This window comes from Portunus trituberculatus, chromosome 22, assembly GCF_017591435.1.
Source record: "Portunus trituberculatus isolate SZX2019 chromosome 22, ASM1759143v1, whole genome shotgun sequence".
Classification (NCBI taxonomy): Eukaryota; Metazoa; Arthropoda; class Malacostraca; order Decapoda; family Portunidae; genus Portunus; species Portunus trituberculatus.
Window position 1 is genome coordinate 2,992,159 of NC_059276.1, and position 57,807 is coordinate 3,049,965.

A 57,807-nucleotide genomic window follows, 5' to 3' on the forward strand; every position below is an offset into this window, starting at 1 on the left:
AAAGAGTTTAGTTGTCGCATCCATCCAATCACTGCTCAAGAACACACACCAGCGATTAATAAAACATGTTCATTTCTTTGTTTTCTTATTTTACATGTTCGACCGATCAATGGAAAAGTTCTCATGAGTATTTTTTTTTTTTTTAATAATGGTGCACAGCCTTACTTAAAATTTAATAATTATATTCCTGTAATTAATCTTACAATAAGAATACAAAAACACTATTTACATGTCACCATGATACCCATCTGCAGGTTCCAGGTGGTTACACCAAAGATGCGCTTGGGTGGCGATATGGGCACCAGTATGGGTACTACTATAAATAAAATTGCCTGCGCCACTAATGGACGGAAGCTTAATACCGCCTCCCACATATACTCTTCAAGTATGCCTACAGACGCTATAGGCCATAACATAAAAGAAAAAAAAAATTAAGTCCATTTTCCTTCTAACTGTGCAGTTTATCTTATTACTAGAGAGAGAGAGAGAGAGAGAGAGAGATGACACTTCCCAAGACAATGATTTTTAAAGTAGTAGTACGTACAGTATCATGTTTGCCAGGAGCGCGCAAGCCGGAACGCTCCCGGAGAGAAAAACGCCTACATGACTGTATATTAACGATCACAGCAGGAAAAAAAAAAAAGTCACACCATGCAATAATGAAGTTTTGAAAACCCTGCAACAATGCAATGAGATCTGTTGTAAGCACTTCAAATGAATATACACACATAACAATAGCAAGAAGAAGAAGAAGAAAAAAAAAAAAGGCTAGCTTCCTTATTTTTACGCTACACGGAAAGTCACCGTCTTTCTGGTGCAGTCACGCAAAGGCTGAGGTGAAAGTGACGCCTGTGTGACGGAATGCTCATGATGACACACTCACGGTCACGCCTCTGCTTCAAGGAAAGGAAACTTGTCCATCTGTGTGGGGGAGGCCCAGATTACACTGGAAATACTATATACATCAGAAACTAATGTTGGAACGATACATAATAGAGCTTACTCAGTCACTTTGCCTCACACACACACACACACACACCGCGTAGTGTAGTGGTTAGCACGCTCGACTCACAATCGAGAGGGCCGGGTTCGAATCCCGGTAAGCGGCGAGGCAAATGGGCAAGCCTCTTAATGTGTGGGGTGTGTTCACCTAGCAGTAAATAGGTACGGGATGTAACTCGAGGGGTTGTGGCCTCGCTTTCCCGGAGTGTGGAGTGTGTTGTGGTCTCAGTCCTATCCGAAGATCGGTCTATGAACTCTGAGCTCGCTCCGTAATGGGGAAGACTGGCTGGGTGACCAGCAGACGGCCGAGGAGGTGAATTACACTGATAAGCTGAATTCAGTTATGTTGGAAACTTACGAATCACGAAAGAAACCCGTCACGCTTTTTTTTTTTTTTTTTTTTTTTTGACAGCAAAGGAGGCTGTATTGGCTAAGTAATGGAGACGACGGTGTAGAAGTTGGTATAATAGTGTGGTGTCCTCACAGTGGTAGAGAGTTATAGAGGTGTTCATGCGCCATGGTCTCCCCGGGTGAACTAACTTCAGCTAGGCTTTTACCAATTAGATCCAGTTTTTATTCATGGCCATAGCCAAACTTGGCACCCAACATACCATTTATATACACGTGAAACTCGCATTTTTCACCAGTATAAGTGGATTTTCACATAGTTGTGTGATTATAACGTGTTCTGTCCCGTGACACTTTCACCACCTCTATCGTGGCTCCAGCGCCTCACAGCTTCGTCACTTGCCACGCTGCTCTCACTTGCCGCCACGCTATTTCTTGAGTGCAGACGTTAGCAATGTCACTCCAGTCTTCAGCCCATCACGTAAGGTGAAGCTTCACAGTTTCGACCCGCCTCTCTCTCTCTCTCTCTCTCTCTCTCTCTCTCCTTAAACACCGAATAGAATTATAATGAAAACAAAGTGAGTTTTCATTTCTCAAGCTTTAAGCGGAAAATATTCGAATAAACTCGGTGCCAGTCCTTTCCCCGACATGATCTCGATCACTACCAAACTTATGGACGGGCACTGATACAGTGTTTGTGTATTGTGTTGTGGCAAATGTAATCATATGGTAATGGAGAAAGGGATGATCAACTTCACCTCACTCGTTTGTCGCTACTAGAGTGCATCCTTCATGTAACAAAAAACTACGAGTGTTGGTCTTAGGTTCGTATTCTCAAACACTTCTGTGCTTCACTTTCACTAATTCAAAAGGCTTTATTTAAATGTACACGAATTCTTAAATGTGTTTTTTACGGTTCTAAAGGCAGATTGACAAGATTTTTACATTATCAATTGAAGAAACTATTGAAAACGGGGCTAATCATCTCTGTGGGCTTAGGAAATAGTCGTGGCGAGAGTGTAAATCGTTTCTGAAAACAGTTGTATTTCTTTATCTTTTATACTGAGCTGATCTACGAAAACGGGTGTGCCCAACTATTGTTAATGCTGTTGCTATTCCCCTATCGTTTATTTCTTTTATCTATCTCTCTTTCCATTCAAGCAGATGATGAAGTACCAGTACTGCTATCGCTATTTGGTGATCGGCGTCCTCTTAAAATAGACACCACAGCTGTTACATGACCGCTATTTCTACTTTTATGTTGTCTGATCTTTACTGCGGGTGACTCACGCTTGTTTCACTCTCCCAAAATTTCAACTTTTTTTTTTTTCCATTTCTTCGCTTTTATATCACAACTATTTCATCTACATTGTTCTTTTCTCTCTCTCTCTCTCTCTCTCTCTCTCTCTCTATAAATATGTTCTTCATGTTTACCAACATTTCTGTATCATGAAAACCTCTTCTTACAATCTTCTCTCTCTCTCTCTCTCTCTCTCTGGCATCTGTGTTCTTTACTCAAATTCAGTCTAATTTATCACTACCGTCTACATTCTTCTCCTATTACCAGTTATGATGATAACATCTAAAAGTTGCTGCTACACCTGTGTTTGATATGTGTATTTCCCTGTGTGTTTTCACTACCCCTTGCTTGTATGCCACTGGTGAAACTAAAAGAAACCATAATTCCCTCATCACAATAGCAAAATAATCATCAAACACATTTCAAGACGCTTTTTATTCAGAGCAAGGTGGTTCTGCAATCAAGTAATGTAACTATGGATTTTATGGCAGTACTATCCCTTCTGACAACTTGCGAGCAATACAGACGCAGAACGAGTAACTTAAATGAACTGAAAATATTCTGCTGTGACCAAGATTTCGCACCACTATTTCAGTATGCCATCGAAATTTGTAGATGATCAAAAATACATAATTACAGAATTCATTGCAACAATTTAGTACACTTATATAACCCATGCCACACGGTAAATTTCACGATATTAATCTTTGCGAATCAATCCAGAAAGATCTATCTTATCAAGTTATGCAATATTTATCTTTGCAACATTATCAATTGCAAAGATATCCCACCACTGCCACCAGTTGTCGTGTCTGGAAGTTTCACGATCTTGTTGCGTCCCTAATCTTCAAACTGCTTTTGTCGGTTCAAGGGAACGTCTCTGAATTTTTTTTTATAAACTTTATTTAATTATATTATTTGCAAACATTTACACTTTACCACCCTTACAACAACAAAGAAAACCACGAAAACCACGAAAATTTAATCACTCTCTTCACTCAAAGTGCACCTTCAAATACCTCAGATTCTGTCACATTATACATTGAACTCAATTCATTAAACACACTCAATAACTTCATTGATAATAATAACTCTTTCTTTACTCAAACGTCTTCAAAATGGTCCAGATTACTTCACAATATTCACATTATTTCACTCGAATCACGCAATTTAAACTCAACGATAAGGTACATCCTACTCACACCCTACAATTTAACCTTCCAATAAAACACCACTCTACACATCCTACACAGAACCAGTTTCCCTTTATCACAATATGACACCAAAATTTTCTCTGATTGCATTACAACTGTCTGGCTACACTTACTGGTCTTGAGATGTGGTGCGCCCATTTTGAGCCTCTGGTCTGACAGCTCTCTCGCTGTCGTCCCTCGCCTTCTCGGCGTTCTCGGCTTCTCTCTCTCTCTCTCTCTCTCTCTCTCTCTCTCTCTCTCTCTCTTACACCTCCTAATATACATGCGTTACTTGACTTCTCGTCCCCACAACTTCCGGTTTTACAATGTTTATTTCAAATATCTTTAGTAATATCAACTAATATCAGGAACAAGGCCTTCCCCATAGCTTGTCGGTAACCGCCTCGTCCATATCATTTGCTTCTGGTGACCTCTGATTATCACCATATCACCAGATATAGCGAGAAGGGTCTCCATGCGCACGGGTTCAAATCCTGTCCACGGTCCGAGTGTAGGTTGGGCTTCCTTACTCGAGGCAACGGTTTCCCAGCGGGTAGGTTTTCAGATAGGAGGTACCCCCAAAAAAGTATCCCCTTAAACCCATAAATTCCCGTGAAAAGCCCATATGGTACAAATAAAAAAGTACTTTACGTAAAAAAAAAAAAAAAAAAAAAGAACAGTTTGAGACTGCGTACCCTAAGATTTTTTCGACTTCATCAACAATGATCTCTTACACAAACATCATACCATGGACACCAACATAAAAGAAGTCGAGATGAAGAGGTGGACATTTCCAACAATGAAGGATTTCATTCCAACCATGATTCGGTTACGGCTACTGTTAAATGTTTCAAAGACGGTACAAAGCAGATGTGAGCTAGACTGTGCCAAGTGAAACATTATCATTACTGGAAGTCATGGGAAACTTTACAAAAGTATGTATGTAGTCAAGCCTCTGTCAAATGCACGAATAGTGTTTGGCTATATTCACTATCGCACAGCCATATCATCACGTAGGCTATATAACAGTACAACCTATATTAGCATCAAACCGACATTTAATTACTTTGTCATTGTCACGTAAACAGTATTTGAAAGTTTTGCCGTTCCGTCCAACAATCAATCAATCATGGGGGCATACACCGGGGGACGCGTTGTCTCGCCTGACCCTATGGTGCCACTCCAGGCGGTCACGCCTCGCAACCACAACCCAGCATCAAATCTGCTGGTAACCCCTGACAACTATGACTTAGTGGACGACTTCCAAACACAGATAAACTTTAATACCCTTACTGAATTTTAAAGTCTTCACAGAAAAAAAAGAAAAACTGAAAGGATTTGTCAAGACAAGGTAAGAGCACAGTTCTAAACAAGCAAACCATTATGATCGCCATGAGATTATTGAGTTGGCAGCTTCGCATCCGTCCAATAACTACTCAAGAATAGACAGGCATTTTTTTTTCACATGTTCGATTGGTCAATGGAAAAGTTTCCATGTTTTTCTTTCTTGATAATGATGCAGAGTGCTACTTAAAACATGGAAATAGCCAATTGGAATTAAACTCCTGTAATTAATCTTACATTGAGCACACAAAAGCACTAATAGAAAAAAAAAAAAAAACTCCCAAGTACATTTTCACACTAATTTTGCAGGCCTCGTTAATTCTATCAACAGTCAGAGAGAGAGAGAGAGAGAGAGAGAATGTTGTGTTGGGAAATGACACTTCCTGTACTTCAGTGATTTTCATAGTGCTATGTGTACGTACAAAGTGTACCAGGGCTGCACAGGCCCGAACGCTTCCAGAGAGAACGTACAACGCCTATTAAACGCTTAAGAAAATGGTCAGATCACACATTAATGAAGCTTTGAAGACACCTTCGACAATCCAACGAGAGCTGTTGAAAGCACTTCAGATAAATGCGCACATAACAATAGCATCGGGGGGGGGGAGGCCCGGATTACACTGGATATACTTAGTATATATATATATATATATATATATATATATATATATATATATATATATATATATATATATATATATATATATATATATATATATATATATATATATATATATATATATATATATATATATATATATATATATATATATATATATATATATATATATATATATATATATATATATATATATATATAAGAAACTAATTTTGGAACGACACATAATGGAAAACTAGGAAAAATTCTTCACTTCTCCACCTTTCCTCACACAGAGAATGGCAACAAAAATGGTTCCGGAATTGGCAGAAATGACCTATGAGGAGAGATTAAAAGAAATGAATTTGCCTAACTTGGAACAAAGAAGAGAAAGAGGAGATTTAATACAGGTTTATAAACTGTTGAATGGACTGGATGAAGTGGATAATGAGCAAATGATGTTGAGAGAGGAAAACTTAAGTAGAACTACAAGATCGCATAGTAAAAAGATAGCCAAGGGAATATGCTTGAAGGATGTGAAAAAAATATAGTTTCCCACAAAGATGTGTGGAGGTGTGGAATGGTTTGAGTGAGGAGGTGGTGTCAGCAAGGAGTGTGCATAGTTTTAAAGGAAAGTTGGATATGTGTAGATATGGAGACGGGGCCACACGAGTATGATACCCAGGCCCTGTAAAATTACAACTAGGTGAATACAACTAGGTGAATACACACAAAAGCAGTCCCCACCCTCTTCCCTGTACCTCACACCTCTGTCAAACATTCCCACCCCTCCACTCCTCTCCTCTCCCTTCATACCTCCCCTCTCCCTCCCCTCCTCCCACCGTCCATGGATGTTTACAAGAGGATTATAAAATTTAAACCTCGCTCCACCACTCCTGGTGACCTTCCCATCAATATTTACAGGGAATTTTCTCCAGAACTAGCCACTCCTCTCTGTTCAATAATAAATGTATATCTCTCTCAGTACTCATACCCAGTGGACTGGAAAACATGACTTAACACTTAACTTTTGTGGACTTCAGGAAAGTCATCAACAAAGCCATCAGACTGAACCCTCCCTTATCTGACAGCATGACTAGCTGACTTTTTCACGGGAACATGACAAGCTGTGCGCTATCAGAACTACACATCCTCCTTCCAACAGCTGACAAGTGGAGTTCCCCAGGGCACCAAGATGGGTCCACTGTGCTTCCTAATACTGATTAATGATGCTCTAACCAACACTCCTCATGGCCTCATCGCTGGAAGTCATTCCCAAGCAGCGTGGGATCACAGTGGACGATCAGCTGACATGGAGGCAGCGTATCACCGCCACAGTTAGGGCGGCGGCCTACAGACTTTACGTGCTACACAGACTCAAATCACTGGGCACACCAACAGAATAGTTAAGAGGTATACCAAACCTTTATTTTGCCAAGACTCGTGTATGCCTCACCAGCGTGGTCTTCGTCTCAAAGTCTCACTGCCACTCAACGGCAGCAGCTAGAAAATGTACAAAAGAGGGCATGCAGGATCATCCTCAGCACAGCCTACACTAACTACGACCACGCCCTGACCACTCTGAACCTTATTAGACTGTCTAATAAACATCGAGAAGCCCTTTTGATACTGGGCAGAAGCTTACTACGTCACCTGAGGCTTCGCCACCTTCCCCCTGCCACCCCTCGCCCTGTCCACACCACACGTCATAAAAATCTCCTCGTGCCCATAAGGTCTACTAGAACTGACCGCTACAAAAACAATGCCATATCCACAATGATACGAACCATAAACTACTAGGCTAAGATACTTGTCATAAGCGCCCCACACACCCCAATATGTATATTTTCAGTATGTATGTATTGCAATTCCTAATGAACCGTTTATTATTATTATTATTATTATTATTATCATCATCATCATCATTATTATTATTATTACTACACACTGGTACGCTGAATTCAGTTTATATTGGAAACTTACGAATCACGAAAGAAGCACTTCGTGTTTTCTTTAGGCAACAAAGGAGGCTGGCTGTATGGGCTAGGTAATGGAGACGAAAATGTGGAAGTTGATCTGGTAGTCCTGCCTGTGGTATTCTCACAGTGGTGGAGGGCTAGAGGCGTTCATGGACCATGGTCTCCCCGGAACTTTCTAAGGAACAAGGGTGAATTAACTTTAGCAAGGCTTTTACCAGTTAGATGCAGTTTTTTATTCATAGCCATAGCCAAACTGGTTAGCTGTTTACATACACATGAAACTTGAATTTTTCACCAGTGTAAGTGGATTTTCACATAGTTGTGTGATTATGACGTTTTCTGCCCCGTGACACTTTCACAACCTCAGTAGGGGCTCCAGCATATCAGTGGAGGAGCCTCAGTCTTTCTTCACTTGCCAAACTGCTCTCACTTTGCAGCCGTGCTACTTCTTTAATACAGACGTTAGCAATGTCTCTCCACTCTTCAGTTTTCAGACCATCGCGGTTTCTCTCTCTCTCTCTCTCTCTCTCTCTCTCTCTCTCTCTCTCTCCTTAAAGCCCGAATAGAATTATAATGAAGACAAAATGAGTTTCCATTCCCAAGTTTTAATCGGAAAACACTCAAATAAACTTCTCGTCGGCAGTCCTTTCCCCGACTCGATCTCGACTACTAGCAAACTTATGGACTGGTATCAGTACAGTGTTTGTGTATTGTGATGTGGCAAATGCAAACATAATAATGGAGAAATGGACGATCAAATCTAGCTCACTCGTGTGTCGCTACTGAAGTACATCCTTCATAAAGAAAAGTATGAGTGTTGGTCTTTGAACACTATAGTTGTTGCCAACAGCATTGTTCCCAGGGGTTTACTATGCTATTTTTTTTTCTTTTCTTTAGTAGTGAGCTGATTTATATTGCTGTTGCTATTCCTTTATCGATTATTTCTTTATTATATTTATCTTTCCATTCAAACAGATGAAGATGTACCGGCACTGCTATCTCTGCCTAATAATCGGCGTCCTCTTGCCTCTCTATTACATCGGCCAGCGCATCAGCCCGGCCATGCTCAGAGTTGTATTCAGGGAGAGTGCCTGCTCCTGTGACCTCAAGCCACTTCAATGCAAAGTCTGGAACGACTCAGAACAGTCAGGAGAGGCAGGCCAAGACCAGGGACACTCCACACTAGTAGTAATGCCAGTCATGGGCACCGAGAACACTGATGCCTCACGCGCCACGTTACTCAAATGTACCAAAGGGAAACCTCAGGACATGAGCCAGCCAGCTGCCAGAGAGACACCGTACCCTCTACATGAGTGTTCGTGTGTGTGTGTGTGTGTGTGTGTGTGTGTGTGTGTGTGTGTGTGTGTGTGTGTAATTCACCTCGGTCGTCTGCTGGTCACCCAGCCATTCTTCCCCATTACGGAATAAGCTCAGAGCTCATAAACCGATCTTCGGGTGTGTGTGTGTGTGTGTGTAATTCACTGTCTGATCTGCTGCAGTCTCTGACGAGACAGCCAGACGTTACCCTACGGAAGGAGCTCAGAGCTCATTATTTATGATCTTGGGATAGGTCTGAGACCAGGCACACACCACACACCGGGACAACAAGGTCACAACTACTCGATTTACATCCCGTACCTACTCACTGCTAGGTGAACAGGGCTACGTGAAAGGAGACACACCCAAATATCTCCACCCGGCTGGGGAATCGAACCCCAGTCCTCTGGCTTGTGAAGCCAGCGCTCTAACCACTGAGCTACCGGGCCATGTGTGTGTGTGTGTGTGTGTGTGTGTGTGTGTGTGTGTGTGTGTGTGTGTGTGTGTACACGCGCGCACGATTTCATCTCCCTTTCAAAGATATGCATCATACAATTCATGAACCAGAAATTCAACAAGCTTCCACCTGTGACCAGACTGTAGCCTACTGATCCGTGCCTCTTGCTCCTCCTCATGATGCAGGTGGAGGTGGAGCTGAGTCCGTGCTCATGCAAGCGGAACATCACAGTTCGGCTGCCTGAACCGTGTCCCAGCACCTCCCCTCCTCATCTCCTACAACACATCAAAGACAGTCTCGGTCAGTCAGCGTGCAGTGACATAGCTACTCTCAGAGGCACGGGACAAAAGGTAGGACTCCACGCACTCCAGCCTGCCACTTATCTATTTATTTACTCATTGATATCATTTGCTAGTTTTTTTGTTTACTTTGGTCACCTTCATGGACAGGAGTGATGCAAAAATGCCCTTGCTGGGAGTGACCGTCTTTGTCACTCACCATTCGAGGCACGTCTGTGGACAAGCGTCACGTCTCGTGACACGCCTGTGTCTCAGACACGCCGTCTTTCCCCAGATCGTCAGCTACTCCGTGGGTGGCCTCAAGTCTGCCCATTACGTTTTGGAGCACAGCAGCTAGTGCCACGTGTTGCAAAGGTGAGTGGCAGTGCAGGGTGATACGACACAACCCCGAGAACAGATCTCCTCATACACCCTGGGATCAATGGGTCACATTTTTCATTGCTAGCTAACAATGTTTTCAATAAGTAATGCTCTACAGTTTACACCTCACGACTTGAAAAGGCATTGCATTACAGTGTACATAGTACACTTGGGTAACACTTCCACCCTACCACACTGCTGTCCCCATCATTATCATTGTTACAGCCAAGGAAGGTACACTATATATAAGAGGCCTGGGGTGCAGCTGTGACCGATACCTGTAAGAAATGATGGAACACACCTCTAACGTAGCCTCTTAACACAAGGCCCTTCACACCTGTAAGGCTCATGAGATGTTTGGTGAGGCATGGATGTCTGCACTCACCCACTGGACAGTAATGCATTTGTCGTGCACAGATGTACCCAGGCTGGATCATGAGGTTATACACTGACGCCTCCACTGATCCTTATACTTGGATGTGTCCCTTCGTCTGCACCAATCCTCACCTGGACATGTGTGATGTGGCTCATCTGCCAGGTCAGTGCACTGTGGTCGTCCTTCTGATAACGCTTTTGTTACATTAGCACTAGTGGTGAGGTGCGACAAAGTGATGACTAAAGAGGTGGTGGTGGCGGTGCACAGGTCTTGGTAACGTGAGCCGCTCCCATCCAAGGATGTGGAGGTTTGCCACAATGGGGGACCCACTGGTGCGTCTGTACATGATGCGTGACGCAGACATGCCATTGCTGCAGCGGGAGGTGGACGCCGTGAACCACTGGCTCCAGGCAGGCACGGTAAGGCTTCCCAATCCCCAACACACATTCATGGATGTCAGATCACACATGAAATATGCAGTTTATGCACTCAGGGTTGTCGCCTGTGACTTCTTGGCTCACCCTAGACTCACGTCTTACTATGAGGCAAAATATCATTATGTCGCCATCTTTTCCTATCACCTTTACTCGAGCAGTGTTACCACGTGATGCGAGACAATCCTTACCACGGGGTCCCCATGCTGGCAGGGATGTGGGGAGGCTGCCAGGACAAATGGAATTCAAACAAGAATGTCTTGATTGCCCGTGCCACAGCACTCTGTAGCGCTCCTAAAGCTAATGACCAAGTCATTTTATGGGTAAGTTACTCATTTACCAGTGCTATTGTGTGAGTTCCTTGTAGTCAACTGTAATACGGGAGTGAGGATAATTTTCCTAACATATAAGCGTGGGGAGTGTGTTCTGTTAAGATGTCACTGACTAGACACAATTTATAATAACATTTATCAATATATTTGAAAATAACCATACTTTGTGTCTTACCATCATCCCCCTCAACTTTTCTCCATCAATACATGGAACATTCGCGATCTTAGATCTAATTTTCAATTTGTAGAACACCACTTCAAGTCTACTGAAACTCATTTCCTGTTCCACATTAAAACACAAGTGTTAGAGGCAACTGACAGTAGCCCCTTTTCTGTTCTCTCCTACTTTCTCTATCCTTATTTTTGTTCAAAAGCTGAATGTTGTGTCTATGTGTGTAAAGAATGAATTTAATTGACTTGCTATCTTACCCACGCTTTTGAATATTCGGAGTTTTTCATCATCTGGCAACACCTTAAGAGTCACTTTCTAATTCAATCTATATGTGCTGAATACCATTTACTAACTCCTCTGACTATAAGGAATTCTTTGACTATCTAACTTCAAAAGTGGAGCACATTCTGTCTCTTACTTTTGCAGAGATCTCCATTCTCAAAGACTTCAATATTCACCTCCAGCTTTGGCTTTCCTCTTCCTTCACTGACCATCCTAGTGAACTAGGCTTCAACTTTGTTAACCTCCATGACCTAGAGCAACTGATGCAACACCCTACTTATATTCCTGACCGTCTTGGAGGTGCACTCAACATTCCTGACTATTCCCTTTCCTTTAATCCTTCCATAAATGCTCATGCTGTTACCCTGTAATAGCCTATATTTTTTGTTGGGCTCTTCCGATCACAATCTCATATCTCTACTTCTCCAATCACTCCTCTAAAGTGGAGGTGTCTCTGGTGTTTTGCTCTGCTAGTTGGGGAGATCTGAGAAGGTATTATGCTGATTTTGCTTGGAATGATAACTGCTTCATTGTCAGACCCCATCTTTGCGTGCTGAGCTTATGACACAGGGGTTTAATACAGCCTGTTCTTGTGCTATACATGGTAAACATGAATACTTGATACTTGTGGCTTCCATCATCTCCTGTCAAGGCCGCTTTACTGGCGATCTTCTGGATTTCCTAACTGAGTCTTAGTCATACTCTTTTAGAGATTTTGATGAAACTTTTGCTGTTATCTTAGCGATATCGAAAATTTTTGAAAGAATCAGGCACAAAGCTATATTCTCCAAACTATACTACAGCTTTTATCTATTTCTTTCCAACTTCATCTCAAGTTTCTTCACCGACCGTTCTATTGCTGCTGTGGTAGATGATCACCGTTCTTCTCATAAATCTCACGGTTTTGTCTTGTCATCCCCTCTCTTCCTATTATGTGTCCATCAATGCTCTAAACCAAACTTCTGGTCCTATCCAATCTTACGCTGATGAAACCACACTATACTTTTTTACGTCTTTTCAAAGATGGCCAACCCTCCACACAAGAAATCGACAGAACGCCTGATTTCTGATCTCCTTAATAATTTTTATTGGGGCAGAGAAAACTTAATAGTTTTAAATGCTTCAAAAAATTAATTCCCCCCCATCTATCAACTCGACACTACTATACAGACAACTATCCCCTCTACTTCACTGACTCTCGACTATCCCTCTCCTCTCCACTGAACATCCTATGTCTATCCTTTACGTAAAACCTACTGAAAACTTCACATCTTTAGCTAAAACAGTTCCTACAAGGTAAAAACACGTTCTGAATTGTCTCCCCCATTTTTATACAGCCATAACTGGTAACTCTGTACGGGACCTTATTTGCCTATGTGTGGAGTATTCTTCACATGTATGGGAGGGTTTTACTCTTAGACAGGGTGAAATCAAACTTTTCCTAACCGAAACACACCTGTCTGAGGTTAGTGACAGTAGTCCCTTCTCTGTCCCCTCCTACTTTCTCTATTTTCATTTTCGTTCCAAAGCTGAATGTTGTGTCTATGTACGCAACAACTTAACTTGCTCTCGTGCCCACGTTCTTGAATCTTCTAAATTTTCCATCTGGCTTCGACTCAATAGATCTAATAGCACTAGTTCAGGAGGTACTGTGAACCTTCCATTAAAGCTAGTTGTGATCTCGTTGAATGTTTCCCTTTGTGTCTCACAACTCAAGGAGGTAGTCACAGCCTACCCTCTAAAGACAGCTCTCCTTCTTCACACAAAACTACATGCACTTACCACACATACACCCTTCACTCCAAATCAAAATTTAAAAGAAAAATGGGATCCAAAATAAACAACGCCTCGGAGTACCCCTCTGGGAGGGACCAAAATGTCCCCAGGTCGGACACCTCTCCTGTTGAAGACCACAAATGCCTTGACACCTCCCTCAACTTTTTCTACATTAACTTCTGCAACATTCGCGGTCTTAGATCTAATTTTCAATCTGTGGAACACCACCTCTCCTCTACTAAACCTCATCTTCTTTTCCTCACCGAAACACAGCTATCTGAGGCAACTGACAGTAGCCCCTTCTCTGTTCCCTCCTACTTTCTCTATTCTCATTTTCATTCCAAAGCTGGATGTTGCGTCTATGTACGCAACGACTTAACTTGCTCTCGTGCCCACGCTCTTGAGTCTTCCGAATTTTCCACCATCTGGCTACGACTTAACAGTCACTCTCAAACTAAATTCATCTGTGCTGTTTATCTCTCCCCTAACTCTTCTGACTATAGTAATTTCTTCGACTACTTAACTTCTAAAGTGGAGCACATTCTGTCCCTCTACCCTTTCGCTGAGATTTCCATTCTTGGAGATTTCAATGTTCACCACCAGCTTTGGCTTTCCTCTCCCTTCACTGACCACCCTGGTGAACTAGCCTTCAACTTTGCTATCCTCCATGACCTTGAGCAACTGGTGCAACACCCTACTCGTATTCCTGATCGCCCAACATTCTTGATCTCTTCCTCACCTCTAACCCTTCTGCTTATGCTGTCACCCTTTCATCTCCGTTGGGCTCCTCCGATCACAATCTCATTTCTGTATCTTGTCCTATTTTTCCAATCCTCCGCAGGATCCCCAAAGCGAAGGTGCCTCTGGCGTTTGCCTCTGCCAGTTGGGGGACCTGAGGAGGTATTATGCTGATTTTCCTGGAATGATTATTGCTTCCGTGTCAGAGACCCATCTCTTTGTGCTGAACACATAACAGAGGTGTTAGTATCTGGCATGGAGGCGTACATTCCTCATTCTTTTTCTCTAAACCTTGGTTTAACTCAGCCTGTTCTCGTGCTATACATGATAGAGAGGTTGCCCACAAAAGGTACTTGAGCCTTCCATCTCCTGAATCTCATGCACTTTATATCTCTGCCGGAATCATGCCAAGTCTGTTCTTCAACTTGCCAAACACTCTTTCATAAATAGGAAATGTCAAAATCTTTCAAACTCAAACTCTCCTCGTGACTTCTGGCATCTAGCCAAAACATCTCAAATAACTTCACTTCTTCATCTTTCCTCCTTTATTTCATCCTGATGGCACCACTGCCATCTCTTCTGTCTCTAAAGCTGAACTCTTTTCTCAAACCTTTGCTCACAACTCCACCTTGGACGATTCTGGGCTTGTCCCTCCTCTCCTCCTCCCTCTGACTATTTCATGTCTACAATCAAAATTCTTCGTAATGATGTTTTCCATGCCCTTGCTGGCCTAAACCCTCGGAAGGCTTATGGACCTGATGGGGTCCCTCCTATTGTTCTCAAAAACTGTGCTTCTGTGCTTGCACCTTGCCTGGCCAAACTCTTCCAACTTTGTCTATCGACTTCTACCTTTCCTTCCTGCTGGAAGTTCGCCTACATTCAGCCTGTTCCTAAAAGGGTGACCGTTCTAACCCCTCAAACTACCGTCCTATAGCTTTAATCTCTTGCTTGTCTAAAGTTTTTGAATCTATCCTGAATAGGAAGATTCTCAAACATCTGTCACTTCACAATCTTCTGTCTGATCGCCAGTATGGCTTCCGTCAAGGTCGCTCTACTGGTGATCTTCTGGCTTTCCTTACTGAGTCTTGGTCATCCTCTTTTAGAGATTTCGGTGAAACTTTTGCTGTTGCGTTAGACATATCAAAAGCTTTTGATAGAGTCTGGCATAAAGCTTTGATTTCAAAACTGCCCTCCTACGGCTTCTATCCTTCTCTCTGCAACTTTATCTCAAGTTTCCTTTCCGACCGCTCTATTGCTGCTGTGGTAGACGGCTACTGTTCTTCTCCTAAACCTATTAATAGTGGTGTTCCTCAGGGTTCTGTCCTGTCACCCACTCTCTTTCTATTATTCATTAATGACCTTCTTAACCAAACTTCTTGCCCTATCCACTCCTACGCTGATGATACCACCCTACATCTTTCCACGTTCTTTCAGAGACGTCCAACCCTTCAGGAAATCAACAGATCACTCGGGGACGCCACGGAACGCCTGACTTCCGATCTTTCTAAGATTTCCGATTAGGGCAGAGAAAATCTAGTAGTTTTCAATGCCTCAAAAAACTCAGTTTCTTCACCCATCAACTCGACACAACCTTCCAGACAACTATCCCTCTTCTTCAATGATACTAAACTGTCTCCCTCTTCCACAATGAATTTCCTCGCTCTGTCCTTTACTCATAATCTTAACTGGAAACTTCACATCTCATCTCTTGCTAAAACAGCTTCTATGAAGTTAGGTGTTCTGAGGCGTCTCCGACAGTTTTTCTCGCCCCTCCAACTGCTTACTCTGTATAAGGGCCTTATCCGTCCCTGTATGGAGTACTCTTCGCATGTTTGGGGGGGTTCCAGTCACACAGCTTTGCTTGATAGGGTGGAATCGAAAGCTCTTCGTCTCATCAACTCCCTCCTCTGACTAACTGTCTTCAGTCTCTTTCTCACCGCCGAAATGTTGCATCCCTTTCTATATTTTATCGCTATTTTCATGGTAACTGTTCTACTGATCTTGCTAACTGCATGCCTCCCTTCCTCCTGCGGCCATGCTGCACAAGCCTTTCTTCTTCCTCTCATCCCTATTCTGTCTAACTCTCTAATGCAAGAGTTAACCAGTACGTTCAATCATTCATCCCTTTCACTGGTAAACTCTGGAACTCCCTCCCTGCATCTGTATTTCCGAATTCCTACAACATGTCTTCTTTTAAGAGGGAGGTATCAAGGCATTTGCTCCCCTAATTCTGGCTGATGGTTTTGGCACTTTTTGAAGTCTTTGGAGAGCCAGCGCTCAAGTGGGCCTTTTTCTAACTTTCTTTGTTTTGCCCTTGGCTGGCCCTCTTCCCTACGTAGAAAAAAAAAAAAAACACTAACTAAACTTATCTGTGCTGTCTATCTCTCCCATAACTCCTCTGACTATAGTAAATTCTTTGACTATTTAACTTCTATCTGGCTTCGACTTAATAGTCCCTCTCTAACTAAATTTATCTGTGCTGTCTATATCTTATAACTCCTCTGACTATAGTAAATTCTTTGACTATTTAAATTCCAAAGTGAGCACATTCTGTCCCTCTATCCTTTCGCGAAGATCTCCATTCTTAGAAATTTCAACATTCACCACCAGCTTTAGCTTCCTTCTCCCTTCACTGACCATCCTGGTGAACTACCCTTTAACTTTGCTGTCCTGCATGACCTAGAGCAACTGGTGCAACACCCTACTCGTATTCCTGACCGTCTTGGAGACACGCCCAACATTCTTGATCTCTTCCTTACCTTTGATTTTTCTGCTTATGCTGTTACCATATCATCTCCATTGGGTTCCTCCAATCACAATCTCATTTCAGTATCTTGTCCTATTTCTCCAATCCCTCCTTAGGCCAGTTGGAGAGACCTGAGGAGGTATTCTACTGATTTTCCCTGGAATGATTACTGTTACCGTGTCAGAGACCCATCTCTGTGTGCTGAATGTATAACAGAGGTGATCGTGTCTGGCATGGAGTCGTACATTTCTCATTCTTTCTCTCAACCTTAATCTTCTAAACCTAGGTTTAACACAGCCCGTTGTCATGCTACACCATATAGAGAGGTTGCCCACAGAAGGTACTTGAGCCTCCTGCATCTCACGCACTTTATATTTCTACCCAGGATCATGCCAAGTCTGTTCTTCAACTTGCCAAATACTCCTTCTTAAATAGAAAATATCAAAATCTTTCAAATTCACTCTCGTTGAGACTTCTGGCATCTGACCAAAAACATCTTCACATCTTCATCTTTCCCTTCTTTATTTCATCCTGATGGCACCACTGCCATCTCTTCTGTTTCTAAAGCTGAACTCTTTTCACAGATCTTTGCTAACAATTCCTCTTTGGATGATTCTCGGCTTGTCCCTCCCTTTCCTCCTGCCTCAATAGAACGCATGATTTCTGAACTTTCTAAGATCTCCAATTGGGGCAGAGAAAATTAAGTAGTTTTCAATGCCTCCAAACCTCAATTCCTCCATCTATCAACTCGACACAACCTTCCAGACATCTATCCCCTATTTTTCAACGACACTCAACTGTCTCTCTCTTCCACACTGAATGTCCTCGGTCTGTCCTTTACTCATAATCTTAACTGGAAACTTCACACCTCATCTCTTGCTAAAACAGCTTCTATGAAGGTAGACGTTCTGAGGCATCTCCGCCAGTTTTTCTCGCCTTCTTCCAACTGCTTATTCTGTATAAAGACCTTATCCGCCCCTGTATGGAGTGCTCTTCGCATGTTTGTGGGTGGTTCCACTCACATAATTTTATTAGATAGGGTGAAATCCAAAATTTTTCTTCTCATCAGCTCCTCTCCTCCTCTTTTTCAACCTCTTTCTCACTGCCGAAATATTGTATCTCTTTCTATCTTTCATTGCTATTTTTATAATAATTGTTCTACTGATCTTGCTCCCCTCCTCCTGTGGCCTCGATGCACAAGGCTTTCTTCTTCCTCTCATCCCTATTCTGTCCAACTCTCAAACGTAAGAGTTTATCAGTGCCCTCAACCATTCATACCTCTCTTTGGTAAACTCTGGAACTCCCTACCTGCTTCTGTATTTCTGTCTTCCTACGACTTGACTTTTTTTAAGAGGGAGGTATCAAGACATTTGTTCCTTAATTTTGGCTAACTCTTTACTTTTTCTTTTAAAGAACCAGCACTCAAGAAGGCATTTTTTTTATATTTTGTTGCCCTTGGCAATAGGCATAGAAAAAAAATCTCTCATCTTTATCCTATCCATCTCTCTAATGCAAAAGTTAACCAGTACTCTGTCATTCATCCCTATCTCTGTAAACTCTGCAACTCCCCGCCTGCTCCTGTATTTCATTTTATGAAGTAAATTAATTTAAGAGGGAGGTTTTAAGACGTTAATCCCATTCTTCTGGTTAACTCTCTTTAACCTGTTTGGGGACTGGCATTTCAGTGGGCCGTTTTGCTTAATCGTTTTTGTCACCATTGGCCGGTTTTCCTCTCACATAAAAAAGTATGAGACATGGTCCCTGCTAACTCCTCCCTTTTCTTTTCAGAATAAGGTGTGGCCTGTGGCTCGTCTTAATAGTACAGTTCACGATGCTTACTCCTGCAAGAAATACTCAGGCTCCCTGCCCTTCCCGTCACCAAGGTTGAATTTCACTTTCGTAGGAATGAGGACATACAGGAAACGTTTCAGGAAAGACAGTGTACATAACAAGTGTCCCCCTGCCTGTCGCCCGAAGGAACACCAGGACTGGCTGTATTGCTGATTGTCAATTGTCACCCAGGTCACTGACTCACTAGACCAGCATGTCTAGAGGAGCAGCCCTGATCAACAGACCTTTCATTTGGGACTGATACTTCAATGGGCCTAATTCTTTCTTCATTTTTATTTATTTATTTATTTATTTTATTTATTTATTTTTTTTTTTTTTTGCCTTGGCCCTATTTATCCAAAAAATAAAAGAAATATCTGTTCATTCCATGATGTGCTCTAGTTTATCTTTATATTACACATATCCTTAACTATGTTATACAACACTACTTTCTTCTCAATAGTGCTTGGCACCATGTTTATCGTACCACTCTCGGCAACTTACCAGCACCATCAGCATGGTACCCATTCATTAAATCTGTTGTGTTGATGACATTCAAGTGTATCCCCAGCAGAACATGTTCGGTACCGTGTCTCTCTCCATCTTCAGCTGTGTGCGTGTCTTGCCTTACACTTGCCAAACACTTTGAAGCAACATATGCAAGGAGTGTTCTTACTTATTTGGTTTCAACTTAGATTAAACTAAGCATTAGGTGTTTGTAAGAGTGTGTGGTTTGTTTTGCTCCAATTTGTAGCAGAGTACTTTACAAACCTGAAGTTTTTAAAATATGTTTGATCACCATCTTAACATGATATAAGTTAATTCTGATTAATTTGGCATTAAAAGTGTGGAGAACTACAATTACTACACTGTGTATACTGTAGTTTTCTATCACTCTAATGATATGTAGTTTTAGTTTTTTTCCTTTTCTTTTTTTTTATCAAAGTGAAAGATAAAAGCTGATATGTAGGAAATCAACTTATACTAATATGAATGTGAGTGAAATGCAACCTTCATGTACCTCCCCCACCAATGTTAATGCCTCAATGTCAGAGAGTATCCTTGTGTCCTTGTTTTATTATGGGGTTCACCAGCAGTGATAGTGATGAAAGCACTGTCAGGACTGCGACTGTGTTGAGTAGTAGCTGTGGGCACGTGACGCTGTATCAGTGTTTGAGAACAAACCCATATGATTTCCTCAACCCTGGAGTAGGGATAACATAAAGCTCCCTTATGATTGGCTGTCTGTCCTCGTGACGACACGGTAGTGAAGTATCAGCCCTGGTAGCCAATGAGCACTTTTAGGCAGGCTACCAACCTCCACCCGCCAACAGCAACGAATCTTTGTGGATGCTATTTTACGAAGATTGGTATGTGAGCAGGAGGTTGCTATGGAGGTTGTCCGTACCAAATAGACAACAACCTGCTTCTTGGATCTGGCCCCGGAACGTCGAGTGAGCGCAGTGGTCAAGAAATAAACATAACAGCAAGGTGGAGGAGTTTGAAGATCTATTCCTTGATGAGGAGTATTATAGGCCACCAGTGCTTCATCCTTTGTACGTATATGCCGAAGGAAGCAACCTGATACGTGTACTTCTCAAAACCCGCGGGTCTTCAATCTTTGGGAGATGTGCCGTGATTTGATCTGCACGGGGTAGTTTTGAAGGAGTTCCATTGGGGATATATGACTGCGGCTTTCTAACACCAGTAAGGCGGGCTCACACGTGCCAATTTGCAACTGAAATTGCAAGCTGGTATATATATACCTTGCGACTGGAGAAACCAGTTGCAAAACAAGACCAATATGTTGGTCTTGTTCAGTCAATTTACGACTTTACTTATGTTCTGGTTTCACAGAGTAAGCTTTGAAAATATGGTCTCCAGGTGTAGAGATTTTACTTAAAGTCACAGCTCAAAGGCCGAGCGTTGGACCTCATTAAGGGATTCAGTTCAGTATCTAGTAATTACCAGGATGCATTAATGACACTGAGGGAAACTTACGGTGACGATGAAAAAATCAAGCACCACTTATTGCAAACAATAGTAAATCTTGAAGCACCAAAACATAATAGAGTAGATTTGGAAACCTACAGGATAAATATGCTTAATCTAGCAAGGAGTCTCAGCAATAAACATAAATATACATGCTGTGAATGGATTATAGCTTCTCTATTTCAACATAAATTACCCAGCATAACAACTAGACACTTATATCTCAAATATGAAACCAATTTCTTCAGCCTTGAACAATTGAACGAAGGCTTAAGAGATTTGATATCCCACATGGAGGTGGAAAGACAACAAAAGGGTATGAAGGTGCTCAAATTGGATGGAATAATGAAATTGGACTCTAAAGGTGATAAAGCAGTGGGCACTTACTACAATACTGACTCAAAGGCTCACGAAATGAAGGTAGTGAAGCCGAGAGAGATTTACAAATGTAGGTTTTGTAATGGATGTCATAAGGATTCTCAGTGCACTATCTACACTAATGCTACAGATAGACTGAAAAGACTCACAGAAAGCAAATTATGTCTCCAATGCATGGGTACTCAACCCACCCACTCATGCAAAACACAATTGCAAATATGCAGGAAGTGTCAACGAGGAAGACACCATACCTTACTCTGCAAAACAAACGACAAACCAAAGCAAATACAACAAGGAGCTACTTCTGATAATTCCACGTCAGTTAACGTTGAACAGATAAATGTTTCTTCTAACGTAACTGCAGCTGCGAAACCGTCTTCAAGAGGTGCTCTTTCTACAGCCCTTGCAAGATTACAAGGATACTATAAGGACATCAGGCTCTTTTTCGATTTAGGTTCTCAGAAGACCTTTATAACCAGAGACTTGGTAGAAAAGGCAAGTTTGAGTACAATGTCAACTGAAAACATGACTCTTCAAGGGTTCATGACTGAACCTACCACTGCCATTTATGATATAGTAAAGCCAACAATAAGAATGGGAAACCGCAGGAAAAGACTCACTGCAGTTGTTGTTGACGAGTTACCAAAGACTATAGTTACATCTGGTTTGTCTGAAATTATGGAACGCCTGAGTGACCAAGGCATACAACTAGCAGATATGGTATCGAATGATGATAGGATTGGCCCTGTGGATATGCTCATTGGATCAGATCATTTTTACGATTTTATCTCCCCTCACATCATAATGAGGGAGGGAGTTCACTTATTAGATTCACCTTCAGGCTACCTTATTACTGGAAAAATTCCAGATACCTATAAAGGAACTACTATGACTGCCTCCACACCAACCATACCAGAGGCAATAGTGGTGATGAAGGTATGTGAGCAATTTAACTCTTTAGAGGACCAGAATTATGATAAAGACGTCCCAATGCACAAACTGTGGGATTTGGATGTTATAGGAATTGATTCCACACAACCTAATCCCGAAGATAACACTTCATATCACGAATATTTGAAAACGGTTAGGTATGAAGAAGGGCAATATTGGGTTACTCTTCCGTGGAAGGTAAATAAACCTGATTTACCCAATAATTACTACAGGGCACTTGGGCAGATGTTTTCATCTGTAAGCGCACTTAAGAAAAAGGGAATGCTTGAAGCATACGATAAGATACTAAAAGAGCAGAAGGACGCAAAATTCATTGAAGAAGTAGCTAACGCGACACCAACCCATAATTCACATTACCTGCCTCATCATGGAGTAATAAAGGAGTCAGCTACAACGCCTCTGAGAATAGTTTTCAACTGTAGCTCTAAGCCAGACACTGGTACGGCTTCCCTGAATGATTGTCTCATGACAGGACAGAACCTGACTAAAGGATTAGGCGACATATTGCTCACCTTCAGAACTGGTAAATACGCCTATAGTGCAGACATATCAAAGGCATTCCTGAGAATAGGATTGCAAGAACGAGACCGGGATTATACCAGATTTCTTTGGCCGTCTGATCCAAATGATCCAGATAGCCCTATAACAACATACAGGTTTAGATCCATCTTGTTTGGGGCAACAAGCTCACCGTTCTTATTGCAAGCAACTTTGGATCATCATTTTAGAAATTCTACAAGTCCACACAAAGAACTACTGGCTTCAAATTTCTACGTGGATAACTTCCTTGGTACAGTTACCGACGATATATTATTGAAGGCTGTATACAGCGAAGCAAAAAATGAAAATGAGCTGCGACTTGCCAACATGCCTCTTAGAGAGTGGGCTAGCAACAGTGATAGCCTTAGAACTCAAATAGCAGAGGATTTCCCTGAATACAAATTACCTCATATAACTCCTATTCTTGGGTTAGAGTGGAATACCATAGATGACACCTTGTCATTGAAACCTGTTAAATATCCACAGACAAATCAGACGTGCCTGACGAAAAGACTGCTATTGGCTGAGGTAAGCAAGTTAATTGATCCATTAGGACTGTTTTCCCCGGTGACAATTAAAGTGAAGTTACTACTGCAGGATGCCTGGAAACTAAAGATCGACTGGGACGAGCAATTACCTGAATCCGTAAAAACGGAATGGAATAAGCTGAAAGACGAATATCTTCAGATACCAACACACAAGATCAACAGATCCATAGCCACAGGAGAGGAATCTTGTACACTACACATTTTCTGTGACGCTTCTACAAAGGCATATGGGGCAGCAGCGTACATAGTAACAAAGGAAGCTAGCAATCTTCTTACTAGTAAGGCAAGAGTGGCCCCAATAAAGAAGCGTTCTGTACCACAATTGGAATTAACAGCCATGTTAGTAGGCACTAAACTAGGAAACTATATACATGAAACCTTGAAATTAAACCTCAAAGAAACGTACCTTTGGTCAGACAGTGAAGCAGCTCTTCAATGGCTACGCAAAGATAATTCTACGATTCCATATGTTAAGAACAGAGTGGCAGAGATAAGAGACACTAAAGGTAATTTCCAGTTCCTGCATGTCACTACAAAATTAAACCCTGCAGATTTGTTAAGTAGGGGAGTACCATTAAAGCAGCTCCTAAATTATCCAGTTTGGTTTGAAGGTCCTGACTGGCTTTCAGAAAAGGACAAATGGCCAGAACAAAAGATTCAGGACATTTCTAGTGTTACTCACTCTAGTAATACCGAAACAAAGGAGAAAGAACCTTATGAATTAATCGACGGAAAAAGGTTCTCAACATTGGGAAAATTGTTCCGCGTGACAAGCTACGTGCTTCAGTTCATCAGTAACCTCTATAGACGTATAGGTCGATCTCTCCCCACTGGAGTCGGCAATGCAACTACATATTGGATAAAGGAAACACGGAAGGCTTTCTATCATGACGAATTTCTTTGCCTACATAGCTTAGCAAAGGGCGATCCATATCAAGTTGAGATGTCTGAAATGCCTTGCGCATCAATTAGCAAAACCCCCGAGCTGCCCAAAGGGGCCCTCGGCACTTCTATCATAGACACTAGCACGGATAGGGGTACAGGATCTGAGCTGTCTACAAAGACCCTCAGAGACTGTAAACTTATCAAACAGCTAGGATTGTTCCTTGACAATGACAATATAATAAGATGCCGCGGCAGAATTCAGAACTCATCATTACGGTATGACTCGAAACATCCGATATTACTACCTAAAACACACTGGTTTACGCAGCTACTGATAAGTGATGCACATTATAAAACTTTACATGGAGGTGTAGCCGAAACCCTTGTCAACATAAGAAGAACGTTTTGGATACCAAAGATACGGCAAGCAATAAAGTCGTATATAAGAAAATGCATTGTATGTAGCAGGTATGAGGCTAGATCTATTAAATATCCAGGTCCACCTCCACTACCGGAAGGTAGAGTGCTCGAATCATGACCGTTTCAGGCTGTTGGGGTAGATTTCACTGGAGCCATACAATTGCAGAAACCAACTAATGAGGAGGCTGCCAGGACAAATGGAATTCAAACAAGAATGTCTTGATTGCCCGTGCCACAGCACTCTGTAGCGCTCCTAAAGCTAATGACCAAGTCATTTTATGGGTAAGTTACTCATTTACCAGTGCTATTGTGAGAATTCCTTGCAGTCAACTGTAATACAGGAGTGAGGATAATTTACATTAACATATAAATGTGGCGAGTGTGTTCTGTCAAGATGTCACTGACCAGACACACTCATGAACATTGCCTTAACATGACATCTATTCATATCTTTGAAATGTGGGCAGACTTTACATAGTTTTCCTTCCATTTATAGGTATCAGGCATGGTCCCTGCTTACCCCTGCCTTTCTTTCTCCTCAGAGGGAGGTGTGGCCTGTGGCTCATCTTAATGGTACAGTTCATGATGCTTACACTTGTAAGAGATTCTCAGGTTCCTTGCCCTTCCCATCACCAAGGTTCAATTTCACTTTTGTAGGAATGAGGACATACAGGAAAAATTTCAAGAAAGACAGTGTACATAACAAGTGTCCCCCTGCCTGTCGCCCGAAGGAACACCAGGACTGGCTGTATTGCTGATTGTCACCCAGGTCACTGACTCACTATACCAGCATGTCCAGAGGAGCAGCCCTGATCAACAGACCTTTGTTTTGGGACTGATAACTTAATGGACTTTCATCATTTGCTTTTTTTCTTTTCTTTTTGTTAACCTTAACCAGTGCCCTTCTTATCTATCTCAAAAGAAATGCCTCAACAGACAAACCAGAAGGCAGCAGCTACCTGCTAGCTTGAGCCAAGCATTGGAGCTACAAATCTGTCAAGCCACCTCTTTCATTCAGTTGTTCATTCCATGATGTTCTCTTGTTTACCTTTATACACACAATCAAGTTCACAATACTACTTTCTTCTTGATACTGCTTGATACCATGTCTATTGTGCCACTCTAAGCAACCTACCAGCAACCTACCAGTAATTTGAAATTATAAAATGTTGTAAGAAAAATGTGTATTTCTTCAACATTATCACATAAGCATACACAAAACACATACATCCCTATTCCTTATTTGACGTGCGCTTGTGTCTCATCTTCTTTGACTTCAGCTTCCTGCGGCGATTGTTCTCCCTAGCCTGTGCTTTCTTCTGCTTTGTGGCATCTCGCATCTGCTTCTGTTTAATCAGCTTGCTGCGCTTGAGGACCATGGCACTGCTCTTTTTGAGGGAGTACACTAAGTCACGGTGGCTGTGAATACCAAGGCGGTCAAGGTTCTCTGGGCTAACATCTTCCTCCTCCTCCTCTCCCTTCCCCTGCTGTTCATCTTCCTTTTCTGGCACTGATTTTCTATAACTTGAAACTTGTTTATCATTACTCTTGATGTAGCTAGTGCTTGTCTCCATCTGTGGGTTCAAGAGTAAGTCTGTCTTGCATAATTCAAAGATTAAGGGATTAATGGCTGTGTAGGTACTGACACTCTCCAACATGCAAATGAGTCTGGTGTCAGATGGATGTTCATAAATTAAGTAGTTATTTTGTAAGAAAAAAATTCATGCATGCAGTATCATCTCAAGTTTTAAGCATAATTTCTTTCAAAACCATAGTGCAAAACTTAAGGATCAGAAAATTCAAGATATTGGAAATACAGTTCAAATGTGAGTTTTGTCATTTGGTGTGACAGAGCAAGGTAAACTTGATCTTGATGATACAGGTGGCTTAGAATTGCCCTCATTCATATCTGCAAACTTTAGTAACTCAAACGTTCACAAGTCAGGAGGTATCTGTACTAACATTCTAAGCATTCTATTGTCTTTTTTTCTTCTTTTTTATGTGAGAGTGGAAATCTAGCTACAGGCAACAAAAATTATTAAACAAAAAGGCCCAATTAGGTGCAAGCTCTGAGAATTAGCCAAAAGAATTATGTTTAACCATTATAAGTGCCAATTCCTACTTCCAGCAACAGTAATGTCTCAGAGCCAGTACCAAATTTGTCACCAGGCATGGTGGACTCTAGCAGAAAAGATAAAATGCCTCCCACACTTTTCTAAGGTAAAAGTATGTATGTAGAGTTATCATTATTTATTCAATATGTGTTGATGGGAACTGCTGTGTTAGACCCTGGTATCCTAAATACTATGATGAGGTTGCAGTCCTATTCACAGAAATCCTATAAATAACTTCTGTCTCTGAAGTGCAGCAAAACTTTACCTCATTCACACCTATGTGATGCTTGGAGGTTAGGTCAAGGTCACAAATCTCCACTGTTGCTGAGCCACAGTTCAGTGTTACTTTGTTCTTGTCCGTCTCCTCTTCCTCATCCTCATCATCGATCATCCCTATTCCTCCACGTTCCATGAGCTCCTGACTTTGCTTGATCATCTTCTTCACAATGTCCTTTCTCTAGAGAGGGGAAAGTTTCTATCAATATCATATCTTTATTTATCAGTTTTTTTTATTATCATTATTCTACTTGCTGTGAAAGTATGCAGCAAGCAGATTTAATCCCTCTCCACTAAGGACTCATGAAACAAAGACTGTGAGTGATATGCCTATGACTGTGGAATGCATTGTCTGAGCCTTCCTGCGAGGGATTGAAGGCTTGGTCTAAAGACAAATAGATGAATTACTATTATCATTAACTTATTTTCTATTACATTAATGTATATACTAAATTCCAAGCAGTTTCTTCTCATGTGGGGATAGCACAGAAGACAAGTTTTGACTTACTGTGGGAATGTAAATAAAGAAGAGTTCCAAATCAAATGCAGTGAGCACCATAATGTTCTTATACAGAGCCTCCCACTAGCAATTGATCATTCTATCTGCTAAGATGATAATCAAAGTATTATAAGCTAATACCAAAATAACAATAATAATACTAATACAGTAATACTCTGCGAATGTTTGTCTAATGAATTTCCGGTTGAACGTACTATATAAAGTTACACCAAAAATTCCGCATAACGTACAACCACATCCGTTTTAGCGAATTTTCCAGGTTTGAATTTGCCAGGTGAGGGACCAAACACAGCAGCTTCGCTGTGATTGGCTGGCTCCCCGCCTCCGTCTCTAGTGCTCCTGGAGCTGGATCCAAGATTCTTTAACAACGTCAGAGCAGCCTCTTGCAACGAAATGGCTTCCATGAACACTTGGAGGGAAGGTGACAAGGTTGCTATCAGAATGCTCTGAGGTTGCTGGGACCACATCTGGAGGTGGTGTTACTGTCTTATATATGCATTTATGTTCACAAAACAACATTTCTATTAGCTTTTTACAAAACGTGTCCCCAAGAAAGGATTGTTTTGTAATGCATAAAGTGAAATCTTACATGGAATACCAAAAAATAAAGCAGAGATGAGATCGGCCACAGACGAAGCGGAGACCCGCGACTCGGCCGCTTCTTCTTCTTCTTCTTGTGACCCTTTTAGCTTGCATGTTGTCTTTCACCACGATATCAAATTTATGTTTCCACTCTTCTATTACCTGCTATAATGGATATCATATCATAGTATTCATATATGCCCATGCCATGAGGATAACCTCAACTCTGTGGCACCGAGTGATAGTGAATTACTAATGAAATACCGCAGTGTTTCATTAATAATTCAGAGTCGAGGTTATCCTCATGGCATGAGCGTATATGAATACTAAGATATGATATCCATTTCACTTCACAACCATTTAACTGACGTCACCGGTAGTAGACGAGATGTTCGTCGCGCCAGCGCCACATCAGTTCACTGCTAGTCGCCACGCTGTGCAGCTGCTCGCCACTCCTCTCTTCGGCTTTCTGGGTGTTTTTCCTTTCCGGCTTCGTCCAGTTGTCCTGGTTAGTTTTTCCCGGTCCTGCTTTTGTGGATTTATACATGTATGATCTTCGGACATATACGTCAGCGCTATAACTTGTTTTCGTATGTGATCCAAGGACACATATGTGCAGCACTGTTCGCCTTTATCCGTATGTGATCCAAGGACACATATGTAAAGCACTGTTCGCCTTTATCCCTATGTGATCGAAGGACACATATGTGCAGCACTGTTCGCCTTTATCCGTATGTGATCCAAGGACACATATGCAGTACTGTCGCCTCTTTACGTATGTGATCCAAGGACACATACGGTTAGCGCTCTCACCTCTTTACGTATGTGATCCAAGGACACATACGGTTAGCGCTCTCACCTCTTTACTTATGTGGTCCAAGGACACATATGTCAGCACTCTGGTGTTTCCCCCTTTTTATGTTTTTTCTTCGTGTTTTTCCTGATGGTGTTATGTCGGACGGGGACAAGGACAAGGAACACAGTACCCCTCGGCGTTCCTCTTCCTCTACCCCTGATGGGAAACGGCGTGTGAAGGACCCCCAGGGTACATACAAGCGGAGGAAGCCTTTCACGGGAGGGGGCAGCCCGCCTCCTTTGGCCGCCTGCGCTTCTCAGCCTCCTTCTCCCCCCTCCAGGGTGGGGCCGAGCGGTGTAAACACTCCGGCCGTTTCTCCACCTCAAGATGCTGTTTGGGCCAACTGTCTTCCTTACTGAGTAATCTCATCGAGAAGTTGGACTCCTCTACAGGTCCTCAGGTGTCACCAGGACACAGTGCCACGTTCAGTGGGTTCCATGACGTCTCTTCGTCGGAGGAGGAGGCTGTTCCAGTCCCCGAGTGTCCGCCTCAGCTTTCTGTGTCTGACCCGCTGGATGAATTGGATACACTCACCGCTTCTCAACCTCAAGGTGATCCAGTGGTTGATGTGGCCTTTGAAAAGGCCCTTGAGGAGTTCGCAGGCCATTTTCATGGCGAGGAGGCTTTGGGGGATCCTTTGTCTGAGCGCCTGGCCTCCATCCTCAACCTGAGTCTGAGACGCCAGCCCTCTTCTGATAGTGTAAAACAGACTTGTGACAAGATCAAGCTCCCTAGCAACATGCCAAATCTCAAGGTGCCAGTTACCAACTCTGCTATCACCAAGGCTATGAGTGTTGGGGGCAAGCTCGTGGACACTCGGCTTTTTCTCACCAATGGTCTGCTTGTAAAGGCCCTGGTTCCCCTTGCCTGTTGCCTTAGTGATATTGGTGATGGGAAAATCCAGCCCATTTCCAGCTACCTTGAGGGACTCAATAACAGCTTCAGACTCCTTGCTTCTGCTGTCAACTACGTGAATCAGCTGAGGAAAGAAGTGGCAAGAATCCATGTGAATGACTCTGCTCTGGTTGAGCTTTGCAAGTGGGAGTGTGACTTGGGCCAGGATGACTTGTTCCCTTTTGACTTCATTAAGAAATGTGAGGAAATCCACAAGTCGAGGAAACTTGGACGGCTCTCTTTCCGGCCTCACAAGGGTCCTGGCAGGCGGTTTGCTCCACATCGGCAGTCAGCTAGACTTCCTTTCCGGCCCTCCTACAACAGACGCGCCCCCGGTCCCAGCCGAGGCCTTTTTTAGGGCCAAGGCCTCCCCAGGGGAGAGGGAGGCCCGTGCACAGAACTCCTCAGTGAGCTCTCCCTTGGTAAGTTCTCTTGCACCTACTTTAACACTCCTGTGAATTTCCGTGGCAGAAAGATTTTTCAGGCAAGGTCACAGTGGCATCTCATGTCCTCTAATATATGGATTCATGACATGGTTCATGGGAAACTCTTAGACTTTGTACATGTTCCCATGCAGAAATGCCCCCCACCCTCCCCTCTCCTTGTCTAATGCTGACAGGTTGGCTTTGGACACTGCCATGTTTAAATTTATAGACCAAGGCATAGTTGAATTATGTCCACCAGGGGACCAAGGTTTTTTCTCTAATGTTTTTCCCACTCTTAAAAAGGATGGTACTGCTAGGGTTATACTTAATTTGAAAGAGCTTAATGATCATATTGAACACATTCACTTTAAACTGGACACACTCAAGAATGTGATTCCCCTTATCCACCCCAGGTGTTTTTTCATGTCCTTAGATTTGACAGATGCCTATTACTCAGTTTACGTTCAGCCAGAGGACAGGAAATGGCTTCAATTTATCTGGCATAACAGGAAGTACCGCTTCACTTGTCTACCGCAGGGCCTGACTTCGGCACCTCGCATCTTCACTAAACTGTTAAAACCTGTCCTCTCGCACCTTCGTAAGCTGGGTATAATTGTGTCCTGCTATCTGGATGATTTTCTTTTCCTTGCTGACTCTGCTGAGTCTCTACGGGTTAATGTGACATATGCCTTACATCTTTTTGACTCCTTAGGGCTTACTGTGAATCTTACTAAATCTGTCCTCACTCCCTCTCAAGAGATAGAATTCCTCAGGGTGATTTTAAACTCTGTGTCTATGACGGCCACCCTGACGGCCCGTAAGAAAGAACACGTAAAGGCACACGGTTTGCTCCTTCTGGAACGGGATGTTTCCTTACTCGCACTCTCCTCTTTCATAGGTATGGTCGTGGCTTCTGACCCTGCTGTGGAGTTGGCCGCACTCAGATATAAATGTTTAGAAATTTTTTGTAACAGGATGCTCTCTCTCCACCATGGGAATTATGACTCACATGTCGTTTTGGATGGTCATGCCCAGGAACTAGTTACCTGGTGGATTGATAATATAGACTCCCAAGTTAAGTCACTGCACTCTTCTCCCTTCCAGCTTGAAATGTTTTGCGATGCTTCCCTGACTGGTTGGGGTGCTGTGGTCGAGGATGCCAAGACTAGGGGCCACTGGGCACATGATGAACTGGACCACATAAATTGTCTGGAATTGAAGGCAATCCTCTTGGGTTTACAGGCTCTTTGCAAGGATAGCAGGGATACTCACATCTGCATCCGCTCTGATAATGCCACCGCAATTGCATGTCTAGACCGCTGTGGTAGTATGAAGCTTAGTCTCAACAGCTTAGTTGAACAGATTTTTGCGTGGGCTGAGTCGTGTAGGGTATTATCTTTTCAACACAACATATACAGGGTTTGCATAACACAGAAGCAGACAAGGAATCTCGTGTGAGGAATTTGGATGCTGAATGGATGTTGCAGCCCCATATTTTTCATAACTTATGTCAACTTTTTCTCGTGCCTGGGGTGGATCTTTTTGCCACTGGAATTAACGTTCAGTTATCTAATTATGTTTCGTGGAAACCAGACCCATGTGCTTTTCACACCAATGCTTTCTCACTGACCTGGTCACATAAGAAACTGTACACCTTTCCACCTTTCAGCATAATCTTCCGAGTCCTGCAGAAAATTCAGGAAGACGAGGCTACAGTCTTGACGATCCTACCTTTGTGGCCGACACAAGTCTGGTTCCCAACAGCCCTCCACCTCCTGGCGGCAGCCCCTGTTCTCCTCCCTCAACATCCTCTAGTCCTACCACAAGATCCAACCCTCACACATCCTCGGCCCCAAGGGTTGGTCTTAGCGGCAATGCTATTATCCGGGAATCCTTCGCTAGTCAAGGCCTATCGTCAGACGTTGCCAGGTTTTTGCTTAAATCCTGGAGAGCAAGCACAAGGTCACAATATGGGCCACATATCCAAAACTGGTTGCATTTTTTCCTCTGCAGGGAAATTAATCCTTTTCAGCCACCTTTGAATGTCCTCTTAGACTACCTCTTCCTTGAATTTCAGAAGGGCACAGGCCGATCCTACAGCTCAATGAATACCATTCGTTCAGCTATTTCGGCTGTAGCCACTTTCAACGATCGGCCTGTGGGAGAACATCCCTTAGTCGTCAGGTTCTTGAAGGCTGTCTTTCAGGAGAGACCATCTTTTCCCGTTACTGTATCACCTGGGACCCTCATCTGGGGACCCAATGGGGAATTATCCCTGATTCAGTTGTCACGTAAGTTAAATATTCAGGCCAACGCGGTCAAACCTTACATTTGTTAGACATTCGAAACATGACTGTCTCAGACCTTACTGTCTCTTTCAGGATAGCTGATCTCTTAAAGACTTCTCAACCAGGCAACCATGTCTTGGAATTGGTTTTTATGGCTTACCCCACAGACAGACGGGTGTGTGTAGTCACTGCCATTGTGAATTATCTTGAACGCACCCATGCCTTCTGGGGACCGTTCACGGGTTTTTTCTTGACCACGAAACCCCGGTTTCGAGTAGCCTCACGAGATACTTTGCGTCGTTGGATGAAAGACATCATGCGGTCTGCAGGCATTGACCTCAGTATCTTCTCTCCTCACTCTACCAGGTCAGCCTCAACCAGTAAGGCCGCCCTAAAACTTCCCCTGGCCACCATCATCTCCACTGTTGGATGGTCCTGGGAGTCCACCTTTACCAGGTTCTACAACCGACCTTTAAGCCCCCTGGGACACTTTTCAAGTGCTGTCTTGTCATAGCTATGTATCTGTATCCCATGCTGCCCTTTGGGTTTTTTTCTTGTCTTTTGTTTTTTGTTCCTTGGGTTTTTTGGCTTGGGAAATATAGCATGTTACTCCTCAATTTGTTTTTTTCTTTATTGTGTTTTCCCCTTTTTGGCTGGCGTAGTTGGTTTGAGGAACCACTCTAAAGCTCTCGTCTACTACCGGTGACGTCAGTTAAATGGTTGTGAAGTGAAATGGTAGATTAAACGAATACTTACCAAGTGTGAAGTTTGATCTTCATTTCACGAACATTTAACTGTGTCACTGAGGTAGTAAACGCCCTCCCTGCCCAACCCAATACTCTTGTGACACTACGTTCAGAACCTTAGCCTGTCTGCTCATGGGTTTATTAGCTGCTTCCTCAAACCTATGCTCTAAAGGACTGACGTGGCGCTGGCGCGACGAACATCTCGTTTACTACCTCAGTGACGCAGTTAAATGTTCGTTAAATGAAGATCAAACTTCACACTTGGTAAGTATTTGTTTAATCTACCATTATAGCAGGCAATAGAGGAGTGGAAACATAAATTTAATATCGTGTTGAAAGACAACACGCAGGCTAAAAGGGTCACAAGAAGAAGAAGAAGCAGCCGAGTCGCTGAGTCTCTGCTTCGTATGTGGCCAATCTTATCTCTGCTTTATTTTTTGATATTCCATGTAAGATTTCACTTTATGCATTACAAAACAATCCTTTCTTGGGGGCAAGGTTTGTAAAAAGCTAATAGAGAAAAAAAAAATTTTAATCCATGTGGTATGTTGGGGACCAGCCCAGAATGCATCCCTCCTATTTCCATTATTTCCTATGCGAAATTACGTCCGCTTAATGAATTTCCGCTTTACGAACAGCTTTTGACATCCCCTATCCTGTTCGTTAAGCGGAGAATTCCTGTACACATTATTTTGTGGTATGCCCTAACACTTTCAATAAATAATAGACTTACTTCTTTCTTTATTTGCTTCTTCTCTGCTTTCAAATCTTCCTGCAGTTTCTTGAATGCCTTTTCCCGCCTCTCTCTTTTCCTTTTCTGGAATCCCGTCAAGTAAGCTCTGCAAGTACAGTTTTGGGTTCATTAGCAGTTTTGAGACACTAGTCATTTCTAAACAATGAAGGTATCAGCAACAAAATTAATTGATAAAATTTCATCAAGCTCTATCCTAACCTACCTCTTGAATGTAAATGTGGACAGTTTTCTCCAGCAACAATTTTCTCGTGGCCTATGTTTTTATGGTGAGGCAAGTAGTGAATCGGATGACGTTGCACATAATTTGTTGCAAATGGTTAGTTTTCAAGTTCTGACTATTTTTAACTGATACCGACCTCATTCTTGGGTAAACCTTCGAAGGGTTCTATGTGTAGGCTCCTTGAACATCCTGAGCCTCTCAGAGGATCACCGACTGCTTCCTCTATCAGATGAGCTCAGTAGGCTGAGAGTGGATAATGGTAGGACTCTCTGAGAAAAGGAGACCTGGCATGAGCAATGTTCATCGTGTCAAGAGGGTAGCCATAGGTGCCTCCAGTAGACTGCAGCCGTCCATTGTAGAGGCTACTCCAGTTGACGAGCATATAATGCGACTAAGGCTTTATATCTGTTGTTCCAGTATACGCTCCTGAGGTGTGTGAAACTGAAGAGAAGGAGATGTTCTATGCTAAACTCGACTCTGTACTGAGCCAGTGTTCCTGTTATGATGCACTTATTGTCTTGGGTGACATTAATGATGTCACTGGCACTGAGAGAGCCAGCTACAAGTTATGTGTTGTTCCCCATGGCTCTGGTACCTGGAACAACAACAGCTCTTTCTTTTTTAATCTTGCAAGATCCAGAAGGTTGAGAATTGCAGGTTTTTGGTATCAGAGACCAGCACTGCACTGCTGGACTTGGTATAGCAATGCTGGAGGGGTAGTGAAGGATATCGACCATATCCTTGTTAGTACTCGTTGGAGGATCCTTCAGAACTGCAGGGTTTTTCAGAGTGCCGAGTTCTTTGCAACTGATCACAGGCTTGTTGTTGCTACACTCAAGCTGCATGTCAAGTCCAGAAAGCCTCCAAGATGTGACCACACTGTGTTTCATCTTGAGAAACTGAAGGACTTGACATCTGTCCAGGAGTATGCTGTGACAGTCTCCAATCAGTTTGGAGTGCTTGACACCACTGAGGACCCAGTAGAGCTATGGGATACCTTCAAGCGTGAGACTCTTGAGGCTGCCAATGAATGCATTGGGGAGTGCCTATGGTCACGGAGTGGCTTCGCCTCGGTAGAGATGGGCCGAGATTTATAGAAATGTACTTAGCATTTCTTAAAATTTTTACTTAGCTGGGACATTTTGCTTGAGACCTACTGAGACAGGTTCAGCAAGTCCTAAGTCATGGACTTATGCCTTGCTGAGTCTGCCCTACCTGGGGCAGGTTCCATGTATGAGAAGGCGTGATGGCAAAACATCAAAGAGCCAAAAAATCATATTTCTACTAGAATATACCATAAATAACTTATTAAAAAAATAATTAAAGCATACCTATGAATATTATTGTTTTTCATTTGATTATGATTAATGGAAACGAACTTTTGAGATAAGTAATCATTTTCTGTGACTGAAGAATTCATGGACAAAGCCTAACACGATCTCCATCAACCATAACAAACTACTACGCGGTCCACTTAAATCAACTCTGAGTAGTCCGCTTCAAGATGGAAAACAACCTTCTGATACCCCTCGGAGGAGTGAAAACTGAAGAAGGGACGCTGTGCTAATGCTGACAAGGCTCGCTGTGGAGAACAAGGATGTATTGAAAGGCAGCTTGTGGTATCCTGTTGTTCTCAAACAGACGTTTCATGCCACTCATATTCAGTATCCGTGATTCATGCACAGAGCCAGGGAAGTTGGCAACAAGGTCAATGGGTCAGTCTCAGGTCAACCTTCCTAGTGGTCAGACGTGTCTCTGATAATGGCGACTAGTCTCCGTTAGTGGTGTGTGATCTGCTGGCTTCTTTACATAGAGATGGTTTTCCCTACTGTTTCGGCTGGTTGTGTTAGTACTCTTATTCTCGAGGCCTTCGTTATGAAGGTCTCAGAAGTGGAGGCGGAGTTCCATCGAAGGATCTTGGAGGTGAGGGAGGAGTTTCGAGGCCGAATCTCTGACCTGCAGGCCGAGTTCTGCCAAGTGAACTCAGCTACTGAGGAAGTGGTGGTACCTGCAGTCTCATTACCAAGTAATGAGACGAAGGGCCAGGAGGAGTGGCGAGTTGTGACCTCGGGTGCAAAGTGGCGTAAGGTCGTAAGGGCTACACAGCGAGTGGAAATGGAAAATTCCTTCGCTGTGTTGGAGGGAGTGGAGAAAGAGGAGGCGGTAGTGACGAGGTCAGGAGGAGGGTAGAGGGGTCTCTACCCACAGGTAAGGTACTGCTTATCGGTGACAGTCAGGAGAGACATTTGGATGCTCCGTTTTGTGATAAGGACAGGAGGAGGAAGAGGAGAGTGTGCCTCCCCGGGGCTGGAATTGAGAGGGTGAGTGATCAGCTAGACACGTGTTTGGTGGACAGGACCAAACCCATTGTTTTCCTCAGCAGGGGAATGACATTTGCAAGGTAAGGAGTGAGGAGCTGTTTAGGAGATTTAAGGAGGCTTTGGCTAAAATTAGAAATAATGTGGTATGCAGTGTGTTGCCAAGGAGGGGACTGGGAGGTGAATGGCTGTCCAGGGCTATTGCATTAAATTGCAGACTTGTAGATCACTGCAGGAGCAATGGATGGACATTCATCGATAACTGGGACCTCTTTTACGGCAAGGACACCTTGTATGCCAGGGATGGAGTGCATTTTTCACGCCAAGATGTTCGAGTTTTGGCTGGAACACTTGAAGGCGAGTTAAATGCACTCCAGCGCTTTTTTCGGTGGACAGGTACGGAAAGGGGTATCGGTGACCCATAGGCAGGAAGGTACAGTCAACCCTCGGCTATCGTGACTTCAGCTATCGCATTTTATTGCTATCACGCACCCATGAAAAGCTGCTAAAATTTCATTATTGCGACCTCAGATGCCTGCTATCGCGCACCCATCCATGACGTCATGAAGTATCTGAGCGCTCATTGGCCAAAACCGATACCAGAATTTTGGCCGATTCCGATACCACCTAATTGGGCAGATACCGATACTACTATTGATACCGATACCACCGATACTGATACTACTACTTATAGTGATTACTGCACTGGACACCAGGATGAGTTGGTGGACAGCGATCGTTATCAGATGGGAGGCTTTGTTTTGGGGGATGCTGTAAGTCCTTCTGAGAACGTTTGTGAAATAGGAGCAATTCTAGAAGCTTTTTGAAGCCATTTGCAAAGGTAAATTACTCAGTAATCAATATCTTATATCAAATATATCACTAAGTAGTAAATTCCTTTTAGGTATCGTAAGTATTGGCATAAGCCGATACGATACCCAAAAAATGGCCCGATACCGCCGATTCCGATACCGATACCGATGCATCGGTACATCTCTAGTAAACCAGATGTAATTTTTTTTTTATGTTATAACCTTGACATGTTTTAATTGGTACCAATGGATTATACAGTAATTTAAAAAGAAGTAAAAATGAGGGATATTAGGAGTAAAATTTGTGGTTGCGGTACCAATAACAATTTTCACCATTAGTTGTTCAATTCGGCTATCGCGTTTTCGGCTATAGTGCGGCTATTTCGGCCCCAATTGGGTGCGATAGCCGAGGGTTAAGTGTATAGTCAAATCTAGAAAAGTTTAAAAGTGTATTACACAAACTGTAGGAGTGTTTTGAGCAAGATAGATTTGCTGAGAGGTGCAACTTGTGTTGAAGATTTTGATATTACTGCTTTAACAGAAACCTGGTCAGATATGTCAAGGAAGGTGTTTGACCAGGCGGTGAAAATTGATGGTTATACACTTTTTCATAAGGACAGGGAAAACAGAAGAGGTGGAGGAGTGGCCTTGTACGTCAAGGACATACTGCAATGTTGCATAAATAGCAGAATTAAGACAGACAGCAAAACAGAGTCTCTACGGGTTGATATTAAGGACGGGTCTCAATCAGTAGTAATGGGTTTAGTGTACAGGCCACCAAATGCTTCAGACCAAATAAACTCTTCCCTATGGGAGGAAATAAATAGAGCGGCCAGGTACAGTAAGGTATGTGTGGTAGGGATTTTAACTATAGGAATGTTGATTGGAGCTTGATGGTGGGTAACAGGGAAGCAGATGAGTTCATTAAGGTCATACAGGATAATTTTTTAAAGCAAGTCATTTTAGAACCCACCCGGGGAAATAATATTCTAGATTTAGTTCTGACAAACAGGGAGGAGGCAGTAACACAGGTGGAGGTTAGAGGCCATTTAGGTAACAGCGATCACAAAGAAGTAAGGTATACATTGAAATGGCATGAAACTTTTAGAAAACAGAACAAAAGAAGAGTACCTGACTTCAGAAAGGCTAATTTCGATGGATTAAGAGAGTATTTACGAACTGCTTGGCAGGGGCGAAGCAGAACTAGTCATGTAGAAAGAAGGGAGGACCAGGGAAGAGCGGGGAGGTGTGAAGTCAGAATGGGGAGGAGAGAGAGTGAGGCGGAGGGGGAAGCTGGGTGGTATCCTGGTCAGCTGAGGATTAGTGAGAGCTATACCGAGTTCCTACATAAAATACATGACGGTCAGATAGCCAACATTCAATATAAAACAATAGAATCACAAAGCAATGACCCTAAATGGATGATAGGCAGATTAAAGCGGTGCATAGGGCAAAAAAAGAATATATTTAAGAGGCTAAAGGCAGGAGATGAAGCTTTAAGGCCACGATACTATGAATTAGTAAGAACAGTTGAGGTTAATGAGGAAAGCTAAAAGTGAATATGAGTTGACGATAGCCAGCCAAGCAAAGACGGACCCTAAGGGATTTTTTTCAATTATATAAGATGAAAAGCAGAGAAGAAATAGGTCCCGTAAGGACAACAAATGGTGAAATGGTTAGTTCTGTGGAGGAGATTAGTACAATTATGAACGAGTATTTTTTAACTGTCTTCACCCAAGAAAACACACAGGAAATCCCAGATAGCGATGAGGTATTTAGGGCAGAGGATAGTGAAAAGTTGACAGATATCCTTATAACTAAGGCGTTGGTAGAACAGGAGATAGATAAACTAAAGAAATTCAAGTCACCAGGACCTGATGAAGTTTATCCAAGGGTTCTAAAGGAATGCAAGGACGTCGTAAGTGAGCCGTTAGCGGCACTGTTTAGGATGTCACTGGAGTCTGGTGAGGTACCGATAATGTGGAGAGAAGCTAATGTGGTTCCCATATTTAAGAACGGGGATAAAACCCTTACGTCTAATTACAGGCCTGTCAGCTTAACTTCAATTGTGGGTAAACTAATGGAATCAATAATAACAAAAACATTAGGGAACACTTAGACAAACACAGCTTGATAAATCACACACAACATGGATTTACGAAGGGGAAGTCATGTCTTACCAACTTGTTGAGCTTTTATAGCAAGGTTTATGAGGCGGCACATAAAGGTGATAGTTATGACATTCTATACTTAGATTTCAGTAAAGTCTTTGACAAAGTACCTCACCAGAGGCTCTTAAAAAAGGTTAACGCACATGGTATAGAGGGTAGAATATTAGGCTGGATTAAAGCGTGGTTAGACGGCAAGCGGCAAAGGGTAGTAATTAATGGTTCGAATTCCGAGTGGGGAGAAGTAGTTAGTGGGGTGCCACAGGGCTCAGTTTTAGGGCCATTATTATTTCTAATATATATCAACGACTTGGATAGTGGAATTATCAGTAAATTTGTGGACGACACAAAGATAGGTAGATTAATTAGGTCCGATTCGGATGCCAAGGCTTTGCAGGTTGACTTGGATAGGATGAAAGAATGGATAGATAGATGGCTAATGCAGTTCAATATTAACAAATGCAGGGTGCTGAGCGTGGGTAGAGTTAATCCAAATAGTAGGTACTAGTGGCACTAGGAAGTTCCAAGTATGAGAAGGATTTAGGACTCATAGTTAACTCTGATCTCGGTACAAGGAAGCAATGTATTGAGGCCAGAAATAAGGCGAATAGAGTATTAGGTTTCATTTTTAGAAGTGTTAAAAGCAGGATTCCTGAAGTAATACTAATATTATACTTGGCGCTGGTCAAGCCACATCTTGACTATGCGGTACAATTCTGGTCCCCACATTACAGGAAGGACATAGCTCAATTGGAGTCAGTGCAAAGGAGGATGACTAAAAGGATACAGGGAATGAGGGATATTCCCTATGAAGAGAGATTGAAAAAACTTTGTATGCATTCCTTAGAGAGATGTAGGTTAAGAGGAGACCTGATAGAAGTATTTAAGTGGTATAAGGGTTTTAAAAAAGGAGACATGAATGTAGTTATTAGGATCAGTAGTAGGGGCAGAACCAGAAATAATGGGTTTAAACTTGAAAAATTCAGGTTTAGGAAAGAAATGGGAAGGAACTGGTTTTCAAACAGAGTGGTTGATGAGTGAAACAGTCTCAGTCGGCATGTAGTCACGGCTGAGTCAATAGGCAACTTTAAAAGAAGGTTAGATAAATTCATGGATGGGGATGATAGATGGAATTAGGTAGATTAAGCACACTGGGACTGCCTCGTATAGGCCTGGCGGCCTCTTGCAGCTTCCCTCCTTTTGTATGTTCTTATGTTCTTATGACTCTGCAATCACCATCAAAAACTAGCTGCACATTCACAATGTGGTAGTTTTTCCGGCTAACATATTCATGTTCATACTCACAAGGGGTTACAATTCTTATGTGAGTCCCATCTATGGCTCCAACAACTCCTGGGAAATTTGCAATTGCTTGACAATGTCTTCTAATATTTTCAAGTTGTTCGGAGTCGGTAGGAAACCATGTAAAATTGGTTGCAATGTTGGAAGCAGACAAGGCATCTACAGTTTGGCTTATTACTCTGCTAACTGTAGGTTGTGAGAGGCCAAAATCATCACCATTGCATAACTGCATTTTTCCTGTTGCTAGATATCGGACGGTGATGGGATGGTTGGACTCAGTACAGCTTTGTAGCTGCTCTCTCACCAAATTAGTCACAAAAACAATCCCTTCACGGTCCAATCAGTCTCTCTTGATGAGCTCAGCGTTGTCATAGATGTCTAGAACGTTCTTCCACTCACGGAATATCCTTGGGCGCCATCTCCATGCTTGTGTTGTTGTCACTCCTTTAGGTGTCTCAACGGTGCTTAGCCTGCTTGAGTCACTGTGGTCGTAGCCTAACTTTTAAGGCAGGACTAAGTCGCGCTAAAGGATTTGGGACACTTGCTAAGACATACTTAATCGTGCCTTAGCATTTCTATGACTTAAGACCTGTTAAGTACATCTATAAATACCAGCCAGCATCTCTACCGAGGTGAAGCCACTCCATGACCTTAGGCACTCCCCAACGCATTCATTGCCAGCTTAAAGAGTCTCACATTTGAAGGTATCCCATAGCTCTACCGGGTCCTCAGTGGTGTCAAGCACTCCAAACTGATTGGAGACTGTCACAGCATACTCCTGGACAGATGTCAAGTCCTTCAGTTTCTCAAGATGAAACACAGTGTGGTCACATCTTAGAGGCTTTCTGGACTTGACATGCAGCTTGAGTGTAGCAACAACAAGCCTGTGATCAGTTGCAAAGAACTCGGCACTCGGAAAAGCCCTGCAGTTCTGAAGGATTCTCCAACGAGTACTAATAAGGATATGGTCGATATCCTTCGCTACCCCTCCAGCATTGCTATACCAAGTCCAGCAGTGCAGTACTGGTCTCTGATACCAAAAATCTGCAATTCTCAACCTTCTGGATCTTGCAAGATTCAAAAGGAAAGAGCTGTTGTTGTTCCAGGTACCAGAGCCATGGGGAACAACACATAACTTGTAGATGGCTCTCTCAGTGCCAGTGACAGCATTAAAGTCACCGAAGACAATAAGCGCATCAGTATTGAGGAGAGTCACACTGCCAGACTTAATGGAAACCATGACCAGTACAGGGTTCTGTCACAAAGGACTAGAGCTCTCCTGAGGAGAGACAAGGAGAGGTATGTCAAGGGTCTTACTGACGATGTAGGGTGTCATTTAAATGCTAATGACCTCCAACCTGTCTATCGAGCCCTGAAGAAGCTCCACTCCAAGTCTACATCTCAGACGAGTGCTATCCGAATAGCAGATGGCCGCCTCATATCGGATACAGATAGGCAGATGGCTCGTTGGGCTGAGTACTTTGAGCAGCTGTTCACGGTGGATCCTCCGAGTGGACAGCTCCAAACTACAGAGTCACAGATGCTGGATGCTGATCCACCCACTGACAAAACTGTACCCTCCATTGATGATGTCAAAGAGGCTGTGGCAAAGTTGAAGGGTGGAAAGGCAGCTGGCATCTGTAACATCAGTGCAGAGCTACTCAAAGTGGGGGGTGAGGCCATGATCCGTGGGTTGCATGCTGTCTTGACTGCAGCATGGCATTCAGGTACCATTCCCTCTGACTGAAAAAAGGAATTGGTCATCCCTATCTGGAAGAGGAAAGGTGACCGTCAGGACTGCAACAACTACCGTGGTATAACACTGCTCACCGTACCAGGCAAGGTGCTTGCCCATTTGCTGTTGATGTGTATCCGCTGTCACCTGCTGAAACACCAGAGACCTGAACAGTCTGGGTTCAAGTCCGGTAAGTCAACAACTGGCCAGATCCTAGCGCTTCACATACTGGTGGAGCACTGACATGAGTTTCAAGAAGGGATGCTTGCAGCCTATGTCAATCTCAAGAAGGCATGAAGTGTGGAGGGGGCATGTCCAGCTTCTTCCCTGTGAATACTAGAGTGAGGTATGGATGTGTGCTTGCTCCATCACTTTTGAACATTTGCATGGACTGGGAACTATGCAGAGTTATAGACTAAAGTCAATGTGGAGCATCTGTTGGCAATACTGAGATTACAGAGCTTGTTTTTGCCAATGATGCAGTAATCTTTGCTGAGTCACTGGAGGTTCTAGTAATGGCTCTAGAGGCACTGCAAGACCAGGTGAAGCCCCTGGGACTCCAGGTTTTCTGGCCCAAGACTAAGGTTCAGGTGTTTGAAGGCTTACTGGATGAAACAGTACAGTCTGTCCATGCATGTGGTGAGGACATTGAGATCTCTGAAAGTTTCACATATCTTGGTAGTGTAGTGTATAACGACTGTGGGCCGAGCCAGGAAGTTGTCCAGCAGATTGGCCTGGCTCACGGCGTTATGGACTCACTCAACACGAGTATTTGGCCTTATTGGTACCTGTGCAGATGGACAAAGATTTGGATCTTCAAGTTGCTAGTGATCCCTGTCTTACTCTATGGTTGTGAGACATAGACGCTGAACACCAACCCGAAGAGGCAAATTGATGTCTTTGGTACTAGATGCCTTCACAGGATCATGGGGTACTGCTGGCATGACTTTGCGTCAAATCAACTATTGCTCCGCAAGACTGATTCGAGGCTGATTACCAGCATAGTCCGTCAACGCCAACTGCAACTATATGAGCATGTGGCACGCTACCCAGAAGCCAATCCTGTATATCAAGTTGTCTCCAAAAGGGATAACCCAGCATGGAGGAGGCCAAGGGGATGTCCACAGAACTCATGGCTCCAGCAAGTTGATGCCTCTTGCTAGGAGTTACTTGGCATGGGAAGGGAGCCTGCATGGAGACTCGCGAGACATAACTGCCTGGAGTGGCACCACAGGGTAGGCGAGGTGACGCACCCCATGGCGTATGCCCCCTATGATTGATTGACTGATACCTCTCATCCCCAATGATCTTGGGAAACCTGTGGTATATTTGGGTTTTTGGGTGTGGGAGAATTAAATAGAGTACTCATTTTCCCGAAGAGGTCAAAAACCAATAAAATCACATAAAAAGGCTCTGAAATATATGAATTATATTTTTGACAGTGTCACTGACAGCAGTTGCTGGAAGCCTTGCTGTGTTATTGGTGACCAGCATTTCCAACAATATGCTACATTGATTTGTTTAATGTAGTAGGCTGCTTTGTAAGGTTATCTTATGTTATGTTAGAGATTAGCTTAGGTTAGGTTAAAGATTCCCTAAGATTGTTGTGCATGGGAGGTATGCAAAAGTTGAAAAGTCATCATTTCTGATGGAGATGATGTAGAACTTTAATCAATTCATTACATGTGTTAGTAAAAATACACTAGCCACATGAGAAAACCGTTGGGTGGGTGAAACTTAAAACTGACCAAAAATGCATATATTATTTCAGTATTAATGATTCCATTTATGTGACCACTTTGTAAACTTCTTGTTACCAAATCACAGTAGCTCTTCATGCCATGACAGGCCACAAAATCAAAGTTTCATTAATTCCTGAATGCTGATATTTACCTCAACATTAACTCAATTTTTAAATGCAATGAGTACTGATTTAACTATGGCTGGCCAAATTTTTTTAGTTTGATGAATTAATTTGCTTATTATTCTTTTCTATTTTATTTTTGGTATACAGTTTAAAGGTGGTGTTATGGTGTCATAGACCATTGATAATAGTCCAGTGAAATGCTGCCTCTTTATTTTTCTATGATTTCCTTCCAGACCTTCACGAAACCTATCATGTATATATCATACGATAGTATAAAGTGACGGAAAAATGTCATTAATCCTCTTGATGCTACAAGTGACACGGGATTTCTTCTAAGCCTGTTTTTAGTACATACCCCCAGGCAGGACCTGTGGAAAATTAAACATTTCATGCCATGTTGGAAAATAGATCACTACAGTCAGAAAATAAATTACTACCATGCTATATATACATCCAACCTAACCTATCCTCCAAACCAAACTTAAACTAAGCTTCATTGATGCCAGTACCGAGACCGAGAGGACGTACCTGCGTAGATGGCTACCAGTTTTCTCCTCTAAACTGCCTTCCAGATCAACGTAGGCTCAACACATTTATCGCTTGCCTAGTATGAGATAGTGGGGAACCAGGTAAGGCCTATCAGCCAAGCCCAAACTGCCTTCAGAGCGTAATAATAGGGTGAATAAGGTGGTGGAGATACCAAGGGAGGTCTGGCGCCATGGCGGCCGCGAACGTAAACAAAGGAAAGAAAAAGACTGATATATGCGGTCACTGCTGTGCTAAGGTGAATGAAGGAATATGTTGTGACTGTTGTGAGTTTTGAGTCCACTACAAGTGTGAGGGACTCTCGGATGAAGAGGCACGTGTGTGGGGGAAGATGGGAAAATGTGCTAAATTCTACTGCTCTGTGCGAAATTGAGGAAATAGCTGAGCATTTTATCAACACTGTAGGCCCTTTGAAGGACCAAGTAGACAGCAACACAAGGAGGATTGAGGACTTGGAAAAGAGGATGCTTACACAGGAGAAAAAGGGATTGTAGGAACCAGAGAAAGAAATAACAAAAGCAGTGAATGAGGTAAAAAGGGCATGGAAGAGTAAAAAGGAGGAAGTAAAGGAGGAACTTACGGATAAAGTGAAGGAGGAACTTCAGACCGTGCTGAAAGGGGCAGTGAGGCTCAACAGCAGGGTAGTACCCAAACTGAGGAACTGGAGGCAAAGGTGAAAGTTGCACTGGAAGAGGAGAAAGATAAAGAGTTCAGGTCAAGGAACCTCATACTGTTAGGGGTCCCTGAACCAGACACAGATGAAATGGAAGTGGGGAAAGCCGCTGACCTCGACAATGTGACAAATCTCTTCTCCAGGCACATGAAGGTGGATGCATCACAGTACAGGATCACTGATACAATAAGGCTCCACGGTGGTAAGAAGGATCGTAACTATGCCACAGACCCAAGACCACTCAGAGTGAGATTTGATTCAGCAGGCATGGTTGTTAAAGTTGCAAGGGAAGCAAAACATTTGGACACATGCGACGACGAAAATGCAAAGATCACTATCTTCAGAGACAGAACCAAGAAAGAGAGGGATGAGAGAAAGAAACTGATTGCAGAAGCAGCCAAGAACAGGGGTGAGAGTGATCAAGCATTCAAGTGGGCAGTTGACTACCAAAAGATGGAAGTGCTATGGGTGACAAAGGAACACAATGCTCAGAGGTCCTTTCGGGACAGGAAATACAGATAAACACCCAACACCTCACACCAGACCTTGAAATGTATATACACTAACTTGGACGGCCTGACCAACAAGACTGGGGAATTGCAAGTATTACTAAGCTTACAGGACCCAGATATTATTTTTCTAACAGAGACTAAGTGCAATAAGGAGGTGCTGGATTCCACTTTGTTTAGCACGGGTTTGTATTCAGTTGTAAGGAAGGACAGGGTCAACCAGAGGGCCCCAGGAGGAGGAGTAGTAATATTAGTCAAGAAGTACCTGCACATAGATGTAAGTTCAGTGACCCATCTTGTTGATCATGGCACTCAAGAGTCAGTTTGGTGTCAGCTAAAGAGCAGAGGGGGCAAAAACCTACTCTTAGGAACAATATACAGATCTCCTTCGTCGACTAATGAAAACAATGATCTGATCTGTGATATACTAAGATTAAGTGAGCTCATGCTAATGCTGGTCAAGTGTTAATTTGTGGGGACTTCAATTTTGGCAACAACAACTGGGAGGAAAACAGAGTCATGGAGGGAACTCAGGGTGTTATGCAGGCAGCAAACTTCCTGGAAACAATTAACAATAACTTCTGGACACAAAATGTGGAAGAGTGGACACACCTCCGGGACACAGATCACCCATCCAGACTTGACCTAGTTTTCACAAAGTCAGCTGATGAAGTTAACGACTTCACATACCTCCCTCCATTAGGATTAAGCAAACATGCTGTCCTGTGCTTCACCATCACTGTGGACACAAACCTAAGGGTGCAAGAGGACTGTTCCTGGAAATTAAACTACTTCAAGGCTGACAAAGAAAAAATGCAGTGCCTATTTCAGGAGGTAAACTGGGATGTACACATGGGAGACATGACTGCTGGTCAACAATGGGAGGTCTTCAAAGAACACTACAACAGAATTGTGAAACTGTGTGTCCCAACCCAGAATAAGAAGCACCTAGACGCCAGACCAAAATGGATGACTGCTCCATTGCAGAGACTTATAAGAACCAAACAGGAAAAATGGAACGCGTACAGAGCCAATAAGACCATCAGGAACCGTCAACAGTACAACCAAGCAAGGAACGCTGCAACAGTGGCAACACGAAAGGCGAAATACGAGTATAAGAGAAAGGTGGCAAATGATGCAGCTAGCAACACTAAGCATTTTTGGGCATATGTACGTTCAAAAACCACAGCAAAGGACCGCATAACTAAACTGAAAAATGTCAATGGAGAGGTCATAGAAGATGACAGAGGAATGGCAGTGGAGATGAACAAAGCCTTCAACACTGTGTTTATAAGAGAGGACACAAGCCTTGACATTCCAACTCCAAGTCAAGTGTTCCAAGATGTTCTGCTACACACTATACCATGACAAGGAATGAGGTTGAGAAAAAGCTTGCAGAACTAGACGAGAGCAAGGCCCCAGGACCTGACGGGATATCTGCTTTTGTACTGAGACAGTGTGCTGACATACTTTGTGTTCCCCTGCTGAAAATTTTTACTTCATCTATTAGGACTGATGATGTTCCACTTGACTGGAGGAGGGCCAACATCTCGCCCATACATAAGAAAGGCCCAAAGACCGACCCACTGAACTACCGGCCAGTCTCTTTGACTAGCATAGTGTCCAAAATCATGGAAAAAATCATCAGGGAAAGAATTGTACAGCACCTCACAGACAACGCCCTGATAACTGATGCACAGCATGGATTCAGAAAAAACAGGAGCTGCCTTACCAACTTGTTGTGCTATTTGGATGACCTGGTCAACACAGTGGACGGTGGACACGGTGTGGACGTGAACTACCTAGATTGCGAGAAAGCCTTTGACAGGGTCCCCCACAAAAGGTTGATGGCAAAGCTAGCAGGCTCAGGAATAGCTGGGGATGCCCTGAGTTGGATCAGGGGTTTCCTCGCAAACAGGACTCACCAGGTCTGCATTAGAAAGGAGAATTCTGGGTGGTTACCAGTGTTGAGCAGAGTGCCACAGGGGTCTGTGCTCAGGCCAATCCTTTTCCTGGTCTACATTAACGACATTGTCTTCAACCTTGAGTCGGCAGTGAGTCTATTTGCTGACGACGCCAAAGTGTACAGAGTGTTGAAGGACAGAGACGACGTGGAGGCCCTTCAGTGTGACATGAAACATCTGGAAGAGTGGAGCGCCTTCAACACAAGCAAATGCAAGACCATGCACATAGACCACAATGTACACCACGCAGAGTACCAGCTGAATGGCGTCAGATTGGAGGAGTCGGACCAGGAAAAGGACCTTGGCATTATGGTGGCAAACATCCTAAAGTCCTCTAGCCATGTGGCAATGGTGGCTGCTAAAGCAAATGTCAGACTGGGCATCATCAAGCGCAACTTCAGTGTACTGGATAAGACCATCTTGCAACTGCTCTACCTCTCTCTAGTCCGACCCATCTTGGACCACGGGGCCCAGTCTTGGTCCCCATACCTGGTAAAGGACATCCAGGCCTTAGAGAGGGTTCAGAGAAGGGCAACAAAGCTGGTGCCAGGCATTGCCCAGCTGCTATACAAAGAACGATGCAAGCACCTCGGCCTTCAGACACTATAAGAGAGAAGAGTGAGGGGGGACATGATCCAGACCTTCAAGCTCCTGCATGGCTACGAAGATGTCCCCTTCACCAAATTCTTTTAGCTCAGTACCAGCTAACTGAGGGGCCACTCTTACAAGCTAGGCAAACCAGACCACTGGCGTACCACCATGAAAGGGAACTGGTTTGCCCTTAGAGCTATAGAATTTAACCTAACTACTAACATAAACCTAAATGTAACCTGCAAAGTAATTTTACCTTATCAAGGAGGGTAAAGCTTAGCAGTGTAGAGCAGTGTAGTCTAGGTTAGAAGATGTAAAGTACGGTAGAGATCTATTTTCAGAAGGTAGTGATCTACTTTTAAACATAGCATCAAATGTTTCATTTCCTACACATTCTGCTTGGGGTAGATACTCAAACCGGCACTGCCATAGTATAGACATCCTGTCACTTACCTTATGACCCCATGGTTTGGGAAATGCCAGCAGTTGCCAGACCTTAGCCTGATATACACTTTTGCCAATCTAGCAAAAGAACTCTCTCTCTCTTGATATTTTATCTACAGCATCATGACCATGATATTCTGTAGCACGACAAGGGAAGATAAAAAATTATATCTGTTTATCTTATTTATTTATTTACTTTTTTTTATCCTATACCTATAGCACCTGTAGGTATACTTGAAGAGTATGTATGGGAAGTGCTGTTCAGCTTCCACCCATTTGTGGTGCAGGCAATTTTATTTAGTGGTACCTATATTAGGGCCCATATCACCACCCAAGTGCATCTCTTTTTTTTATTTATACCATTTTGGTGTAACCACCTAAAACCTGGGTATCATGGTGACATGTATATAACTTTAAACCACTCGACAAAAGGCAAAGTTTCAAGGTGATACGTGATAGGATTCGAACCTATGTGTGGAGGTCTGCCTGACTCACCACCTTATCCACCATGCCACGACCTCCTTACTATTAGAACGTGTGTGTGTGTGTTTACCTAATTGTACTTACCTAGTTGTAACATTCAGGAAAAGAGCTATGCTCGTGTTGTGTAGCATGCGCACCAACACACAAACACATGCACTAACTTGTATACTTGTATACCTTCATACATGACTAGTCATTGTGGATTTAGATACTGCAGGTACTGGAATATTCATTTAATTACTATGTCCTTACAAAAGCCCTCCCCACATTAAAAACATTACAGACATGTTGTATAGTAAGTACTCTATCACCTTGCATGGTTGTTTCAATGATTAGAAAGGAGGTGCCATTCTTGACTTTTCCAAATTGTCTATGTGGCTAAGATCTGGTGACTGCTGGCATCCCTCAAACCGCGTTGCTGAGAGGTAAGTAACGGGATGTCTATACTAAGGTAGTGCCTAAAACCTGACTTAGGAGAAATCCTGAGTCACCTGTAACATCAAGAGGGTTAGTGACATTTTTCTGTCACTATATATTGCCGCATGATATGTTAACGATCGGTTTTATGAAGGTCTGGAAAGAAATAACAGAAAAATAATGAGGCGGCGGTACACTGGACCATTGCCAAATAAATAAATAAATAATCTGATAATAGGAACAGTAATAAATCTATGCCTCCTGCAGCAGCACCGCAGCTCACCTCCTGTCCTCGGCGTCAAACTTAATATGCAGCTTATTTTGCCGGTTTGTGTGCTTCACCTTGTTGCCTTTCTGCTTCCCGACCTTCCATTTATTCTTTCTAAATCCTGGTGCCTTGTTGGAAGTCTTCATCTTCGTCCAGAAGAGATGGGATATAATGAACCTCTCTCCGATCTTAAGCGCACGTGTGTTGTTTTGGTTTCAGCTTGATCTTCTTGATCTTGATGGTACAGGTGACGCAGAATTTCTTCTGGGTCAGGCCTTTGTATCGGCAGCTCCTGTAGGGAACATAAAGAACACCAGACAACAAAGAGGGCAATCACCATCTTTCACACCACTAGTTCCTGCATCTGGCACGCCACATTCTCTCCAGGAACTCTTTCACAGCCTCAATCATCCTTTCATTCGTCTCCCCACACAGTCCCAGCAGCAACACCATCCATTCCCTTCCTGTCATCTCCACTCTGTCATGCCCCAGCTCCCTCAGCACCACTTGCATCATCTCATACCTGTCTCTGGCATACTTCACACACTCCACCACCACATGTTCCACTGTCTCATCCTCTCCCAAGTCACACATCTGGCACACTTTGCTGCGGGACTCTGACCATCTATAATTCCTTGCATTCACATCCATGCACTGTGCCCTAGCTCGGAAGAGATCACCACCCAGGCTTCCGTCATACCACTTTTCATACATTGGGGCCTCTTTCTCTCTATACCATACCAAGGTACTCTTTTGCTCCATCCTATTTCTCCAGTCATCCAGTCCCACACCTTTCACTACTCTGTCTATCTCACTCTTCCACTTCCTTACATCCCATTCTCTACCTTCTCCATTTCTAACAATCATACTCCAGTCTCTCTCTAAATTTTTTCCTTCTACCTGTTGAAAAACCCAACTACTTACTAACCCACTCTTTGCTACCAGCCTGACACACCTCTTCCCCCACTTGCTACTCCTGACATTCCACAGAAACACTTTTCTCACTATCCTTGCATCATTCATTCGTTCTAACCTAGCCTTATACTTTAGGGTCGCTTTCACATATCTCTCTCTAAAAGTGCTCCAACCCATATCACCCCTAAGGGCCTCTATTGCTGCATATCTAGGTGCATTAAGTGCCATTCTTGCAACTCTATTCTGCCCTATTTCGAGAGGCGCGTTTTTGATAGTCCACGCTTAAGGCAGCCTTAAGCCTGGCTTAAGGCTGACGTCATTTTGTGTTCTTTCATGTCCCCAAACTTGAGCCAGAGTGTGCAGGCTCGACTTTCCGCTAGCCAGTTGTGACGTCACATGTAAATAAACAAATGATAAGACATGACGAATGAATGCTCCATTAGCTGCTGTTGATAGTTCTGCACCAAAATGCTGTTTCAGTATCTTCTGGTATCTCTGACAAGTCTGGAAACATGATGGACTGGACTGTTGATGCAAGGAGGAAAGATAGCAACTAGGATGATACCAGCTTTGAAGTGCCTGGAGTATAGAGCGTGGAAAACAGGTTGCTTATTGTGAATGGTCCCGACTGCGTTCACCTGAATCTTGGGAAAATTACGTTCGTCTGCGTTTATTTGCCCAACGTACATATTCTAGCGCACAGGATGAGTACAATGAACACCTTAAAAATGTTCTGATTGGCACCTCCCAACCACACTCATGGTGGTCAGCTTTAAAGCAATCACTCTTTGGTGTGGACTCAAGTTTACCTCCTCTGTCATGTACTGACGGTTCAATCTGCCATAATTCTAAGGACAAAGCCAATCTTTTAGCTTCCGTTTTAACTCGAAACAAAGTGATGAAGAGTTTGATCTGCCGCCGTCTTGTCCCCAGGACATTAAATTACACTCCATTGCCTTTAAGTCCTCCGAAATCTTAAGATATCTTAATGAGTTAGACTCATTCGGGGGTTGTGATCCTTTGGGTTTTCTGCCTCTTTTTTACAAAAAGATTGCTTCTCCTCTCGCTCCAAAATTGGCAGTTATTTTTAGAGCTCTTTTTCGTAAGGGTTCTTTTCCGGTATGCTGGCGTACTGCAAATGTTACCCCTATTCCAAAGGGATCTTCATCCTCCATTCACCCCGGTGACTATAGACCCATTTCCATAACCCCGGTGTTATCTAAGATTTTTGAGCGCCTGCTGGCCAAGCGTCTCAATCGTTTTTTAGATATTAATAATTTGTTGCCATCTAGTCAGTTTGGTTTTAGAAAAGGTCTCAGTACTTCTGATGCTCTCGTTTGCATAACGCACGACATGCAAGCTGCCCTTGATGCTGGTCATGAATCTAGAGTAATTTCACTTGATTTTAGTTCTGCATTTGATCGTGTTAATCATAGAGCCCTTTTATCGAAAGTTAGATCTATTGGTATTGGTGGCCGCGTCCATCAAGTTCTGTCAGAGTTCCTAACGAGTCGAAGGCAGCGTGTGACTGTTGATGGCTGCCTTAGTTCTTTTAGTCCAGTTGTATCCGGTGTTCCGCAGGGAAGTGTTCTGGGACCTCTTCTTTTTATTATTTATACATCTGACATGTGGTGTGGGATTGAATCTAATATGGTTGCTTATGCTGATGACACCACTATATATGCGACAATTCCTTCCCCACAGGATAGGCAGAGAGTCGCTAATGTACTCACTCAAGATGTTTCAAGGATTCTGTCATGGTGTGATCGGTGGGGTATGAAACTGAACCCGAGTAAATCCCATAGTATGGTTATTAGCAGATCAAGGACACCTTTCCCAGTTCACCCTGATATTGTTGTCAACGAAGTACCTATTCCTAATTGTTCGTCTCTGAAGTTACTCGGAGTCACCCTTGATCCCAAACTTACTTTTGAGTTGCACTTGCGTTCACTTGCATCATCAGTCTCATGTAAAGTTGGTTTGTTACGCAAATGTAGGCGGATATATTCCTCTGATGATATTGTAAGAAATTGCTTTTACTCTTTCATACTGCCTCATTTTGAATATTGTCACTCTGTGTGGATCTCTGCAGCAGAGTCTCACTTAAAGCTTTTAGATAGAGCATTCAACCAGATTAAATTTCTTCTTCCTAATCTTGAGATTAATCTTCGGCATCGTCGTTTGGTTGGATCATTGTCCTATTTCTTCAAAATCATGTCTAATTCCAACCACCCGTTGCATTGTCATTTGCCTGCCCCTTCACTACCAGCACGTGCTACAAGACAATCCTTGATCATGAATGACCGTTCCTTGTCTGTGAATCGATGTAATACTTCACAATTTTCCCGGTGTTTTATCCCAGTATCTGCTAGACTCTGGAATACAATTCCCAACGAGATTGTTAATTCTAGTAACATTGAAGCATTTAAAAACGTGTGAATACCTTTCTTCTCTCTGAACTCACTACCTCTTAGATCTCTACCAATCTTCCTATTCTGTTGTTCATTCCTGTTACTTCCTTTCACTTATCGGTGAGGTGCCGCCCACTGGGCCTTTGGGTTTATGCAGTTATGCTTTCCAGTGGGTCGCCTTCATTGACCTCATAATAATAATAATAATAATTAAAGGCATTACACATGTTTTCATTTGAGAGGAGATGTATAAGAGGGGATATTTAAAATGTTCTCAGATACAAACTACATAGATGTGAGATCTTTCTTTACCTTAGAGGAGGGAAGTAGAACTAGAAATCATGGCAGGAAGATTAGAAAGCAAGGCTGCAGGTTAGATATAAGAAAATATTTCTTTAGTCATAGGGTGGTAGACTTCTGGAATGCATTGCCAGAGACGGTTGTAAATAGCACTAGTTTGACAATGTTTAAAAACAGATTAGTTAAGCACTTAAATTTATTAGATTTATAATTATGTATAGCGCTGCATGATAGTTTTTATTAGAAATTTACTATAGTTAAACAAGACATGATTCCCATGTATGGGGACCACAAATTGTAGAGGATTTCGCTGCAGGACTTACCCCTGTTAATGGGCCAAATATTTAGAATTAGTATATAATGTATTGTGTACTTGTAAGTGTAACTTTAAGTACTGATGACGAGGTCGCTGTGCGACTGATACAGGATAACCTAGATGGGCCCTGGTGGTCCTTTGCTATCCTATTATTTATGTTATGTTATGTTATGTTATGGAGGAAAGATAAGTTACAAAGCTGCAGCATATCTTGCACTTCCTGTTCGTCTGCCATCTTTATTGTTGTCATCTGTCAGCTGGTGACTGGTCACGTGATCGAAGGTCTAGCAGGCCCGTTTTCCATTGTCCCAGGTTCTGCTTAAGCCTGCCTTAAGGCGAGGTCTAGCCGTAGGGGCATTAAAAAACGCAGCTTAACTTATCTAGTTCACTCTCATTCTAAGCAATCACATCCATACCATACATGATGCTCGGAACAGCCACGCTCTTCCAAACTTCTCGCAGCACGTCATATTTACTCGCCCTCATCCTTGCTGCACTTCCTAGACGACCTACCCACTGATTTGCCATACTTATCTTCTCATTCTTAATCTTTACACAGCCATCCGGACTCATCCACATCCCCAGATACTTATATTCATCTGTCTGCTGCACCTCATTCACTCCTAATCTCCACACATGGTTCCTCTCATCCTCTGACCTATGCACAACCATTACCTTACTCTTTTCACTACTAAATCTCACTCCGAAATCTCTTCCATACCCATCTACTACATCAAGCATACTCTGTAGCTCTTCTGCCGACTCACTCATGACTACAACATCATCTGCATACAAGAGCACATCTATCTTATCATTTCCCACATTTACACCTGCATTCATTCTCCTCATTCTAGCAGCCAATTCTTCTGTATATAAGCTAAAGAGGGTTGGTGATAATATGCAACCCTGCCTAACTCCTCTTTCACTCTTCACCCAGTCTGTCTCTATATCCCCTAGTTTATACTTAGCTCTTGTATCCACATACATACTTCTCACTATGTTAACTATCTTTGCACTTAACCCAATTTTTCTAACACCCTACCTAGCATTTCTCTGTTTACCCTATCATCAGCTCTCTAGTGACGAGTAAGTCACTCTTGCCATCGGGGCCAGGCGCAGGATCAAGACTGCCCACTTGAACTTGTGACACCAGCAGTAGCCATTCTTGAGAAAAATAAAAAATAGTATAGGTCGAAAGGAGGTTAGAAAAAGAGGTCAGAACGATCAGTATATCGGCACTCGGTAAAAAGAAAACAAAAATGGGGGCGAAGAGGTGAGAAAAATTGGCTAAGATTAATAAACTTCATACAGAAGGTGTTTTATATAAAGGTGAGACATAATGTTTTCAGTTTAGGTCATAGTCTAGCTAAAAAAAAAATAATTAACACTGTAGAAGAGGATAGGTGAGTAATTTACTGGTAACTGAAGAAGAGGGGATTAATTGTTATCTAGAAAGTTGTGTCGAGTTGAGAGGCAAATAAACTGAGTTTTCTTGAGACATTGATCGAATAACGCCCCAGTTAAAATTTTGGAGGGATTTCCTTGTGTGGGCTGTTTAATTTGGGAAGGATTGGATGTTAATAAAAAAAAAAATCAAGAAATGTGTAAGGTGGTTACATCAGGGTCAACAGCGTATAAAGGGATGAATGAAAGATAAGTTTGGTTTAGAAGATAACTGATGATAGTGTAGGAAGAGAATTTGGGTGATCAAGACAGAATCCTGAATGACACCACTGTTAATAGACATAGAAGAACAGTGACTGTCTATAACAACAGCAATAAAACTGCCAAAGAGAACACTGAAGATGAGGTTGCAGGGAAAATTCCCTGCATCGTACCATATTGTTTTGACGTTCGACGTGTCTGTGCGCTCGACTTGGCAATCTCAACGTTAGACGCGTCTATAAAATTGCAGCGTTTACACCGAACGAATATCGAATCGAAGAATCATTTGATTCGAGTCATTTTGAATCAGCGCCAATTAACTGATGCAATACTCATCTTCTAGTACTTTGGTAAGTAGCCTTCGAGGAGTATGGACATATTGGCTACTGCAGGAAAAAAAAAAAAAAAAAAAAGGTTTTCTGTGGCTGAGGCAGAGTACGCGAAGGCAACGAATGCTAGAAGACCTAAATTGGGGAGCTTTGGACATTTGTTCCCAGATTTGGTCAGTAATCAGAAGTTTTATGATTTCCTTAGGAAATATAATTTTTATTATTTCTTTATGATAAATAAGATATCTAATAGAATATTATATAAAATACACGGGTAATCACCATGCTAGCTAGTGGAGGACCTTATCAATTTGGTAGCAGAACGACGTGCTATATATCCTTAATTATTTTATAATCCTGTATCTAGGATTTATCACGTACAATCCAGCATAAGCATATAGGCTATCACGATCTCGGTGCACAGTATCATAATTATAGCAAATCATTCTCCTACTGAATTGATGAGGACGTCCAATAATAAATGGTGTTTACTCGATCCCCGGCTGACTCGCCTTGACTGATGAAAAATGAGTCATGAAATTAATGGATTCGATTCGCAGGGGGTAAGGAGGGTGGTTTAGAAGTTGCGAAGATTCTTATCTAAAGTCTAAGGAAGACCGACCAGCGACCGCGCCTGTGATTCGCGCACAGGTGACAGGAGTGACAGGACTACCCCAATGGGCCTTAACAACAGCATTCTTATCAAAACCTCTTGATATGTGTAAATCAGTATAGCAGCCTCAATAGCATCCACATTGGTGATTAGATAATCATAAAATTGTGAAGTGATAGATGTTTAAAAATCATCCTGTTAAGGATAGTTTCAAAAACTTTATAGAGAGGCAGAAAATTAATCAGTAGGGCAGTCACTCTCTATGAAGAGATAGGAACATTTCTGGGTCTCCCCTCGAGATAAGGCTTCCGAGGTTGGTAAGAATCGCTGTAATAAAGTTTCAAATTTTGAGTGAGGAGTGTCGACACTAATGCATGTAGAGTTGGACAGAGTAAAAGAGTGACCAATCATTGAAGGATTGGCTGTGACTGCCCTCTTTTGTTGTGAAATACAAATGGAAACTTTTAATGAGGTTACATCTGGGTCATTAGAAAGTTCATAATTATCATCCTTTGATCCAGTACAACATCTTACTAGGAGTAATTATCGTTTCAGAAGTTTTCTGCCTCCTTCATATACACTAACAATACTTGGTAGAGGGAACAGTAGAGCAAGAAGACAAGAGGCTTGGAGCCTGGGAGGGCGGCACGCATGTTTAAGGTATCAGGGTGGACAATAGCCACGATCTGGACTCTAAAAACTACTTTTTTCTAGTATGACAACTTAATCGCTACTGATAGTTACAACAGACTTGTATTAGAATGAATGGAAAGTGTGGCAGTAGGATGAGGACAATATAGCACCATGTCACTGGATCCCACAGCTGTCGCTAATTATTACATCACCTTTGCTTGTCTATACAAATGTTAAGAAATTTATCTGAAGGCAA

The 57,807-nt window shown here is 42.8% G+C and overlaps 3 protein-coding genes across 3 annotated transcripts; 2 read left to right on the forward strand and 1 right to left on the reverse strand.

The window, feature by feature from the left end:
- Positions 1-8,724: 8,724 nt before the first annotated feature.
- LOC123507472 lies at positions 8,725-19,786 on the forward strand. Its single transcript, XM_045260371.1, is given in 8 exon segments — positions 8,725-9,084; positions 9,724-9,888; positions 10,112-10,154; positions 10,157-10,191; positions 10,615-10,735; positions 10,841-10,992; positions 11,169-11,330; positions 18,842-19,786. Coding segments are annotated over 8 exon segments (1,239 nt in total). The 5' UTR covers positions 8,725-8,739; the 3' UTR covers positions 19,058-19,786.
- A 1,380-nt stretch (positions 19,787-21,166) lies between these two features.
- LOC123507385 lies at positions 21,167-25,355 on the forward strand. Its single transcript, XM_045260195.1, has 4 exons — positions 21,167-21,323; positions 21,708-24,368; positions 24,836-24,879; positions 25,140-25,355. The coding sequence occupies exons 1-4, from the start codon at positions 21,167-21,169 to the stop codon at positions 25,353-25,355; spliced, it is 3,078 nt and encodes a 1,025-aa protein (XP_045116130.1).
- A 411-nt stretch (positions 25,356-25,766) lies between these two features.
- On the reverse strand, positions 25,767-50,614 carry LOC123507473 (nucleolar protein 12-like). The gene is made up of 4 exons (XM_045260372.1): positions 50,385-50,614; positions 34,032-34,137; positions 26,977-27,168; positions 25,767-26,171 (listed from the first exon to the last, which is right to left on the reverse strand). The coding sequence occupies exons 1-4, from the start codon at positions 50,513-50,515 to the stop codon at positions 25,830-25,832; spliced, it is 771 nt and encodes a 256-aa protein (XP_045116307.1). The 5' UTR covers positions 50,516-50,614; the 3' UTR covers positions 25,767-25,829.
- Positions 50,615-57,807: the final 7,193 nt, after the last annotated feature.

Excerpts from the sequence above, each read along its gene's own strand:
- LOC123507473 (XM_045260372.1), bottom strand. The coding sequence starts at position 50,515 with ATGAAGACTTCCAACAAGGCACCAGGATTTAGAAAGAATAAATGGAAG. Across the intron at positions 34,138-50,384 it reads TTTGACGCCGAGGACAGGAG|AGCTTACTTGACGGGATTCC; the intron begins GTGAGCTGCGGT and ends CTGTACTTGCAG. Across the intron at positions 26,172-26,976 it reads ATCACATAGGTGTGAATGAG|ATGGAGACAAGCACTAGCTA; the intron begins GTAAAGTTTTGC and ends TTGAACCCACAG.
- LOC123507385 (XM_045260195.1), top strand. The coding sequence starts at position 21,167 with ATGGAGGTGGAAAGACAACAAAAGGGTATGAAGGTGCTCAAATTGGAT. Across the intron at positions 21,324-21,707 it reads GCCGAGAGAGATTTACAAAT|GTTCTCAGAAGACCTTTATA; the intron begins GTAGGTTTTGTA and ends TTTTCGATTTAG. Across the intron at positions 24,369-24,835 it reads TACAAAGACCCTCAGAGACT|CACTCTGTAGCGCTCCTAAA; the intron begins GTAAACTTATCA and ends CCCGTGCCACAG.